Source organism: Gastrolobium bilobum, unplaced genomic scaffold (genome assembly GCF_033153095.1).
Source record: "Gastrolobium bilobum isolate Gb01-03AN ecotype WA unplaced genomic scaffold, APGP_CSIRO_Gbil_v1 utg57853, whole genome shotgun sequence".
Lineage (NCBI taxonomy): Eukaryota > Viridiplantae > Streptophyta > Magnoliopsida > Fabales > Fabaceae > Gastrolobium > Gastrolobium bilobum.
The window spans coordinates 2,963-75,051 of record NW_026897351.1 but is presented as its reverse complement, the minus strand read 5'-3'; the positions used below and the strand labels follow the sequence as shown (position 1 = coordinate 75,051).

General features: G+C 32.3%; 5 protein-coding genes across 5 annotated transcripts; 2 read left to right on the top strand and 3 right to left on the bottom strand.

The window, feature by feature from the left end:
• The first annotated feature begins 9,541 nt into the window (after positions 1 to 9,541).
• Positions 9,542 to 10,165, top strand: LOC133306177 (auxin-responsive protein SAUR68-like). The gene has a single exon (XM_061506459.1). It carries the CDS (start codon positions 9,634 to 9,636, stop codon positions 10,063 to 10,065), a length of 432 nt encoding a protein of 143 aa, XP_061362443.1. The 5' UTR covers positions 9,542 to 9,633; the 3' UTR covers positions 10,066 to 10,165.
• A 22,132-nt stretch (positions 10,166 to 32,297) lies between these two features.
• On the top strand, positions 32,298 to 35,684 carry LOC133306175 (lysine histidine transporter-like 8). Its single transcript, XM_061506457.1, has 5 exons — positions 32,298 to 32,617; positions 33,348 to 33,481; positions 33,660 to 34,105; positions 34,974 to 35,105; positions 35,199 to 35,684. The coding sequence occupies exons 1-5, from the start codon at positions 32,298 to 32,300 to the stop codon at positions 35,682 to 35,684; spliced, it is 1,518 nt and encodes a 505-aa protein (XP_061362441.1).
• Positions 35,685 to 40,781: 5,097 nt separating this feature from the next.
• Positions 40,782 to 44,838, bottom strand: LOC133306176 (uncharacterized). The gene is made up of 3 exons (XM_061506458.1): positions 44,355 to 44,838; positions 43,714 to 43,899; positions 40,782 to 41,077 (listed from the first exon to the last, which is right to left on the bottom strand). The coding sequence occupies exons 1-3, from the start codon at positions 44,826 to 44,828 to the stop codon at positions 40,790 to 40,792; spliced, it is 948 nt and encodes a 315-aa protein (XP_061362442.1). The 5' UTR covers positions 44,829 to 44,838; the 3' UTR covers positions 40,782 to 40,789.
• Positions 44,839 to 50,229: 5,391 nt separating this feature from the next.
• LOC133306153 (uncharacterized) lies at positions 50,230 to 61,262 on the bottom strand. The gene is made up of 11 exons (XM_061506426.1): positions 60,962 to 61,262; positions 57,946 to 58,130; positions 57,600 to 57,858; positions 57,418 to 57,514; positions 56,657 to 56,947; positions 56,443 to 56,566; positions 56,184 to 56,366; positions 56,012 to 56,077; positions 52,275 to 52,411; positions 52,132 to 52,214; positions 50,230 to 51,803 (listed from the first exon to the last, which is right to left on the bottom strand). The coding sequence occupies exons 1-11, from the start codon at positions 61,260 to 61,262 to the stop codon at positions 50,230 to 50,232; spliced, it is 3,300 nt and encodes a 1,099-aa protein (XP_061362410.1).
• A 1,356-nt stretch (positions 61,263 to 62,618) lies between these two features.
• On the bottom strand, positions 62,619 to 65,215 carry LOC133306174 (zinc finger protein CONSTANS-LIKE 15-like). The gene is made up of 4 exons (XM_061506456.1): positions 64,275 to 65,215; positions 64,038 to 64,199; positions 63,017 to 63,276; positions 62,619 to 62,836 (listed from the first exon to the last, which is right to left on the bottom strand). The coding sequence occupies exons 1-4, from the start codon at positions 64,980 to 64,982 to the stop codon at positions 62,728 to 62,730; spliced, it is 1,239 nt and encodes a 412-aa protein (XP_061362440.1). The 5' UTR covers positions 64,983 to 65,215; the 3' UTR covers positions 62,619 to 62,727.
• Positions 65,216 to 72,089: the final 6,874 nt, after the last annotated feature.

The following is a 72,089-nucleotide window of genomic DNA, read 5'->3' as shown; positions in this document are numbered from 1 at the left end:
TTTTACAAGTGACCTGGCACAATATTTATAGATGTAAATAGAGAGATTTTTCTCCCCAAAAAAATAAATAAAAATTCTATCGTTTCATGTGTAGTGTTGCAAGCCAACTCTACTTGTAAAATGCTATTAAAGTTAGGGACGATTATACTTACTATAATTTTAATTCTATTATTTTTATTATTTGTTTGATTATCGTTGGATTAATTTGAAATTAACAGTTAAAAAAAAAAATATTTGTCAATAATTTTAAATTGATCCAACAATAACCAAATAGGTAGTAAAAGTAGTAGTAGTACAACTAAAATTATAGTAAGTATAACCTTCTCCTTAAAATTAATTAAAATCATCATTTTTCCTTTTCCATTTTATGAGTGTTGTTATTAAAATTTTAATCATTGATTTATTAATAAATAATTGAAATTTTTATATGATACAATTATGTTGAAAGAAAAAAAGCAATTTTTTTATAGCATCAATTATAATCTTTAAACTTCAATTTCGTGTCTTATTCCGCACATAAAAGACAGAGCATAGCAATAATTTGTCAAACATTATTAAGATAATTAAATATTTGGAAAAAAAATAATTACTTGCGATTTTTTTCTCGAAAGTTTAGGTGTTTATTTAAAGGGTTCATTTTTTCTGCAATTAATGTAAATAAATTATTCATATTGAACTTAAAATAACGTCGTTTTAAGACAAAAATCAAGATATTTTTATAATTATAATTTATTTCAGAATTATAATAATTTTTCTCATTATAATTTTTTAATCTTTCAATTTAAAATGATATCATTTTAAAACTAAATATAAATAATTTATTTATATTTACCATAAAAACATTAAAACCTTATTTGAAATTAGTTATGTTTGACAAATCCTACACAAATGTAATCTATTTTTTTTATTTTAAATGATTGTATTATTTATTGCAGCACTAAAATCAAGGTTGATTGATGATTAATGTCCAAAAAAAAAGGTTGATTTATGATTTTCTTTTTTAATTATTGTTAGCATTTTGTCACTTACCAATTTGTCTCTTTTCTAAAAATATATATCAATATGTCTTTAGTTGATTAAAGTTTGACCGACATTTATATAAGTAAATGATTTATCAAAAATTAGGGTTTAATCAAAGTTTAGTAGGAACAAATTGGTATATGGTTAAAGAAGATGAGTAAAGTGATAAAAATATTTAAAATAGAGACAAATTTAATTTTTTTAATTTAAAATTTAAAAAATTTAATATATGCATATATTTAGGTTAAATATTTGTCATTTTAAGTATACAATTTTTGGTATTTTTTTTACATTTTTTTTAAAAAATTAAGAAAAAAAAAGTGAATGAGAGAAAATGCAAAAACACACCTAAATAATGTAGTTTCGTTAAAAATGACGCAACTTTTGTCATTTAAAATGACAAGCACTTTTCTGCATATATATATATATATATATATATATATATATATATATATATATATATATGAGACAGGATCCTTTGACACCGGTGTCAAAAAAAAAATTTGACACCTCATCTGAGAGCCGTTAGATAAAAAAAAATCAACGTTTCTGATTTGTAAGCATGTGACACCATTGATTTTTTTTAATCTAACGGCTCTCAGATGAGGTGTCAAACTTTTCCTCTGACACCGGTGTCAAAGGATCCTGCCTCTATATATATATATATATATATATATATAAACTTTCTCATGTTGTAAGAGAATTATTTTCTCCTACCAATGGAGAGAAGTTCGTGTGCTCTGGGAAAATTTTGGTCGAACTGAGGTGAGAAAAGGTCGAGAAAAGAGGAGAGAGAAAAAAAAAAAAATTAGTCCAGGTATTAATTTTTTAGTGAAAAGACCATAATGATCCTTGATCATATTAAAAAATCTCCTACCAATGTCCTTTCGATTTTCATGCAATATTTTTTTATTTTTTAATAGATAAAGACTTCACACAAAAAAAAATATATATATATATATATATAGAATGTAAGAAAATTTTCTCCTAAGAAAATTAAAACCCATATATAAAAGTATATAATTAATATATTAAGGGTGCATTATAACTAAAAAGGCGCGCTGTTTTGGTGTTTGCCGCTATACAAAAGGTACGAGGTTCAACACTCAACGCTTGCATTTCCGATTTTATTAAACACTAACTGAGTTCGGTTCTCGGTTCAAATAGTCCTCCAAGCAAGGAAGCTAACCTAATTTGACATGACCATATCACGAGTGATTATGAATAATTATAATCTTCTCGTATTACATGATGATGTTAAATAGTATATAAAAAGATTCATTCCGAACCTAATTACCCAGAGGAAAGCAAGGTGGCTGCTAGCTAGATACCACCACTACGCCAATACACGACAAATATCATCAATTCAGGGCCGTTGCATCCAGCTGTCATGAACATTTAACATTGTGAATGGCTGCCCAACTTTCCAATATTCTTGCGATCTTTGACAAAAACAGCTTTAAAATCTGATCGTGTGAACTATAAGCGAGTAAATGCCAACGCCCTTTCATATCTTCCGTACCCTTTAGTATATTGCCCTATGTAGTGGGCCAGTGGAGACCGGAGAACTAATGTTATTTGGGAATAAAAGAAATCATAAATTGTCACTGCTGTCTGTTTTATCAGAAAATAAATAAGGGTTTTCATTTTATCCTTTAACATAACACAACAAACTTTCTTACCTTCACAACATTTTGTGGGGCACACACTTTTTAAAACAAAAAAATAAATAAAAAATTAAGGCACGCAAAATGAATCTCTATAACGTTACACAATCACTTTTCCTACAACATAACTCTTATAAAACTCAATAAATAAATAAATGAATGAATATCAAGATATCATTGCTGTCTGTTGCATGTACTACATCTAATTTCACAATCACAAGTCAATGCGCAATATTTGGTTGCCAGTTCATAATCGTATTTGCGCATGAGTGGAATTTCACTTCCACCATTTGCCTATTGGAATGGGACAAATATTATTTCGCTAGGCTCGTGACCATCTTGCTTGTGAAGTAGTCTGTGATTACGTAGCATCGATACAGACACAAAATATGATACACAAGACACTTTGATATGTTAATTTTAAAAAATGTTAGATTTTAATACGTTAAGACACGTTTTGATAATGAATAATAGTTTTAATTTATGTTGCATATATAATATTTGTGAACACCCTATTTTGTCCCAAATAAAATAAAATAAAACAGTAATAAATATATATATAATAAAAAAAAAATCTATCTTTCAACCACAACTCAATCCATTAATCCATATCATGGGTTGATCCATGATACAAAGGCCAAAATTGGCCCATATTCTTCTAAGAGACAAATGAAACCAACCCAATACATATCAATGGACAAAATGGCCTCTGCATCGTGTGTACCTCCAATCTTTCATTTTCAAGACTAGCTGTCAAGTGGATGTTGCTTGCGCAGACACGCAACCTGGCACACGGCTCAAAGGAAGGTTTTTGTCATGACACCATCTCACGCAAGGGAGCATGGAATTTTGCAGAGATTGGGGAGAAGGGAGAAGCCAAAGCAGAGGATGAAAATGGAAAAAGTCAGAGATTGATTTGTTGGGTAGAAGAAGCAATATACAAAAATGGAATTCTGAGAGACCACCAAGATTGGCACGGGAGGAAGAGCTAAAATTTGGCAGAGATTGAAAAGATCATGAAGGACAACTTTAAAGAGACCACCGGGGGGTTTGTGGAGGAACCCAGGTTCTCTCTCAACCCATCGAATAATAGGAGGATGGCCAGAAAAGAGGAGGGACGCTTATTCTATAAATAAAGGGGACTTCGATGATTGAGGGGGTTGGTTTTTTTTTCTTTTTCGTCTAAAGGAAGGAGTTTTTTTGGTGAGCGGACTTCAGGTTATGAAAAAAGAAAAAGAGAAGACTAACTAAAAAAAAATAGTACCCTCTCAGAACAGAAAAAGGCTTTGCCGTAAATTCTACTGTTGCCATCTATCGCACCACTATAGCTCTTTTTACACTCAGTCACCAACCACTGCAAGTCTAGCTGTTACTGTCATAAAAGAAAATCGTTGCAAATGTCCATATAGAGGGTTTCTAAGGTTGTTCACTGCCACCTAGACTCTGTCTACTCCACCGTCCATCGTTGTGCTTCATCGCTCAAAGCTCACATATCACCTTGTTGTCACCATCGTGCGACCTTCATACGACTTAAGGCTTGTGAGTTGCACTATGTTAAAATACCATTACTGTATCTCTTGTTGACTGATACAATTTTCTGAATCATATAGCTGTTAATATTATCCTTTGAACTTTATAGCTGTTAGTCTATTACCCTTTGAAACATATAGTCGTGGTACTATCCTTTGAACCATATCATTGTTAGTCTACTATTTTCTGAACCATTTAGCTGTTAGTATTATCTTTTGGATCACATAGCTGTTAGTCTATCATCTTTTGATCCCAACCGTTCATCTTTTGATCCCAACCGTATATTAGTATGGGTGTATGTGCTTTTGGTCTATTCTACCTTATGAAGGTCATATACTGATGCGTTGTTGTCCTTCGTGTTTATTCTAGCATTTATAATATACGGTAGAGTTAATTAATATGAAAATATCAGGTGCTAAAGGAATGATTAAAATAATGTCCATCCAAAAGGGATAATAACGCTGTCATGTGATATTACTTTCACTATGCACACCTGTCGATTAGTTATGTAGTATTTTTTTTAGAAATATACGCCGCACTATTCACTTTTTGGTTTTTATGAAAGATTAGATGAGTATTTTATAGGTTAGCAAAACTTCAGCCTGTCTAGGTCTATGCCCCTACACTTCCTTGGAATAATGTTGCCATTTCTCAATTCACTTTTCCTTTTTATATCATAATAACGATGGCAGCATAGTATTTGGTCTTCGTTATTTATTTTGTCTATAACATGGTGAATATGTTGCGTAACCTTTAATTGAATTTTAGTATCATTGATGAACATTTGGCTGGGTAATTATCGTTTTTTTTTCTTTTATTCTAAAAAATTTGTTGTTTAATGTTTATCTTTATAAAGTTTTATGCGATTAGGCAATCTGATTTATAATTTTATTATTATTTAATTATCAATCATGTAATCGATCACGAAAACAAATCACGAGATGTATTCGTAGTGAAAAGAAGGATTAGCTGAGTTGTAACAGCTTGTTAATCCCGTTAATTATAGAATCATTTCGATTGTGACAGTCCGATGATTTTAAAATATTTTAGTAATAATAAACAAATAAATCAAAACACAATAAAGGTTAGCTGAGTCGTGACAACTTGTTAATCTTGTAAAATTTGTGTCAGGTTATCTTGGCTACGATAATTTGATAATCCAAATTTTCCCTAAAAAATAAATTGGTTAAAATCGCAATGAATTTTTACAATTATTTATTAATTAAAGAATAATATCAAAGATTCTTGATTTTGAATAAAAGAATTAGCTTAGTCGAGACAACTTGTTAGTCCTACATCTTGCTTGGATCATTTTGGTTGGGACAACCTGATAATCCGGGAACACCGTATATAATCAAATGAATTTTTCAAAATTAAAATCAGTAAATGTACAAATTTTTTATAAAGAACGACGTAGCTTTGAATTCCTCACTGTACCGGAGGATACGTCGGAGCGAAACTCTTTTGCGTCAAGCTAAAATAAAATTTTAATATTTAGTCTTTCTACTCCCTAAACAATCATATTTATTTTTAAGGGATAAAGCAAACAATTTTAAAAGCTATTAATAATTCGCACAATTAATTCAAGGTAACCGTTTTTAAACGGATGTGTCAAGGGTGCAGTGGAATTAAGTTTCCACCCTTCCTTGCGCATAATTAGACTCCTGAACCTTTGATTTATAATTTTTAAGACCAGTTTGCAAATAAAGGTTTTCCAATTTTTCCAAAGTAAATAAAGTTGGTGGCGACTCCATTGTTTTAATTTTTTTAATTTCGGGTCGTTACAGATGGCGACTCCACTGGTTTTAATTTTTTTAATTTCGGGTCGTTACAATATTTAATATTCAATAATTTAACAAAACAAAGCTAAATTTATAATACCCATTAATTTTATAAATAAACATAAGATGTCATAAATATTTATATTAAATTCAATAAAATGATAAAAGTAATCTAACGAATCTAATAGTTAGAACTAAAAACGCAACGCAATGTAATCTTTGAATCTTTTTTGAGTTTATACAATGCACGTTGAAGTGTCGGGAAGTTCAAAAAGTGTCGGATATAACACGTCAAAATTTTTAAAGTGTCGATGCTTCGTAAGTCTGCAACACCAATGTATCAACATTTTCTGCCGCTTTATCAAAACAAGTTTAGTAAGTGCATTTGATCTGAATTTCCCTTTTCAAACACAATAACCCCAAACATATGAACTCAAAGTGCCCACGGACTTCTTTTGTGTAGTTTAGATTAAAAAATTATATGAACACAAAAGAAACACAAACATATGACTTAACTACGAGCTTGCCTATTTTCCTCAATCGGGACAGAGTATTCCATTGTCGAAATAACTAGAAGGTATTCCTCATAACACTCAAAAGAAAATGCCAATTCGAAATTAATTTCGTCTCCACGTAAGAACACCACCATAAGGATTTCTCTTGAAAAGAAAACAGTTCCATACCTAGAGCAAGCATCCAATTCAATGGAATATTGAACTATCAAATTCGATTTAGCATAGGTCACTAATGCTAAGAATTCCATTAATATATATTAAAAAAATAGGGCAATAATGATTTTTATAACACATGTAATGGTGCATTCATCAAATCAAGCAAAATTAGAACACAGTGAAACTTTCAACATTTCAGCATTTAACGCAGGTCATGAAGTGGGTCTGCTGCTAAAGATTTTGCGAGAACATAACTAAGCAGCAAGAGAGGTCACAGAATAGGATCATTTCCAATTGATGAAAATTGACAATCACACACAAATTGCAAAATAAAAAAGAAAAAAGAGAAGAGAGAATTTTGACACAACAATTTATTCACTCAAACTAGACTACATCCAGCTTATCTATATGTTCGCCACTCAGTACAAGTTATTTAATTTAAAAAAGAAGATAAATAATAGCTATTTATGGACACAAGGCCAAACTACTGGGCCCGTAACAAGGGTTCAATTATCTTTCTACTAACCCGGACAACAAAAACAGTTATCAATATCTATAAGTTATACTCAACACCAATAGAACTGAGAGCTAAAGAAAAATTCAACGAAGAAATTTTACGGCTTTAGCAGGTAGAAAGTGTCAATTTTGCAATAGTCCTCGACCGTGGAACCGCGAAGCCTTCTATTTCCAAGGTTGCAACTTGCAATTGGGCTTTCTTTCTCGTTTTCGTTGGGCTCTTAAATACGTTGGTATGATCCCTTATGGGAGAGAATAAGCAACTAAGCAAGCCTTTTGAACAGTCACGGGTCTGCTACTATTAACAACTACATTTATATAACAAAAATTAATGTTCCAAACAAAAATTACAACATCTCATGTTCAATGCGTTTAGCTGTAAAACAAAATAATTATAATACCAAAGTTGCAAAGCATTTATTTTTTCAGAAAAAAAATTGAGTTGTACAATGAGACTGTTTTGGATCAACTTTTTGAAACAAACCATATTAAATCCCTCCTTCACGATTTCAGTAATAGTATGTACACACAGATTCATTACAACATCGAACTAATTGATACCATTTTGGTAACTATATATTAAAATGCCACGTTTTTTAAACCCATTTCTCAATATATTACACTATGTACACACATAACCCGCACAATTAATTTAATATGCTATATTATATTACATTACCTTACCCTACCTACAACTAATATGCTATACCACACTACGTTTAATTAATATGCAACATTAAAAAATAATAATTGGAGAAGGATTAAAAACTTACTTGGTATAAAGCTTGAGAGAGAATCCTAAAGATAAATTATAGAGAGAGCAAAGTAATGAAGGTATATTAGGGGTGAGAGAGACCCACCCACCAGTTCCTGAACCGATTTGGCCAAGCAGGACTTTGTCTTGCAATGTTTGACCGCAAATCTTAGACGCTACAGTACACGACATGGTAAAATGTATACCAATAAGCCCAATAACAAGACTCTATCCGTAGCATTTGAAATTTTTTTTCGAAAACATGACATTTGAAATTTGTTTTTTCTCCATTTTGGTGGTTATCCCCAAACTCATTTGTCACTAAAACCAAACTAACCTTTAATGGCTTAAAAAACTTGTAATCATTGCTTTACATACATGATAAAAGAATATGAGCCACTCATTTCTCTTGATACTTTGGTATAAAAAATAAAAAGTCGTACTCCTTGTTGATCTTTGTATATTTAATTATTATAATTTATTGAATTATGCTCATTAATTTATCATTAATTCCTAATAAATTATAACTGTGAGACGTATATGTAGTATAAGATTTCTTATTTTTATATAGTAAAATGTCCCTCATCTATATAATTCTTATGTTAAGGACTGTTAATATCCATATAATATATTTAAAAAATTAAGTATTCTTAAAATTTGGCCTAAAATTTAAAATTAAATAATCAAAGTACCAGCTTACCAAAAAAATAAATAACAAATAATCAAAGTACCAAATAGAACTCTTGAAATGAATAGGCTTATCTCTTAATTTTCATGATAATTCCTCGCGGATGTATTTAAGAAGAATAAAATTAGTTAACATGATATGAATTTAATAAAATTCATATTGAAAAGTGTGAACAGTCGATAATGTATAAATAGAGTGATGCAAATAAAAAGTGAAAGTGAAAAAATATATTAGTTATGTGAGGAATTTGTTATTAGAAATAACATTTCCCGTTTGGATATTTGGTGTACAATGATCATTTAAAATTGTACTTTTTTTGGGCGGACGAAGTTAGGAAACTGTACTTTAATTAGAAAAACATTTAGACACATATACGGTGGTCCAAGTACGTACTAAACCGACCATATAATTTATAAAAGGTTGTTATAATTTTGGACCGCTTGTATAACAGTAGCAATTTCTGTTGTTTGGTTTACATTCATGCATATTACAAAATTGTTTCAAGAATGTGGGTTTATCTTATATGATCTTACAATTATTTAGGGAAACGTTACCTCAGGGCCAGATGGGTTTATCTTATATGATCTTTCATCCTATTTGAAAGGCTTATCTAGCTGGGCCCAAAATGTTAGGGTATGGTTCTTGTCCTACACATCAATAGCTTTTATGGCACGTAAGTACCAAGGAACAAATGGCCTACAATGAGACTTATCTGTTTTCATCTCCTAGACCAAACATATATTGCCCACAAGTTCAATCCCTGTTCTGTGGTTTGTGAATGATTCCACATGGCCATGCACCATATCACCATAGCAAACTGAATACACTACCATGTGGCATTGTCTAATTTTGTGAATCTATATATATATATATAAATCAGAACCAATGTTCACATTCAACACAACCTCAATAAGGATTTGCACCTACTACTCTATAACCCCGTATCCTTATAATTAGTCCTTCTTTTACTTTCTTTTAAGTCCTCAGAGATTTCAAGTTTTCAACCATGATCAGTGCAAAAAGGATTATTAAAATGGCAAGAAAGTGGCAGCAAATGGCAGCTGGAAACCGCAAGAGAATTTCATACCCAAGACACGAAGTGAGTATGCATTCTTCAGCAGCAAACAAGGGCCACTTCGTTGTTTACAGCATCGATCATAAGCGATTTGTGGTTCCCCTCAAGTATCTTAGCACCAACATCTTCAGGGAGCTTCTCAAATGGTCAGAGGAAGAGTTTGGTTTACCAGCCAATAGACCAATTATGTTACCTTGTGAAAGTGTGTTCTTGGACTATGTAATCTCGTTAGTTCGAGAAAGCATCCCCGAAGATGTGGAGAAGGCTTTGACCACTTTCGTGGCTGCATGTCACAACGAGGCATCATCTTCTAATTATGGTCTTAGGCAAAGCAACGTACAAACAATTATTTATGGATTTTGAAGAGATTTTTTGATACTTGTGTATGCAAAATTACAAATATAGATTACAGAGCCTCTACAACATATTCTGATGCTTCAAAACAAGAATTGTAATTAAATATGAGAAGGAAACAATATCTTTCATCACTTTTTGTTATCATTCAACATGAAATCCTTATGGGAAAAAAAAATCGTAACTTTATCAATATACTCTTTCTTTTACATATTTATCGCCACCCCATAACATAACGAAGAATAGCTAATAATAAGGACTCTTAAAAAAATCAAAAACTAATTAGAGGTTTACGTACTAATGGAGATCTATATAATGGGGCTCTATTTCTATTATTTCTTTCTGCCATATCTTATTTGATCGACTTTTTGTTTATTACAACAGCATGGGATAAGCTTTTATTGATTCAAAATTTAATAATAAATACGAAATGATTGTAACTCAGTTGGTGTTAGGAAACTGAGCAAGTGAGGAGTAAGAGCACATGTTCGATTTTTTCGAAACCGTATTTAGAAGGGGTTTAAATTCTTAATCCCGGGACTTGCCCCGAATCAGACTAATCGAAAATCGATGAATCGATTGAAATATCTCCAAAAAATAATAATTTAATACTCAATTATTCTAAAGACTCATGCTATTAAGTTAGAAGAGCACTCGTGAATGGTTCATGTCTCATACTCATTCTTAAAAGAGAAGAGTTGAAGTTTAGATTGTGTGTAAACTATTTTATTTTATGCTAGAATTTATTTATTTTTATTTCAAAAAATGAGGACGACATTAATAGAAGTACTAATTACTTAGGTCACAAAAAATATACCCTCCATTTGTTAAAGTAGTACTTTTTTGTTTGCCCTCTTCACTTGATCATAGAATATTCCTTCCGTTTTTAAAAGTAGTACTTTCTTTGCTCTCTTCAACAATTAAGGGGAACCCTTATATATTTAATTGCAATATGTGTGTAAGAATAAAAAATCATCACTTTTATCAAAAATAGAAATTAAATTCTAGCTTTATACTCGGATTATCGCTTTATAAAGAACCTTATCACCAAAAAATAAAAAAGGGAATCATATCCTTTCTAGTTCTATTTTAAATTTTCAATTCTCTTCTTGTGTTCGTTTTCCAAAGCGAACTATTCAAAATGGAAATATTATCAGTGTCTACAGGTGCTATATTCTTTTGACCATTCATGCGGCGTTTATTGTTATAACAATAATACAAAATGTCACGAAAACAAATTCGCTAGACTTGTACGAATCATTCTGAATACATAATTACTATTTTTTCAATGACCACCCGTTTTACTTTTGTCACTCTTTATTCTTGTCTTTCTTTCCATGCAAAAAAAAAAATGTCCTAGTTGCTGGTAAGAGTATTGAAAATAAAATCAGATTAATTAAAATAAAAAAATTAAAAATAAAAGATCAAGTATAATTAAAAAAATAAAATTAATTTTTGGGCACAAATACAAAAATCAATTCAATTTAAATCGAACTAAAGTTTATACATATTTTTTAAAATAATATTATATTTGAATTTTTTTTTATATTCTTCAAGTTTATTTAAAAAAAGGGACAAGTGGATGCTAATCCGACTCTTATCTGTACAATTATTTGAGCATGGTAAGCCTCTTGAACTATTTACATAATTGAGAGATCATGAAGTTTTGATGGAGTGAAAGTGCTTTGCATTGTAGGCTTTATCCACGAAGTTGTTGTGCCAGACACTTCACAAAAAGTTTTGGCCCCAACATGCCCCGTTTCCCTTGCTTAATAATTGACCCATCACCGTAATGATTATAGCTTGTCCATAAATCGGTGAATGCCTACAAATTTCATAATTAAAGTCATGCGTACATGTTGGATTGTTTTGTGTCGAATGTTTTTTTTTTTTTTTTTTTCTTATGGTTCCTGGCCTCCTTCCTGTCCTATATATCTTCGACCCAATGAACCATGTAACAAGTGGGCAGTCACTATTTACTAATGTACAGAGCACCCTTCATTATATGCCAAGTTGATATAAGACAAACTCGTTGAAGTCATTACCTCAACAACATCCACCCATATAAATTCCACTCCAGGGGGAAGATCTTCTTACACTTTTTTTTTTATAATTTTTATTATTAATTTTATTTGTATTTTACGGCTCACATAATTAATAAATTAAATATAAAATAGAATTAACAGTTTCAATTGAGTGCCTACTTATTATTTCTGTCATTAGTTATTTATATATATATACAAAAAAATCCGTTTACAAATTTTTTTTACAAATTATACTAAGTATGACCGGTCATATTTAGTGAAATTTATAAGAGTTTGTAAATAAAAAATTTGTATATATAACTTTCCACACACACACACACACACATATATATATATATATACGAGGTAGGAAATTTAAAATTTGACACCTAATCTGAAAGCCGTTATATAAAAAAAAATCAACGACTCTGATTTGTAAGCATGTAACACCATTGATCTTTTTGATCTAACGGCTATCAGATGAGGTGTCAAATTTAAAATTTGACACTGATGTCAAAGAATCCTACTTTTATATATATATATATATATATATATATATAGAGAGAGAGAGAGAGAGAGAGAGAGAGAGAAACATGATCATTTTATATCCTAATAAATTACACTCTCTCCATGTAATTCAGAGTTAGACATTTATATATGGGTAAGGGTAAGGATTCCGGTGTAAGTTATACTTCAACTTTGATTATTGATCTCATTTATATTTTACAATTTTGATTTATTAAATATTTGAGCTGTTTGATGCAAGTTGTTAGAGAATAATATAAACCATTAAAAAGGCTCTCAACCAACACCTTAAGGTTTTGGGTTGAAATGGTTCTTTACATGGTATCAGGGCTTAAGTGACCATAAGGTCACGAGTTCGATCATCATCGCCTCCCACTTTCTAGTGGATTTAAAATAAAAGCACAAAAAGGTAAATCAAAAAATGGGTCTCTGCAATATCCGCGCTTCAAGTCCAAAGGGCTCTTGCGTGAGGAAAGGCCTTCACTCAAGACCTTAAGGTTCTGGGTTGAAATGATTATTTACACAAGTAAATCAATGATACAAATTTAGTGTAATACTTTTTATTTTTACACCGGTATAAATTTTTTTTGTATCTTTATATATATATATATATATATATATATATATATATATATATAAACATAATATTACAGGAAAATACCTTTTTATTGTGCCTGGTGGATACTTTTTTTTCCAGTAATATTATATTCATAATCTCATATATATATATATATATATGAGGTAGGATCCTTTGACACCGGTGTCAAATTTAAAATTTGACACCTCGTCTGAGAGCCGTTAGATCAAAAAATATCAATGGTATCACATGCTTACAAATCAGAGTCGTTGATATTTTTTGATCTAACGGCTCTCAGACGAGGTGTCAAACAACAAATTTGACACCTGTGTCAAAGGATCCTATCTCTCTCTCTCTCTCTCTCTCTATATATATATATATATATATATATATATATATATATATAGGAGAGAGATCATTTGATTCGAGAGTAAGACTTATAAGTCTTACTCTCCATCCTAACCGTTGATTTCCGTCCATCCAACGGTTATAATTTAGGAAGTTATATTAATTAATTAATTATTAATTATACTATTAATGACAACCGTTGATTTTCGTCCATCAACGGCTGGGATTTGGAGTAAGACTTAAAAGTCTTACTCTGGAGTCAAAAGAACCCTCCCCATATATATATATATATATATATATATATATATATATATATATATAGGGTTTCGATTTTCTTATACAGTAAGAGAAAATTTTCTTATGTTATGGACACATCTTACGTGGGGTTTACATCTATTAAAAAATAAAAAAAATAAAAGAAAATGTACAAAAATCAAAGGTTCACTAGTAGGAGAAAACAACTCTCCTACAATATGAGAATTGCATTGTGGGATCAATTGTATTGTGGATCCAGCTATTAAGCATCGAATTGCATTGTGTCCAAGCAAAAGACACATCAGCCTCACTTTCTGGAGGTTCTTTCACATCAACACTGATAAATCCAAGTTTGTTCTTGGCTTTGAGGGCGTTTTTCATGGCCTTAGCCCACACATCATAATTTGTTTCTCCCTTCAGCACCACGTTGGTCAACAGAATACCTGATCCATCTGCATTGCTCAGATAGTAGGCTGATCGCCTGTCAGAAATTGCCAGCTTCTTTGCGGTACTGGTCCCTTAAGGGTTTGCGTCGAACATGACTTTGCTCCTAACTTAGAGTTGTAAGCGGAAGGCTTGCTTGCTCTTATACCAAGATAAAAGTTGGTATCTACGTTCTTACTAATTGAAATGTTGTCCATAAATAGGCTCAGAATTACAAATAAATTTGAACTAACAACAATATGTAACCAACTCATAAAATTGCAACTCCTAACAAAACGCAATCAACTCCTATTAAATACAAAATGCAATCAACTCTTATTAAATTCAAAACGCAATCAACTCCTATTACATTAAATTCAAAATTCAAAATTCAAATTGCACAAATCCTATCTGCTCTAAATTGTATTAAATCCTAAATCAAAACGTGATACTCTAGATTAAATTCAAAATTCTAAATTTAAAATATATAACAGCAACATAACCTTCAATCGATTCGAAGCAGGTCTCGGGATTAAGACTTTAAACATCTCCTAAATACGATACTGCGGAGGATTGAACACATATTCTCACCCCACCTGCCTAGTTCCTTATCATCAACTGACCTACTATTTCATTAAACATAATATGAAAGACGATTTCCAAATGACTCAAATTCAGTTTTTTCAAATATTACAAATACATATTGGACCTTCTTATATATCATGAAAAGAAAAGAGATTGATTTTTCAAACTTCCAAGATATGCGAGGGAATATTATTACCCTAATTAGAGAAGCGAGAACTTATATATGTTTTACTAAGAAATTCCATCATGCTCTTTTGAGTTTTTGACTTCCATATGAAGCGAGAAGAACGTAACAACTGACTCATGATGATGAGTGGTGCTAGTTGTTCTCAATAGCACCCACATAATTTAAAAGAAATTAATGATACTCACAAATATACAAAATATATAATTTTTATTATTTAATGATAGTTTATCTCAATATATTTTTGGCAAATTGTATTCCAATTTTACCATCTATTTTTACTGAGAGGCAATGTAAGTCTTGACATTCTACCCTAAGGGGGCGTTTGGTTGCGGAGAAATTTTTATGAATCATAGGCAAATGTGATTAGTGGGGAAATGGGTGGAAAGTGAGTTTGGTAGGAAAATGTAAAAATAGTTGTTTGGTTGGAAAATATTTTACTGGAGAAATTAGGTAACTTTTGTAAAGTCTACGTTTGGCTGATGGTAAAATATAGATGAGAAAATTATTGCACAGTTACGAAAATAACCTTCTGAACAAAATTAAAGAGAGAGAGGAAGACTAAGCTTTCACATCATGGCTTGTTAAGGGTCCTGATAAGCAAGGCTGACAATGTCCTTCACGAAAGTCGCTGGTCTTTTGTAAAGGAAGCACAGTAACCAATTTGGGTAGGTTTTCAATAATACCACATCACCAAGGGACATCCTTACCGGCTAAATGGAAGCTGATGCCTATGCTTTTGGGTTATGTAGGCAACTCATTTAGGTGGGAAAGTGTCACAGAAACTCCAACCAAACATGGTACATGTAGATGCCTTGCTTTCATTTGTCTATCTTTCTGGGCAGAATCGGTGAAACAAACATCCCCTAAACATTTTTCTTAAAAAGACTGTTTGCGCTGGAATCCAATTGATAAGCCAGCAAATTCCCAATTAATAATATTTTGTGTCCTATTATCTTTTTTTTTTTTAATTTATGTACCGACTGATCGATTATTTGAGTGTACTTTAATGTCTTAGATTTATCAAAAATGAAGTTTATCAAGAGTAACCCACCATGTCATTTTTGTTAAATCTAATTAACAGTTACTTTAACAGTATTAAGTATTAAAAATATAAACTTACTACCAACGTTGGTTTGTCAAGTCACAAGGCCTATGAATTTTAAACTCGGACCTAAACCGTCCCCCAAAGATAGACTGAAGAATATTTGGTACGCGAGTACATCACAATTTTAAAAATGAATAAATAAGGGAATGAGTCCTCCACCCAAGCACAATGAGAGCAGATTCCAAAAGAAAACGAATTGAACTTACCCCGGACATGAAAGAAAAATTAAATCTTTCGATTGTGCTTGCCTTAATAATTTGATTACCACTTTAATAATCTTATACGATTCACTTTAATACTTTAATATTAACAAAATAAAAACTTTAGAATAGGAAGGTTTTGCCATTAGTTTAGGTTCGGTCACTTTCACACAAGGACGAACCTAATGGAGGAACAAATTGCAACAAGTAGAGCATCGGTGGTATTATAATTATGTAATCAGGAGAATATATAATTATAATATTAATTTTTTTCTCTTTTCAAATATTTGTCGGTTGATGTGGAGAGAAAAAAAATAATTTTTTTTTAGATTATCAAAAGAAAAAAATATTATAATCATGTACTCCACAAATACATAATTATAATACCCTTGTTGCACTGAATACTCATTGCAACGGATGCAGATTTGTTCCTAATAGAAAGATAATAATAGGCTGTTCTTTCTCTCTAAACTTTATTTTTTTTTATTATAGGTATAAAATAATATTTTTAATAATAATAAATTATTAGTGCAATTAATTAGTTCTTCTCTCAAAAATATTTATAAAATTAATTCTACCTATTAATCTTAATAATATTTATAACTACAATATTTTATTTTCATCTCTTATCATAAAAAAAATCCCCTTAATAACGCTTGTACCTATAGTTAGTTGGTTATTAGTGCACTTTCTCCTTTTGTCCTCTTCATAACCACTTCAAGTTTAACTTTAATATTATATTCCTTTCGTATTGGCAATTCCATAAATTTTCCCGTTAGTAGTGGGTTCGACGTGTCTAGAAAAGGTTATACAAGTAATTATGATTCCACGCATCATGGGCATAGTATTCAAATCAAATATACTATACGATCACTGGCGGAGCTACGTGCCAAAATTTTAGGTGGTAATAAATTATTAAAATATTTATTATAATTACACAAACTAATCAAGAAAAAAATTTACTATAAATTCTAACATAGTTATTTAAATTATGTATTAAATAATATCACGTAACATTGAAAATTCAAATGAACAATTATCAATGATTATATATCAAAGCAAACATATAAAAAGACACTAACTTTTTCGATAAGCATTTCAAACATAAGAATTTCACTTTCCTCTATGTAGCGAATTTCTACAATTTTGACAAATGACATTTTTGGTTCTGAGCAGTCTGACGTGACATATTTCGCTACACTGTGTAGCGAATTATTTACACACATATTTCGCTACACAGTGTAGCGAAATATGTCACGTGTCATTTTGATAAAATTTACTATTAGCGTAATAGTCTGATAATTTTTTTGCCAACAATGGCACTTTGGTCACTGTTGCCACTGTATACGATACACCTTCTGCGACAATGGATTCACGGGTTCACATTGTACAGTTGAAAATGTTAAGAGGAAAAGAAAGCAAGTCCAATTGGTCGATCTTTTGGAATTTTTGGAACTTTTCAATATAATATGCAACATGGGAATACTATTTTCAGCAGCGTTCCATCAGAAGAAATGCTTGAGATGGGGCTACGCAGTCCCATCACATCTATAATTAATTTCGAGTTAAATTTTACAAAACAAACTTGTGAGAATTAAAAAAAAAATAAAACAGAACCAAACAAGCACGGAAGCTTTTGAAAAGGGATTGGTATATATCAACTATCAAGTATCTAGAGATAAGTAGCAAGTTCATAAGTTCTGGTTGATGAAAGTGCCTTAATTTAAAAAAAAATATTAATCTAATTTATTTTAAAAATTATTCATTATTTTATTTCACTTTAATTAAAGTTGACAGCAAAGAATTGTCTAAAATTATAATTTTACACCTGGCATATTATTTATAATAATAAAAATCATAAATAATAATTATTAATGATAAAAATGACTGCAAAGAATTATTTTACACTTTAATTAAATTAAGCTGACTGCAAAGAATTATTTATAATAATAAACATCATAAATAATAATTATTATATAATTTAAGATACTAAATAACATATGTATTATTATTTTAAAAATTAATGATAAATTTATTTAGTTAAATAATAATGAATATCATAAATGATTTTTTGACGTAATTTTTGAATCTATATAAATTTTAAAATATAAATTTTATTAACTACAATAATATTTAGTATTTATTTTTTTTATTTTCATTGAAAAGTTTAAATATTTTCTTTTATACATAAGTTTAAATATTTTATATTATTTGATAATAATTACAATTTTTTTTTTGAAGATATTTCAATCAGTTTGTTACTTTGTGACTAGTTCAATTCGAGGCTGGTCCTAGGACTAAGAGTTTAAACCCTTCCAAAGACGATACTGGGGAGGATCAAACATATGCTTTCATCCTCACTTTCCTAGTTCCCTGGCGCCAATTGAACTACCATCATTTGGACCGAATTTTTCTATATATCATGATATTTTACAAATAACGTACTCTAATTATGAAATATGCTATCACTCACCAAATTAAAATGATATGAAATATTTATTTATTTTTGAAATGATGATATCAAATATTTTGATTCTTACAAATATAATATTTTCTATAATTGCTCCTTGTTAGAATTATGCTTTTAGAAAATGGAGTCATCTACTAGGAGAAACTGTTTTATTTATTTATTTATTTATTATGTAATCGTTTGTCAATCGAATCGGCTCCGTATTATAATTTGCATCCACCACCAAATTTTGTTTTATTTTATTTTTATGATTTTAGAACTCAAATCTATTAGACAAATAGAAAGCATGGACAATTCTGGCCACGTTGTTAGAATTAGCAATTGTGAGAGTTTTCCTATGAAAATCTTACGACGTTGTGTCTTCCAGTGGCATTGTAGTTGAAGCCTAATAAACCGGTCCATCACAAAGATCAATAATACTTTCTTTTTTAGGGAAAAATGTTTATCCTTTTAAATGACACAACTTATATTCTTTAACTCTCACAAAGAGGTGGAACCCACACCTTTATTTTTTTGTCAACTCTCTATCCTCCTTTATCTATTTATTTCTGTCTTTTAAAATGACGAAACTTTACCTCCTTTAAAATGATACACACTGAAGATTAATGTTGATGGTGCAGTTTCAAGGATAAATGAAATGGCTGCTTGTGGTGGGATAATCAGATCAGAAGATGATGGGTCTTGGTTAGGAGGATTCGAGTATTATATTGGGGCCGGTTTTCCACTTATGGCAGAATTTTGGGGATCTCTTAAAGGGTTGGAAATGGTATGGCAAATGGGTTTTAGGAAAGTGGAACTAGAAGGAGATGCTTTTGAAGTTTTCTCTATACTGGCAGATTGCAATGCAGCTTGTCAGCCGCGTATAGTGGCTAGGATACAAGCACTTATTGCTCAAGAATGGGAGGTAACACTTAATCATATCCCCCGAGAGGCTAATGCCTGTGCAGATTGGCTAGCCAAAGCTGCTCTTCACAAAGACGCTGATTTCTGTCATTATAGAATCATGTCGTCTCAGCTGGCACATCTTTTTGATCAAGATCTTCAGGGAATCATCTCTAGTAGGGATATAGACCCTGGGTAGTTGTTTACCTGTTTTTCCGTTAGTTTTTGTTTTGTTTGGGGCTTTGCCCCCAAAAAAAAAATGATACACACTTTTTGTACCAAAAAAAAATGATACACACTTTTCCCTTCTTTTTATTGCTTAAATTGTTTTATACAATTAAAAGCAAATAAAAATCTTTGTTTTTCTTATTGGAATATCTTTTGCAATATTTTTCACGAGATTTATTTATGCTTTTTAAGCGTAAGCTTAATTATATATATATATATATATATATAGAGTTTTATAAGAGTTATGTTGTTGGAAAAGTGATTGTGTAATGTTATAGAGATTCGTTTTGCGTGCCTTAATTTTTTTATTTTTTATTTTGCTTTAAAAAGTGTGGGCCCCACAAAATGTTGTGTGTAGAAAAAATTTTGCTGTCATGTGATATGATAGATGCAAATCCCATATATATATATGTATGTGTATATGGATAAGGATCCGTTTACAAATTTTTTTTTTGCAAATTACACTAAGTATGACCAGTCATACACTCTTGATTGAAGTATCGCTGGTCAGACATAGTGTGATTTGTAAGAGCTTGTAAACAAAAAAATTATAAATATAACATTCCAATAAATAAATATATATATATATATATACATATATAGGAAAAAATGTTTATCCTTTTAAATGACACAACTTATATCCTTTTACTCTCACAAAGAGGTGGGACCCACACCTTTATTTTTTTTGTCAACTCTCTCTCCTCCTTTATCTATCTCTTTCTCTCTCTTAAAATGACATAACTTTACATCCTTTAAAATGACACACACTTTTTCCGAGATATATATATATATATATATATATATATATATATATGAGACAGGATCCTTTGACACTGGTGTCAAAGAAAAAGTTTGACACCTCATTTGAGAGCCGTTAGATTAAAAAAAATCAATGGTGTCACATGCTTACAAATCAGAATCGTTGATTTTTTTTTAATCTAACGGCTCTCAGATGAGGTGTCAAACCTTTTTTTTGACACCGGTGTCAAAGGATCCTGTCTCATATATATATATATATATGGACAAGATATTCTTACATTGATGTAAGAGTTAGAAGTCTTTCACTCAATCTTGACCATTGATTCACTTGTATCCAATTATTCATATTAGTAAAACATTAGAGCCCTTAGATATTAGTGAAATCAACGGACAAGATTGAGAGTGTAACTTACACTGGTGTATATATATATATATATATATATATATATATATATATATATATTGAGGATAACCCTTTTTATAAATGCTTTGTTGTATATTTAACTTCCTAATCTTGTAAAGGTTTCCATATGTTAAGTTGAAAGTTAAGAGTAATGTTTTAAGAGGGAGATTATATTTACAACTTTTTTTTCACTTATAAGCTCTTACAACTCAATTTTTACCGTTGATTTTCGCTAATCTAACGGTTATGATTTATTGAAATTTAATAATTATAACCCAATAAATTATAACCGTTAGATTGACGGAAATCAACGATTAAAATTGTGTTATAAGAGATTGTAAGCAAAAAAAATTATAAGTATAATCTTTCTCTAAATAAATATGTCTATAAAAGCAAATAAGAACGTATTTACAAATTTTAATTTTGGTAAGATTTTTAACTACTAAAATTCAAAATAATTACATATTTATTTATTTAAGAAATAAATCTACTTTTAATTTTTTTTTCTTCCAAAAATCATTACTTAAGTCAATCTTTATCAATTTTCTCCCAACTGATTAAACTATTACGTACAACATTCTGAAGTGATTTTCGAGAATATCAATAAATATATTTTTATTTTTCACCAAAATAAAAAAAAGTAAGGATTTATACCGAGAAGAAAAGTTTAAATAACAAAACTCATCCTTAAATACGAACATTTGCGAATTAAATTAAACACTTCACCTTTTTATTTATGAAACAATTTCATAATAAAATAATAAATTAAATTTAAAATTATAATAATAATAATAGAAATTAAATATATTTTGAATTTGTAGAACCCTGAGTAAAAAATTTGTAGAACCCTCTATTTACTCACAAATGTCAAGTACATATTCATTCTCGACTCTAATCATTGGAGTATACAATTCAGCTTTCATACACCTCATAACCAAGACCAAGGACTTGATGTGTAGAGCTTGACTATCAATATACCTTGTCTCTCAAAGGAAATAGCAAATTGGAATAGCTCACGTTAGTTTACAGCAAATTTTGTGAGCACAAAAACATAAACTCGATCAACCAAGCTTTCATTTTTAAATTTATAGCTTAAATATGATTTAATTTATTAAATTACAATAACACTAAATAGGATAATATTTTTTAAATTTAACTGGTTGGATGTATCTTAATAATTCCTCTATGTAAGACTTTCAAAGCATTAGCTATGTAGGAGTTTTATGATAAGTGGAAAAAACATTGCATCATTCTACCCTCAACCTTTTTGTGTATTGAATATTCCTTTCGAAATGGAACTATTCCCTTCACAAATGATGCAATGCATTATCCATTATACTTAAAAATTACACGAGTAAAAATTCAGATAATATCTTAATAAAATACGACAATCTCGCATGCAAATGACAGTATTTTGGAATGCTACGTATAGAGATAGATATTTTTAAATTAATGTGACTTAATTCAAAGGGTGTAATATAATTCACTTGTAGGTAATAGGAAACTTTATGACTCACAATTGATTTTTTTTTTTGGGTAGAAACTCACACTTAAATTTTAAAGTATACCTATTTTACATTTTATCTTCCACTAAAAAAAAAAAACATTTTTTTTCACTTTTTTGGTTGGCAAAGTGTTGGGTATGTGCATGAATCGTGTTGCTTTCACGCTCTCTACCAATTGTCTAATCAAATCGCTTTATTTTGACTCTTGAGGCAAATGAGTGCATTTGTTCTAGCCAGTAGTTTTCGATGGAAATCATAAATATATTGACTATCGAGCTAGCTAGCACTGTAGTAGTGCTCTTAAGAGAAGAGGATGGGTCAGTGCGAGGACATATGATGCACTTGTCTATTAGGTGTCAATTAGGATCCGGATTCGAGAAATAAAAACAAGAGGATCGAACCATCTGAATCTTTTTCATATTTCATAAATGCTGGTTCATGGTTTATTTCGTTATCATTATATTGGTTGATGGTAGGAGTGTTCATCAATTGATCCAAATCGATTCAAACTGCGGTGATTGAATCGAAAAATCAAAAATAAAAAAAAACCCACAAAATTGAATTGGATTGGATCAGTTTTTGGATGATTTGTGCTTGATCTATGTTATGCTTTTTTTTTTTGTAAGATACATAATATATTTTTATTACGTGAGTTATTGTTGTACAACATATATTCCACAGGATAAAAATGTGAGTTACTTTGTATCTACTTTGTACCATGCTTCTAGATTGCACAATAATCATCATACAAACTTTACAAAGTCGATACATACAAAAGATATGTTATTTGCACAATAATCATCATACAAACCATAGGTTTTTCAAAAAATCGAAAATCGATCTAATCCAAACCGAATAAAATTGGATTTGAAAAAAATCCAAATCAAATTGATGATTATATGATTAAACTGAAGGGATTAGATCAGATGATTTTTGCTTTCAAAATTGATCCAATCCAGATCGCGAACATCCCTAGTTGATGGTGTATTTCATTATCATTCTATGATTTAGAGGATTCATTTTAAATTTAAAATAATTTTATATGACTTGAAAGATATTGTATTAAGAGCTAAAATAACTAAGGGAATTTAACCCAAAAAAAAGGCAAAAGGAATGAATCATAATTATTATGGACAACCTGTATGTTTCCAATGACCGTTTATATATTTTTCCAGTTGTAATTTTAGATACTATTGCCTGCCAAAGAATCAACATCTACCACAGAAATATGAAGAAAAAAAATCTTAAAAGGGGCATCCGCTATGGAAAAATCTTAGGTACTGTGATATTTTTATATTAAATTTTATTATTTCATTTCTAATGATTTATATTTAATTTAAAAATAATTTAACACATACGTATGCACACACATATGAATACATATATCATATATATGGGATTTATATTTTTGCCTTCTAGGGCAGAAATATTCTCTATCATAGAAAGAAGATTTGAGAGAGAGAAAAAAAATGAGAAAATGAGAGAGAGAGAGAGAAATGTTTTCTATGTGATAGAGAGAATATTTCTACCTTAAAATAGAAATATAAATTCCAGAAATATATATATATATATATATATATATATTATATATATATATATTCTCGCATTTATAATTTATTTTTAAATTAAACATAAATCATTAAATATAAGAGATTAATGTTTATCATATTATAGAAGATAATTTATCTCCTTCACATACATAAAAATATGTGAAGCACATAATTTCTTTTTCTTTCTTTTCTTTTCACATGAGTTTACATGAATCTCATATACGTTTATGTATATAGGAAATAAAATTACTGAAAAATATTTCTGCAGTTACTGCAGATAAGTTATCTGCATTTATTCTCAAAACGACGTCGTTTTGGGATTGAAAGATTAAAAAATTATAATTATAAAGATTATAACAACCCTGAAATAAATTAAAATTACAAAAAAATCATGATTTTTGCCCCAAAATAATATTGAACTTACTGCATATAACTTATCTGCAGTAACTGCAAAAAAAATAAATCTATAAAATTATCTCCTATAACATAAATATAATCGACTAAATATAGTATTCTCATTGCTCATAATCCACCTTTCCTGATACCACTCAAACGGAGGACTGTGAACTCGGCACTCATTGCTCCAATTGTGGTGAGTGGGAGTGGGTGACAATACATAGAGGCCAAAAGGGGATTCGCCAAAAAAACAAAAGGAAAAGAAAGGGGATCCGCCGTCAAAGATGGGCATAATTGTTTAAGGATTAGGCTCATATTTTATAAGGGCATGAGTTCGAATTCAGCTAGTTGATGTAAAGATTTTAATGGTGGATAATTTATAATCTCTCTAAAAAATTCTCAATGAGATTGCTAGATTTGCATTCACCCTGATTGAATATCGATTTCTAACCCTACCTAAGGGTAAAAATCATTACAATATTTTCATGTGGCTGTGACTCTCAAATAAAAACATTATAAGTATTCTTGTAATAATGGTTTTTTATTTTATATTACTGAAATGTGCCTTGTGTATTGTATAAATATTTTTATATTTAAGTAAAAATTTAAAATAAGGAAGAAACTATATCTACGAAAAAATATTTAAAATATGAAAGATAATATAAATAATTAATTTAGATAAAATTTGAAATATTTAAAAAATTAAAACTTTAAAAATATGCATAAATAATTTAAAAGAACTATTTTTAGAAAATAAATTATAAGTAAAATGTGTCACTCCTTAAAAATAATACATTGAAAAATAGAAAATTTAATATGGAAATGATATTGTAACAACCAATTAGTGTTACTACCAATCAATTTCACCGTTAGATTGATTATGTTGATCCAACGATTATATTTATTTCCATCTTTGTATGGTTATGATTTTTCATATTTAATACTTTATATTTATTTTCACCTTTGTATGGTTATGATTTTGCATATTTAATGTTTTTACATTAAATATGGAAAATCATAACCATACAAAGATGGAAATAAATATAACCGTTGCATAATTGATCTAACGGTGAAATTGATTCGTAGTAACATTGATAGTAACACTAATTGATTGTTACAATATCCTATCCCATTTAATATATTCAAAAATAAATAAATGATAATAAAGTGTTATACATTTTGCTCGTTTGGTGGTCACAATATTATGATAAACTATTATACCATGAACTTATCCATTGTTTGATGAATTACCAGGATATGACAAACTATTATACTTGTAACATAATAAGTTATGCCAAGGGGACTTTAATGAGGGTTAGATACGATAAATATTAGATCCCTCTTATTCAAAGAACTTTGTTGAAACATAAGAGGCGGTTCCTGCTGGCAGCTAGCTCCACCACCACCGTTGCGTTGCCACCATCGCCATTGATCAGTAATCATGATCACAATTGTCATTGCCAGTCATCATCACTACCAACATCCACCATCGCCGGTCTTTCACCACAACCTCTATTGACTGCCACTACCACTGCAAACGGCCAGTTGCACTTATAGATCAAGTTAAGAAAATTGATTAGTGTATGCAACGCAATTTGTCATTTTTTTTGTTAAACAGGTTAATCCAATTAAATCATATTGCAACCTCTGAAGAAGTAATGCTGATGTGTGTACATATAATTATTGGACTGATTATTAAGATATTTATTAAGAAATTAAAATAAAAGTATAAATTAAACATATAATGTAATATCTTAAAATCTTATAAGTTATTTAATCCATTAAATAATTGTACTAAAATTTAATATTAAATACTTTTTAATGAATGTCACTACCATATTTCCTTTCCTGTAATGTAGCCTTTAACAATCATTTGTTTTTGTTAGGGGTGTGCAAAAAACTGGATCACTCTCCCTGCCCTTGGTCCGACCTTGATCCGACCCATAAATACCCATATTTTTTGAGGTGCTTTAAATACTGACCCACTTTTATTTGGGTCAGTTTTAGACCTGACTCGTTTTAATATTGACCCACTGACCCATTCCCATTATGTGAAAAAAAAATCACAATTACATTATAAGAAAAGTTTTACTGTAAAACAATTTCGCAAAAATTTTTGACGAAAAATATTTTCATCAAAATTTGTGACTAAAAACATATCGGTAAAAAAATTTGACAGAATATTTTTTGTGTCAAATTTTTTACGGAATCTAAATTTCGTCAAAATATTTCACAAAAAAATATATTCATAAAAACTTTCGACGAAACACATTTTCAATATTCTGTCAAATTTTTTTACGGAATCTAAATTTCGTCAAAATATTTCACAAAAAAATATATTCATAAAAACTTTCGACGAAACACATTTTCATCGAAATTCTTTGACAGAAAAAAATTTCATCAAAATTCTTTACAGATTTCAAATTTCGGCGAAAGTTTTCGACGAAAACATTTTCGTTAAACTTTTTGACAAAAAAAATTTCGTCGAAATTTTTAGCGAAACACATTTCTATCAAAAAATTTCGACTAAATATTTTCGTCAAGTTTTTTGATAAAGAATATATCCATCAAAATTTTCAACGGAACACATTTCTGTAAAAAAAATTCGTAAAATTTTTTGACAAAAATATTTCGATAAGAAATTTTGACCGAAAAATATTTTGTCTAAATTCTTTAGAGATTCTAAATTTCGTCGAAAGTTTCAAATGAAACATTTTCCTCAAAACAATTTTAATTGAAAATTTCGACGAAACACATTTCCATCAAAAATTTTCGACGGCAAAAAATTTCATTAAAATTCTTTACAGATTTCAAATTTCGGCGAAAGTTTTCGACGGAAATATTTTCGTCATCAAAAATTTTTGACGGCAAAAAATTTCATCAAAATTCTTTACAGATTTCAAATTTTGGCGAAAGTTTTCGACGGAAACATTTTCGTCATCAAAAAATTTTGACGGCAAAAAATATCGACGACAAAAAATTTCATCAAAATTCTTTACAGATTTCAGATTTCGGCGAAAGTTTTCGACGGAAATATTTTCGTCATCAAAAAATTTTGACGGCAAAAAATTTCATCAAAATTCTTTACAGATTTCAAATTTTTGCGAAAGTTTTCGACGGAAACATTTTCGTCATCAAAAAATTTTGACGGCAAAATAATTCATCAAAATTCTTTACAGATTTCAAATTTCGGCGAAAGTTTTCGACGAAAAAATTTCCGTTAAATTTTTTGACAAGTTTTTTGATAAAAAATTTTCAACGAAACACATTTCTATAAAAAAATTCCGTAAATTTTTTTGACAAAAAAAACATTTTGACGAAAAAAATATTCTGTCAAAATTCTTTAGAGAATCTAAATTTCGTCGAAAGTTTCAAATGAAACATTTCCCTCGAAATAATTTCCGTCAAAATTTTTGTCAGAACACATTCCCATCGAAATTTTGAACGAAAAACATTCCGTCAAAGTTTTTGACAAAATTCTTTTTTCGTTTAAAACATTTGATGGAAGAAATCATTTTCGTCAAAATTGTTGACGGAAACTAAATTTCAATAGAATTTTTTTTTTTGTAAAAATTTCGACGAAAAAATAATTTTGTGACGAAATTTTCGTCTTTTGCATCATAAAAATTTCGACAAAATTTTATGAAAAATCAAGTCAAAAACGGGTCAGGTCAGATTTGACCCGGTTCAGAAACCAAGTCAGGTCAGATCCAAACTGGTTCTGAACTAGTTCAACAAAATTCAATCCAAGTCAGACCTGACTTGGATCAAATTAAAGCGGGTCGGGTCAAAATACCTAACCTATAAAAATCAAGTTGGGTCGAGTCGGACAAAAACCTGATCCGACCTAACCTATGCACATCCGTAGTTTTTGTCTTTAAAATACATTTTGTCTTTCTATGTAATGTCACCCACATGCACAAAAGAAACACAGGTAGGCTTTTTCTGCGAAAGAGAGAAGATAATTAACATGCTTTGGAGTATTGAAATTGCATCGTGTCTGTAAGTTTTGTTTTGTTTTGGATTTTAATATTCTTAATAGTACATGGGTTTCTTAATTATTGAATTTAAATTTATTTATCACTTAACCCACCTTTTATTTTTAAAGTTTTATCAACCATTTACTTTATAAAAAATTTCTGTGGTGGCCCCATTCTAATTAACAACCATTTGTATTATTTAGAAATAACGCGACGCTATATGCAATGTTATTTAAAATTTATTTGGTAAACATTTAAAATTTATCATTTAACTACTAAAAGAATTAACAATTTTTTATTTACCAAAAATTAACAGTGTTTGATTCAACAAGGGTAGAAATGTAGAATTAAACAATAAGATCCAACATTATTATTATCATCTCGATGTTCAAGTTTGGTACATTGCCGCAAAGGGATCATCTCTGGAAGGTTGACTTTGACCCTATGAACTTTGTGTTTTCGCCAAACAACGGTACCCGCAGGAAGCGCGCTTATATGCTGAGGACAAAGGTCTTTTTTTTTTTTTTGGGTATCCTAAGGTCTTTTTCTGATGATAAACCTTCAACTTCTGCCAAAACTGCAGCCAACATTAACGATATATGTTTTATGAAATAGGTACGAATCCATTCCTAATGTTTATACTTTAGGTTCCTTGATGAGGATTTCATTTTCTTCTTCTTCTTCTTTTTTTTAATTGAATTGCTGTTAAAAACATGAAGTTTTCAAATGTTTTGGGAGAAAAGTTTGGAAAGTGTATACTACAAAGAATAAGAGAAGCCATCAGGTCAGTAAGGGAAGTTAAGAAAAATATAGCAAGTACTCATGTAGTACTTGAAAACTCAGTATATTTTTTATTTTATTTAAAAAAATATAATTTACTTTTTTAATTCTATCCATTATTTTATATTTATTGTTAGGGGTGTTCGCGGTCTGGATTGGATCGGTTTTGGAAGCAAAAATTATCTGATCCAATCCCTTCAGTTTATCATGTAATCATCCATTCGATTTGGATTTTTTTTTTTCAAATCCGATCTAATCCAATCCAACTTTTTTCGATTTGGATTGGATCAGTTCTCGATTTTTTGAAAATCCTAAAATTTGTTTCATAATTATTGTGCAAATAATATTTTTTTTCATATATTGACTTTGTAATTTTTTTTTGAAATACAAAAGCATCATTGAACGATATTATAGTTTATTTTTTTGGGCAATAAGATATGAAACTCTACACAGATGAAATTTTGTTGATGAGATGTAACTAGTTTTTTTCTTGAGTTTAGTTGATGAGTTAATAGATCTTGAGTTTATAATTTTTGGGCTATGATTGAGAAAAAGCCCAAGTAGATAGATAGATAGGAATTAATATATTGGATCAATTTCATCAACCAATTCAAAAATTGATCTAATCGAATTAAAATTTGCAGTTTGTTCTCGGTTATCGATTTTCGATTTTTGATTATCGATTTTTCAATTCAGTCACCACAATTTAAATCGATTTGAATTGATTGATGAACACTCTAATTATCGTGATCACCTAAATTTATTTTATTTTACTTTTTAGTAAACGAATCTCTATTCCTTTATCACGAAAGGTAAGCTTGGAAGTTAATTAGGTTGACAATTCGCCAGTTAGGATGGCGATTAAGCGGTTAGGTCACATAAATAGCATTGTATCGGAGGGACATCTACTGAGAACATTTGCAATTTGCAACCTAGAACATTGCTACTTGACTCATGGTTCTGCAATAATAGAAAACTCTTGTCTCTCTCTTTGTCTCTTAGTCATCTTGTCTCTCTCTCGCAATATACCAAACTTGAACAATATAAAAAAATAAATAAACAAAAATAATGATAAATTACATATAAGCATCGTCGTAGGGTAAGATATCCTTCGCCTCTACTTCTCAACACTAAAATTATGTGTTTTGAGGTGAATATTAACTTTTTCCTTGACCACAACAATTAATGTAATAAGCGGTAACTTTGAAGGAATTTAATTATTCTTTTTTAAAGTATAATTAAACAAAAATCTTTAGAGAAAGGAATATAAGAGAATGTAAGCAGATGCCTAGATGGTCAAGGCCAAGGTCATGATGACTCATGTCAAGATACTTCGTTTCCCTTTCAATTTTGTTGAACCTCGCCGCCCGTGTTGGAAATTGGAATTCAATTGTCTGAACTTCGAACTTGCTGGGCAACTTCTTCCGAGAAACTAATAAACTATCCACGTGAGTCATCTCATCCAAACTCGTTTACTTTTCTCTCAATTAATTATTTTTTCTATATTTTTTTAGTACGGTAAAAATAAATAACATAAAATAAAATAAGAATTAATATTTTTCATATTATAAGAGATAATTTTATCTCCTACACACATAAAAATGTGAGGGCGCTATTTTTTTATCTTCTTTTCACATGACCTCACATAAACCCGATATAGTTTTTAGGAATGTGCACAGGTCGAACCGAACCGAATTTTTTGAAAAACCGAATCGAATTGGTTTAAATGGTTCGGTTCAAAACTAGTTCGGTTCGAAAGTGGTTTGGTTCGGTTGGAAACGGTTCGGGTCATCCTTATTTTGAAAAAAAAAAATTTAAAATTTAAAAAATAAGGTTATAAAAATCAATTTGGTTCGGTTCTTAAACTGGTTATAAAAATCGGTTCGGTTCATGAACTGGTTCTTTAATAACCGGTTCGGTTCATAAACTGGTTTTTAAAAATCGATTATTTTAAGGGTAGTTCGATTCGGTTGATTTTTTGATTATTTTGCACACCCCTAATATTTTTATGTATAAGTAGGAGATATATTTTATATGAGAAATATTATTCCCAAAAAAATAATTTGATTCTAACCATCTAAAGTGATAATAATAATTATTATAAAGGAGGGCCTAATTTTTTTTATTACCATTGTGTATAAATATGTGTTTATGGAAAAGATTTTGTTCGTAGAGGCGAAACTCACTTTAATGATTTCTATGCCTTGAAAAAGATTAGTCTTCTTCTGTCGATCGGGGAATACTTCGAGAAAACTAAAAAAGAAAATATATTAGTTTAATATTTTTATGTTATATGAGATAAAAAAATTTTATACATACATATAAAAATATATAGAGCTTATATATTCTTTTTTTTTCTCTTCCTCATATATATATATATATATATATACGGAGTTTAAATTTCTGTAGCTACTGTACGTGTAGCAATCAAATACTTGTCATATATATACGTGAAAGTATTAAATTCGGAGAATGATAACCATACAAAAGATAAAAGCATTAAATGTAAAGAATCATAACTATACACATATCGTTGTTGTACGTAAAACGGCCGTAGAAATGATTTTACCTATATATATATATATTAATATTTAATTTTATTTCTTAGACACGTCAAAATTAGTACAGTCCATATGAGCTCCACAGAGCACGATATATATATTCTGGCTTTGGCATTTCAGTCAATTCAAAAATAGTCGAGAAACTGCTTCGTTACAGGAATGAGATCAGCAACATGGCGTCATTCTTAAAGTGTAATCCACATTATACCAAAAAGAAAAAAGTGTAATCCACGCGTTTGGACGTGAAACATACTTTGTTATAAAAGCAAGAGTCCGCGGATTCATTTAATTCATCTTCCAAGTTCAATTCATCTTCTAAGTTTAAATTTTAAAGCAGTTTCAGAAGTCTTTTGATAAAGTGAGTTGGTTGGTGTTATTATTAGAATTAACATTAATATAGTATATATAACTCATTTGCAGCTGAAATTGTCTTCATTTCCAAAGTTTGCTGCTTTCCTCCATCCATTTATCCATTAATAATTAAAGAAGGCAAGGCACATGGGAGAAGTGGCCGAAGTTCAATATTTCAGATCAGAAATAGCTCTGCTACAGTACTCGGATGCCACCTTCAAACCCCCACTTTCTCCTCTGTTAATACACATTGATTCTCCCACTCCCAAAGGCCAACCTTGTGCCTTTGAATCTGATCCCTCACCCATTGCACAGAACCACCAGCAGAATCAACATCCAAAAGATGCGTGGCTTCCTATCACTGAATCCAGAAATGGGAATGCTTACTATGCAGCCTTCCATATTCTTAATTCCAACATTGGGTTTCAAGCTCTCATGCTTCCTGTTGCCTTTGCCACTCTTGGTTGGTACGTACCTACCTACTTTCCTTAATATATTTTTCTCTAGGTAATATATTTTTAGCGTTAAAAAGTGTTAAGATATATAAAATTATTAATGTAACTTCACTCAACAGTTAAACTTTTGAGTTGAATTAATTCTTTACAAGAAAGAAGTCACGGCACCATTAAAATTAAAAATATATTATGCATTTAATTACATTAATTTAGTACGTCTACTTTATTTTTATTGTGATACGAGTCTTTTTTTATATATAATTTTAATTTCTAAATTTAATAGGACAGTATGTAATACAATAATATTAAAATTCACTCATGATCTGCGTGTGCGTGGAAAACAAAACAGAGCAACTTTAATTATGTTATCTTGTTGAAAATTCAAACCGAACTGCGTCCAATTACTGGTTTTAACAAAAAAATTGGACTCTAATGTTCAACATTTATTCAGTAAACTAGAGGTCTAGTCTATAATATTAACATATAAGGAAAGCAACCCACATGCACACAAAGTCAAGTCCTTCTAGAAAAGCTTCAACTAATCTTACGTATGAGATAAAAAATGAGGATGACTGACAAAGACATACAAACAAAACCAAGTCGAATCAGCCAACCGCAGTCTATGCGAAATCTGTCATGCATACTCATTGGTTTATGTTGACATAAATAATTATGTTTTTTCCTTTTGTACATTATGTTGACATAATATTTATGCCGAATAATAATATTTAATGACTTGCAGGGCATGGGGTATTGTATGTTTATCAGTAGCATTTGTCTGGCAGCTCTACACCATATTTCTCCTTGTTCGACTTCATGAATCTGTCCCTGGAATTCGTTACAGCAGATACCTCTTCCTTGCCATGACTGCCTTCGGTAAGCACAAACTCCTTCTTTATTATATTATACCCAAGGCAAGTTTTTCATTGGAAAAGATAAGAAATATTAATTGTTAATTCAAAGACAATAGAATTTTCATTCCTAATACATTATTAAGTCAAAATAAAAATAGTGAGGCTTAACAGTTACAGTATATTGTTGTGCATGTTAATAGGTAAAGGGATAGTAGGAAAGGTAGCAGCGCTGTTCCCTGTTATGTACCTTTCAGGAGGTACCTGCGTCATGCTTATCATCACCGGTGGTGGGACCATGAAGCTACTTTTTAAGACAATTTGCGACAACGATAATGGGCACACGTGTAATGCACTCTCACTGAGTGCTGTTGAGTGGTTCTTGGTGTTTACGGTTGTGGCCATTCTCATTGCTCAATTGCCCAACCTTAACTCATTGGCTGCTGTCTCTCTCGTCGGTGCCATCACCTCCATCTGTTATTGCACCCTCTTTTGGGCTCTCTCTGTTAAGAAGGGTAGGCCCAATGGTGTATCCTACACTACATCCCTACACGAAGACTCCACTGTGGCTAAGTTCACTGACATTCTGAATGCCATTGGAATCATTGTGCTAGCATTCAGAGGTCACAATGTTTTGCTCGAGATACAGGCAAGTGTTTGATATTGAATAATAGTAATAATACATCCACTTACCCATGCATCACTTTATATTTGCATACTATCTATGTTACATGGTTTCTTCGTTCCTGCAAAGAATCTAGTATGATTACGGTTTTAAGTATAGTATCTCATACGATATATAAGATGTCACTAAGAAAAGATATTGTATATATAATTTGTACTCATTTGTAATGTCACAATTCAAAACCAGCAAAATATTGCCATTCATCATTTCTCCCTCCTATGAAATTCCCCTGCTTGCACAGCTTGAAAAATGTGGTGTAATTGAACATTTTCATGTATCTGCCAAAAAAAATAAAATTATATATGTCCAAAAATATGGCAGCTGCTGTATGATTCAAGGTATCCACACATGGATACGCAATACGATACTGGTATGCCATTGGTTTTGGAGTATCGGTGTACGTATCATATCTGCATGATGTACACCTTTGCAATTGCAACTTAAGCATTATTCTACGATGTATCAAACTATATGTTAGAGATATATAAAATCATTAATGTAGTCTAAGTTAATAGCTTAAACTTTTGAGTTGAATTGGTTCTTTAAATGATATCAGAACCTCGGTGTCCTAGGTTTGATCCTCACCACACCATTTTCTTTATGAAATTTTTTAACACCGGTAGACTATACATCATTCATTTTTCAAGCCTAATGAACTCTCTTGTGAGGGGGTGTGTTAGAGATATATAAAATCATTAATATAGTATCACCCAACAACTTAAGTTTTTGAGTTGAATTGGTTCTCAATGCTATAAATATTTTTAATTAGGTGTAATTAGGTACATGGCATAACCTCAGCTGAAGGACTGTCTTTTGGATATTGGTTTTGCAGGGGACACTGCCTTCAAATTTCAAAGAAACATCCGAAAAACCAATGCGCAAAGGAGTGAACGTTTCATATGTACTCATTGCCATGTGCATGTTTCCCCTTGCAATTGCCGGATTTTGGGCTTATGGAAACCAGGCAAGCACTCCTAGCAGAAAAATTTTTCAAACAATATTCTAAAAATTTATTAGTATCCTTTAACTGATTAATTAATTTGTATGAATGTTTCAGATACCTTCAAAAGGGTTGTTAACTGCGTTCCCACAATTCCACAGGAGACAAGTAACAAAATTCTCAATGGGTGCAATGTATCTTATGGTAATACTACATTGTTTGAGTAGCTTCCAAATCTATGCCATGCCCGTTTTTGATAACATGGAGATAAGATACACGAGTATAAAGAATCAGAAATGTCCACTATGGGTAAGAACATGCTTTCGCCTATTCTTTGGTGGGTTCACATTCTTTGTAGCGGTCACGTTCCCATTCCTGCCAAGCCTAGCAGCCCTTCTTGGAGGCATGACCCTGGTGCCGGTCACATACGCATACCCCTGTTTCATGTGGTTAGCCATCAAGAAACCTCGTACAAGGGGTGTGGTTTGGTGTTTCAACGTTGTACTCGGTTGCTTAGGAATGCTTCTCAGCGCTCTTTTGGTAGTTGCGGCTATACGGACTCTAGCTCTTAAAGGCCTAGATGCTAACTTCTTCAAACCATGATAATATCATCCACAAGTATCTAGTAAAAACTACTTACTAATTAGCAATGATTTATTTCATTTTTCTGCATATAGAATTGATTTTATTTATTACAAAAAATTCAAGTTTAGTGAATGCAAAAAGTGGCCAAACCCACATGTAAAACTAAAAATCAAAATTTTGCGACGAATAACTTTGACATGATCAAAATCTAAACCAAATAAGTACTGTATCAGCCGAAAGCCCAAACTCCTCATTTAAAATTTATAATTTTTCTTTGGGTAAACAACTTCTCCTTTCAAAGGAGAAGTTTTTTTTGGTGCAGCTGACACGTTTTTCTAGCATTGAAATATGTGATATTTTTTTTTTATTTTTTTTTCCAAAACAACTAATGGATCCACCAAAAAATGAACTTAGCTGCAAAAAAAAACTTCTCCTTCGAAATGAGAAGTTGTTTACCCTTTTTCTTTATATGGTAAACGACGACAGTTCTTGTTCAATAAATTAATTATTTTGAAATGATTGGTAAATATAGGTACACAAAATGAATAAATCTTATCGATTGAAGTTAATTTTGTTCAAACAATCTACTTAAAGAAAATATCATTGCGTTTTTTTTTTTTTTTTTTTTGCAAAAAAACATTTCTAAAACATTTTTTGTTTTTGGTGTATGAGAAATATAAGTCTTATACAATAGGAGAAGTCTCCACTTTCCAGCTAACTCAAAATGGTGTGGGACTCATTTCATTTTTTTTTTGCCTTTTTCCGGTACAGTGGGCATTTTATTATATATTACACGCCCATGGTGCCTATGTGTCTTTCACATAAGAATAATTTTCTTCAGTTGCATAAGAAAATATGCTCCCTTAATATATTAACCTTAATTACCTCTTTGACACAAGTCAATCCTTAATATTCTCATAACTTTCAATTCTTTGAGTTAAATACGAGACTAATCCTGAGTCAAGACTTAGTCACATTAAAGTTCTTCGTCTCTTTCCTTTATGAAAATTGAATTCAGATTCTCTCATCTTCTGCTCAGTCTCTCACTAACTTAGCTACTTTAATGGGATAAAACCCCTTTTTTTTTTGGGAGTACAAAAAACACTATTTTCAAACATATTCCACTGCTCAAATCTATCTGCCTTAAGGAGTTTTTGGCACGTACCCTCTCTAGCGGGACAAAGATGGCTCCTTTATCACCTAACGGTATCTCCTGCATTGAACAGACTACAAGAAGAGAAAATACAAAACTCGGAATGCACTTTTTGTTGATAACATTCTGTTTAGGGGTGTAAATGGGCTGGGCTGGGTTTTGGCCATCCTGGCCCAAGCCTATGTAAAAAAAAATTCAGCCTATCTGACCTACTGGCCTATTAAAGGCTTTATTTATAGGCCAAGTCCGACTCATTTTCAAAAATAAGAAAGCTTGACATGGCCTACAGGCCTTGTAGGCCTCCCTGTATATATACCAATCAAAAAAAATAATTATATAGAGCAAAGAAAGTTCCATTCATGCATGCACTAGTACTTCTTATAAGAAAAAAATGACAAACAAGAAAGAGTCAACATAATACATCAGCTCTAGAATGTATATCATAGAGGAATAGAGTCAAAGAAATGAAAAGATAAGAAAAATACAATTACTAGATGCTGAAATAAAGTCTACAAGAAAATGTCATTCATCTAAAAATCTTTAAACCACCATCAAGACAAGGGAAAGAAGAGTATTATTGAAAGATCTTCATCAGTAACATCATAATCCAGCAAGGTACTCATTGTTCCATGGTATTAAGCTGCAACAGCATGTAAAATTTGGAGACATCAGACAAGTTTTCCTTTCATAAAATAAAATAGCACAAAAAGTAAGAGATATTGGTATTTGGTACTTTGTGTCTTTGCCACATAAAATAAATATTATTTTATTATTTTATTTTAATAAATTAAATAGGCCAGCCTACAAGGCTGTAGACCGGGCTTGACAAAATTGGCCTATGGCCTATTTATTAAAAAAGCTTTTTTATAAGCCTAAGCCTACTCTACTTTTCTGAAAGGCCGGGCCTGAGCTGGGCTCAATGTAGGCCGGGCCGTAGGCTGGGCTGGGCCAGCCTGGCCCATTTACACCCCTAATTCTGTTACTGTCATGTGCAATAATAAATACCACATTTAATTAATTAGTTGTTCATATAAATCGAACTGGATTAAATCAAACCAACATAATTTCAAAGCAACCCATACCTTTTACCAATTTATTTAATAAGACTACCCATTTAACATGTCCAACCAGCATTCCAGTAAACATGTTACAGGCAAGCTTAACCTAATTAATATTGGCAAAGTTAGTGATCTAACTAAGAATTTGATTTCAGTAAGTAGTAAACGAGTGAGGCACAAAGTTTAATACTACAGGAGTATCGAGTGAGTTTTCCTTGCCTTGAAGAAATATTGCCTTAAAAAACTAATTGAGAGCATTTTTCCCTTTTAAGTTAAATAAATATAGCCTTATTTACAAAATAAAATAAAATAAATATATTCTTTTTTTATTATTAAAATAAGTTAATACTTTTTTAATATAATTATCTTCTAATTTAATTGTGCATTTATTTGATTTATTCTTAAATAAAAACCTTTGCAATAAATTCGCAAGCTCACCAAAAAAAAAAACTTCAAAACTCTCGCTCTCTTCTTTTCCTAAGCATTTTTATTTTTTTATTTTTCCCACGAGCTATATTTATTATTTCTTTCACAAAATTTTATAAAAAGAAAATAAACTTATAAAAAAAGGCATTTTATATTATAATCCAGAAAAACAACAAAAAATAAAAAAATAAAACATCCAAAAACAACTTGTTTCTCCTAAAGTACTTTTTTCATTATTAATTTATAAAGTGGGCTGCATTGTAACTGAAAGTTGGATAACATGGCAATTATGATATTTATGGCCGCGTTGACACATGAAATAATAATTTAAGTCTGCAGTAGGTCCATTATTTAATTGCAGACTGTACAACCACTGTTGGTCTTCGATGGCCCAAATTCCTGTTCAAATGTCATTAATTGCAATAGGTCCATCATTTAATTGCAGAATGTGCAATGGACATTATTTTCAAACATCCGCCGCTGCTCTAATTCTCTGTTTCTATTATTAATTACGATAAATTCATCATGTTTTAATTGTTAATCTAATTTATAAATATTTTTGCAAAAATTTATAAAAATAATGTAAAATTTTTGTAATTATGAATTAATTACCTGTAGCAGGACAATGATAGCAACTTCTGCATCTAACAGATTATCGTATTACACGGCAAAGAAATTACAGAACACGAAATGCAATGTGTAGCAATAACATTTGACTACTATCATATGTAGTCACCAATCTAATAAATGCAATTCATTCTAAAGTCATTTACAGCGATAAGTACACCCTTTAATGAGAGAGAAAAAAATTTCTTTTATGATTGTATATTTTCAAAAACCAATCATTCATCACCCATGGTCACTGATATACTGATATACCTCCGGCATATATATGATTTTAAGTCAAAAAGAAAAAAATCTTGATCAATCTTGGATAAAAAGAGCTATAATTGTTATTAAATTAATAAATCTCAATCAGATATCTTGTCACTGATTTTATTATATTTTTGTAGAAAAATCTTCAACTTATCTCAGAATTGTATCAGAAAGATTGGACCAAGATATATGATGAAGATTTGATCAAGATATATGATGAAGATTTGATCAAGATACAAGAAGAAGATTTGATCAAGATTTCTAAGCAAGACATAAACTCTAGAAATAGAGACTTAGACCTCAGAGCAGAAAATCTTTGGCTGGAGATAATTCTTAGAGGCTCACGCTGGAGATCAGGATTCTGACGGAGTTGAAGATCGGAGATCATTGATTCTTTTTCTTCTTCTTTATTGCTTTTATGAATTCTTTTTATTATTTTAATTTGTTTAAGCCAGCTATGTCTGGCTAGTTTGTTTATGCAGTTGGAGTTGGGATCACGGACCTAATGTGAATCCTTTATAATTTCTATATTGTTTTTATAATTTAATTAATTTGTTTGTTTTATTCTACCTGGTTTAATTTTTCATTCCTGTTTAGAATTGATCACTCTAAATTAGAGGGCTTTGAGGGTTAGAATTCACAATAGACATATTGGGGTTTTAATCTGGACAATGGTAGAATAACAATTTGTGTATGATCTAGACATAGGCTTACATAGATTGCAGACTCATAATTCATTTGCTTAATGCTTAATTCAAAAGGGATTACTAAGACATTAGAATTCTGATTGGGTTAAAGAGTTGAAATCACTAAGACATTAGTGTTCAACTATTTTATAGGAAAATAATGAATTGTCTGAACAAACGAATTAATTCAATATAGGAAAATAAGGGAGGATCAGAGGTGATGGCTACCGTCTTTTTACAATTTTCAATCAATTTCACATTTTCTTGATATTCTTGACATTCTTGATTTTCTTGCATGCATTTTTTAAATATTATTGTTTTTAAAATTCCAACACTCAATTACTTTCACAACCAAAATCAATTTTATTTTCCAACTTAAGGTGAATAGTTAAACTAGTACTTTGTGCATTAATACTCGTGAAAACGATACTTTTTTTATCACTTTATTACTTCGAACGAACGGTATACTTGCCGATTTCGCAACAGTAACATTATTCACGATGGAACGATAAGTTTTAAACAGAATTATACCGCATATTAAGCTGTAATATACATATAGATGGATGAGATTAGCAATTCCAATTCTACCACAGTTCTGGACTCTGGTCAACATTATTCACAGAGGTTAAGCCTCTAGAGCCGGGTAGGATCAGAAAGAAGGAAAGGGGTTTCTAAATGAACACAATTTACAACATTAAAATTGACACTCAGATATTTGCGGAGACCCGGCATCCATATCACATGTGAGGTTCTAGTACCAAGCAGAATCAAGGGTAACAAAAAATAACAAGAGCTAAAAATGTACGGAAACATATACCTAGAAGACCATAAGTTCGTTCAAAAAAATAACAAGAGACAAAAATGTACCAGCCATCTTTAAATGTGGAAACCCATAGCATATCTGAACAAAGGGGATGGAATAATTTAATTGTAGACACATGAATTCGTCAAATTAAGAGGTTTCCCAAGTTTGTTGCCATGCAAAGTGAGGGGACATCTGATTCTTCGATAGAATTTAGTCTTAACCAATCTTCCCAAGATGAAAGCCCTTGATCTCACTACGAATGTGAGGTTCAGTGGCAATGCAACACTTTCCATGTGCTCTTTACTATTACCAAAAACTGACACCCCACCATAGAGTGGAATCTGGTGTCCTAACACCACTACCGCTACCTTCCGCCGACTCTTCCTTGATTGATAGAATTGCTGCATCTATTTGCCAATTTACACGAGTCAATACAAAAAATATAATCCAATATTTCCATGAGAAATTAGTCAAACTAGTTGATGATGCAAATGCAGTGTGTCTAACAAAACAACTAGTAATGAATCAGAGATATTAACAACTATACAATTGAATCTAGAATAAGACTCGCGCGTCCACTCCATCTCTTGTTTCACTTTTAAAGGCAATGAAAGCATGAGAGGACTATTTGGTTGAACACCGACCAAAATGCCACTCTTCACCAAGTTTTTTATCTAAATGCCACGCGAACAGTGTTATTTTCTAATCTGCCACGGGGGCAAGTTTACTACCCGGTGTAGCGAATTCGGTTTGCTGACATGTCACATTTCTAGTGGATAACAAGTACCAAGTTAAAAAAAAAAAAGTATGGAGTTCTCTACCCCGTGTAGCGAACTTAGTGTCCACTAGAAACGTGACACATCAGCAAACCGAGTTCGCTACATCGGATAGCGAACTTGCCCCCGTGGCAGATTGAGAAATAACACTGTTCGCGTGACATTTAGGTAAAAAACTTGGTGAACCATTTTGATACTGTTCCCTATTTGGTGAAGTATAGGCAGTGTTAAAAAAACTGATGTATTTTAGAAGACAAAGTACTTTAAAAATACCGATAATAAGATTTGAACCTAGACCACTTGAATTATAACTTATTCACTTATCACTAAACCAACTCTAATTATTAGTTAAAATACTTCTAATTTTATATTTCATTATATATATCTAATTCATATGGTTGAACCAGTTACTTACTGGTTAAACCGGTGACCCAATAATCCAGTATCCGACCACGTCGATAACAGGTCCCAATTTGATAACACTGCTTATAGGTCAAGGTTAATCCCGTAAGGACAATAAAAATAATTTATAGCTTGTGATGTATGATATATATTTGTTCTTCACCTAACACTTCCCCCCAATACATCCTTTGCATCAAAGAACAAAGATACATATTCGCAAACTAATAGCTAATGAATTTGATAGATCCTATACATAGAGGATCAATCATGAAAATTAAAGTTATAAACAAATTTTTTTTGTGTGTGGAATAATCTGGATCCAGAATTAATTTAGTTATAAAGATGTGATTACTTAAATGTGCGTAAGGCCGTTAAAATGTATCAAAAATTGTACAAGGTTATTGAAGTAAACGACAAACCAAACTTAAGTATGCTGCTGCCTGTAGCTCGAGGCATTGTTATTTTTGCGAATGATTTATTATATCATATAAGTTTGTAATTACCAAGTAGCAGTTAGAGAATGGCATGTTGTGGGTATCGAGAAAATCCGTGAGAGGTGGTACAGTGAGTATCCAATTACCGTGATGAATTGAGCATTGCCTTTGCAAAAAAGTCTCGGGGAATTGATCAAAATAATTAGCTTTTATAAAAACAAAACAAAAAAAGTATAAAACTTGTGGGTTGTACTACTGTGAGTCTGTGACCTTGGGCTATATCGCTATTGGTATGGAGAAAATCAACAATTCTAATGCAATAAAATTTCTGTGAAGTCACGTGAGAGGTAAGGTGGGTGCCTGCCAATTACATTGAGGGCTATGCAATAAAGTCTCTGTGGGAATTCATCAAAAGAATCAATTTTTCTAAATAAAAAAAAAAATAGTATAAAACTTACAGTTTGGTCCCCACAACTAGGATGATGGTAGAGAGCAGGAGAAGCAGCTTTTAAACACAAGCTTATAAAGAGGGACCAATAAAATTGAACTCGTTCAGTATGTCTGTGCTACCCACAGACTCTTTCTGGCCTCGAAAGGATGCATACATTAGTCCCTTCCTCACATACCCAAGCATGCATGCAACCCTTGGACGCTGCGAAACCACTATCTTGGATTTCTTGCCCTCTATGCTCACTTTATATAGCTATAAAGCCGGGTTTTATTATTTTTTTTCCCTCGTTAATTATTTAATAATTATTTTGTCTCTTATTGCAAACTATCTATCAATTTTCTCCTCTTTAATCGATTGAATTGAATATTTAATTGATTAAACGGTCAAATGAAAATTTAATCAATTAAATCTTCAACTTAATCGATTAAATCTCCCTGTTTATCAGAAAAACAACCTTATGCATGAGAGATTTAATCGATTAAATAGGAATATTTAATCGACTAAATCTTCAAGTCAACAATTTTTGCCTATTTTGACCATTTAATTGATTAAATTTTTGACTTAATCAATTAAAGAGAGACAGATTAGTAAATAATTCTGAATCAGGAGCAAAATAATTATTAAATAATTAATAAGTAACAAAAGGGTGAAAAAAGCCTATAAAGACTTTTTCTTTGTTTTTAAAGTTTAAAAATGCACCAAATAAATCAAGGGTCAGATCAAAGCTAAGCTACACTATTTTTTATTTATTTTTAACTGAAACTGACTCAAAATTTAACGATTTAGATTTGAATCTTTTTATAATCACTCATTAATTATAAAATAAAAAAAATAAAATATATAAATTTTAAATAAATAATCGCAATCAAATAACATAAATACGTGTTAAAAAAAGTATATAACTTTTTCATACGCGAGAGAATCCAAATTTAATATAGTAGAAAGGAATTGAAATTTGAAATAGAAAAGAAAGTAGGTACCTGGCCAGAGGCTAGAGTGAGCTGGTAATAGCTAAGCTGAAGAGGGGTTGAAGTGACGTGAACGCCGAAGAAAGTAGCAGGATTTGTGTACAAGATCCTCACCGTTGAGTTCAACGACAGCATATCTGTTGGTACCCCTGATCCATCATTCCCCGATTGTACGTACAAGTTCTCGAACACTATATTCTGCCCCCAATTTATTTTAAAAAAAAATAAAATTACATAAGTTATTATTTTCCAAATAAAACAAAAGAATTTGAAGAAGACTAATAATCAGGGAAAGGCCCCACAATATTAAATTCTGAGAAATTGTTGATTGCAGCATCCAATCCAAACAAGGAAATTATTTCTCCATTTACTCTCAATCTCAAATGAAATAAAATATGGAAACAAAATTAAATGTGGCAGTCTCCAGAGAGAGAGAGAGAGAAGAGGGCAGTTTTGGAATTTCGCCACATGATCACTTCCCCTTCTCTCTGAAGAGCTGAAAGTTTTAACTGAAAACACAAAAGGAAAGAAAGAATCCAATGGCAATGTACGAGGCACTAACGCATAAGAAAATAAATTTATAAAAAATAAATTTAAAAAAAAAGTGAGCAATAAAACCGAGTCACACAGAGTCAACTCGGATGGATGGTTACCTTAACGATGACTCGAGGCTTGTAACTCTTGCTGGCACCCCAGAGAATCAAAGAGAAGACGGTGAAAAGCAGCACGAAAAGCAGGAAGAAGCCAAAGTAGAGGCGAACGTTGCGGGTTGAGTCATGAACGGCGTCGCCGTCGTCGTCGTCATCGTCATCGTCGTCAAGTTGGTGGTTGTGGAGTTTTTTCCAGGAGGAGGGTTGGCGAGGGTTCTTGAGCGAGACGGAGTAGCGAGAGGTGGAGGATTCACGGGAATGGTGAATGGGAGAGGAGTGGTAGTAATGGAACTGTTGATGGTGAGGAGAACCAACTGGGCTTGAAGCGTATGACATTTTCTCAACGTCGTGGTGGGAAGGGCTCTGCACGTAGTAGAGTGGCCGCCGGGGAGGGGAGCGCGGCGGCGACGACGACGACTGATCCATGCTATTACAAGTCACCTCCGAGTCCGATTTCGTGTGCATTTTTCCTCCCATTCCTCTCTTTCTCTCTCTCTCTCTCACAGAGACACACTGAAGAACCAAACACAAGGGGAACACTTTATAATATTTAACAGAATAAAATTAAAATCAATATCGCCGTTCCCCTATTTAGTATTATTTGATATTAAATATATTAGATTTTTTTAAATTGAATTCTGTGTGTGGAGGTGGATTTCACTTTCGGAAATAAATCTTTTCATATATGAATAAAATAAAAAAATATAACGGGGGGAATGGAAACTATCTTTTGTGACACTCGTGATTTTTATTTCCCCTCTGTCCTGTAACAAATATATTAAACATAACAGATTTTAGTTTATTAAAATTTAAGATGTTTTATTTCCCCTTTGGTACTACTGTCATTATTGGCTAGGACTCTCCTTAAAAATAAAATTATATATTATATATTTTACAAAATATTTAATTATATTTTTCTTTCTTTTTAGAAAATATTTCAACTGACATGTTTTGCTCCTATTGATTTTTTCCTTTATTGGATACTTAATTATTTACATGATTTTATTGTGTAAAGATTTAACGTGAAAGTATTTTTTTTATATGTTCGTTGATTGATTGATTATTTTTTTCGTATCTCAAATTATATATATTTTTTATACTCAAATAAATGATTAATTTATTTTGTAAAAATTGTTTTATTTTTTGTCAAACAAAAATAAATTAATATATTTAATTTATTAAGAGAATCAAATTCATATGTAATTTTAAAAAATTAAATAAAATAATAAAATAAATTTAAAATAAAGACAAAATGACCGATCAACCATTTTTGGTTTGGTTGGTCGATGAGGAATAAATGTTTCATTTGAAGTGAAATATTTTTATTTCAAAAGTTGTTTTCTGAGATAAATTATGTTAGTTTTATATAAGACTGGTATGCTAGATATATTTAATAACTCATTTGCAAACCATAGTGCAAGTATTACAATTTTTTACCGGTTAAAATTATATTATTTTACATAAATTAAAATTTTATTTTTTATTTTTAAAAAACCTGTTTCTTATATAATCAAATTAAACTCGCAATAACTATAATATTTTCAATTAAACATTTAAAATGGAATTATTTTTACTATTATAGTTTTTGTTTAAAAAACTTATTTATTTTACAAGGCAATTCGAAATAGGAAAATTATATGGCGAATGGCGAAGGGTATACCAACTGAGAAGGTCTAGCATATTTGTATGTCATAATTTTTGTTCTAGAGTATGTTTGACTTTTTTTGGCTCTCTACCAATGGCTTATTTGTAACGCTGCATTGTTCTAGTTGAAAACAAGTTGAATTTATTGTGTCGTGTTTACCCTTTGCCCAACGTATATTTAGAGGTGGTGTTTCAGGGGCACTGATGGAATAGGATGCAGTTTAACCCCATTTTATTAGGAAAATATGTTTTTCAAATAGTATGAAACAATTTATCTTATACAACAGACAAAAAAAATAGGTAGTATTCACTAAGAAAAAAAAAGAGTAAGTAAAAAGTGGGTGACATTTTATGTGTTATAAGAATAAAATTATTTCATGCAATAAAAAAAATATATTTTTATTTTTATTATATGGAAAAAATTACTCTTATGCAACATAAGTTTATCTCTAATAGATCCATTGAAAACCATGACACACTTTTTCCTTTTTTTCTTTTGTAAATTATGAGTCGCGCCACACGTATATTTATAACATGAAAAAAGATCTCTCATGTAACATGAGATTAGATTAATCCTTGTTATATTTGAATGGTTAAGAATGCATCAGTACACTTCGATTGGGGGGCGACCCTCACCAATTTTTTTTTTTGGTAACATCCCCTCACCAATTTTTAACATTGTAGTTTACAGTTTTGTGCCGGCAATATATACGTTTGAATATAGAGACGAACGCGGTTTATAAGAATGGGAAATGAACCCAATGGATCCTTTTCAGGTGCGATTGTGGTCGTCGAACCTCTTCCATTTCGATATTAGGTCCACAGCTATCGTAACAGAATTAGAGTCAATCTTCTCTCGATTATTTATTGTGAATCGGGACAACTATTTTTTAAGTCATTTCTTAGTGTAAATAGAAATGTAAAATTAGAAAAGACGGAAAGTAACAGGGATAAAAAGAGAAAGAAAACATTAATGATGTGAGATGGAGCACCAAAAGATTCAGTGGTTCTGGATCATATTAAATATTTCCCAATCAATTATTCTTTCTTTTATTTCATTTAGTTTTCTCTTTCTATTATCATTTCGATACTAGGTACATAGCTATCGTACTATGATTAATGTAAATCAATTATTCTTTCTTTTATTTCTTTTAATTTTCTTTTTCTATTGCCCTTTCTTAGGTCTTATAGAATATGAGTCCCTCATTCAGGTTCACAACACCTTTATTTTTTCAAGTTTATATTTTCGTTTTCTACGAAGCAACTTACGCAAATCTTCTTCTCTTGTTGTTTTTGTTTGATCTTGTAATTGCTTTTTTTCTAATGGTTCTCCCAAGGTGTCTCGCCATCTCTTTAGTGGTTTTCTCCTTCAGTGTGATATTGATAAACAATGGAGTTGAAGCGTTTCATAAAGTATACTCTCATCTTTAATCTCTTACAGCAATTTTCGTGAGTGAACAACACAGAACTGGATAACATTTTCAACATTCTAAGAACAGGATTAACGGTTGGTAACGTCTTAATTTTTTATACTATTTTTAACATTGTCATATTTACAGCATATTGAGAGTAGTATCTTCCTTATAAATATACATGATGACATAACTTGCTTCTCAAATTTGTATTTCATTATTTATAAATTGTTATATCAGAATTATCAATAATGCTAACTTTGCTTTCTAATCCTTTCATGGTGCCTAAATTGTTATATCTGATTAGGTACTTAACTGAACATCAAGTTGTCTTACCCACTATGTTGTGTGCACATGAATTTCGTATCCCACATATTTTTTTCACTAGCAGAATTTTTTATTTTTTTCCCCACCGCTACTTTATGGGGATGGAATATGTCATAATTTATCTCCCAGTTTTTTTCCCACCTAATAAGCCGCGTTGCTTTCAAATAATCTTAATCTATTGTGAAATTAAAATGACTCTAGCAACATATATAGTGGATTTTGCTTTAGAATTGGCCCTATAATGTCTACATTATTATTTAGGAACAATTTATATTTAACTCTTGGTTACCTTGCTTAAAACGGGTTTTCCTTGATTTGTTGGTGGATTGTTGTTCGAACTGTTTTAGTTTGCTTCAGAGAATTAGTTTCCTCATAATTATCAATAATGCTAACTTTGCTTTATAATCCTTTCATGGTGCCTAAATTGGTGAAATGGATGCATAAATCACATTCAGATCCAAATGGTGAGTGGAAATTTATTTTTTCTTATTTTTTTTAATTTCGTTTCACTCACCAAATATTTGTATTTTACAATTTATATATTAATTCGAAAATGCAAACAATACAGGACCCATGTATTACAATGGATATTACCACCTGTTCTATCGATATAACCCCAAAGGAGCTATGTAAGGTGATATTGTGTGGGCCCACTTTGTATCAAAGGATCTTATCAACTGGAAAGCACTTGAACCCGCTATTTATCCATCCAAACCCTTTGACAAATTCGGGTGCTGGTCCGGGTCAGCCACTATCCTCCCGGGTAAGGGACCCGTGATCCTCTACACAGGAATTATAGACAAGAATAACACTCAGGTCCAATATTATGCCTTACCAGAAAATGCATCAAACCCGCTTCTTAGAAAATGGATAAAACCCAATCAGTTCAATCCAGTTGTGGTTGCAGAACCCGACGTGAATGGCAGCGCGTTCCATAGAAGAAATTCAGTTACCAGGAAAAAAATGATGAATTTTTTTTTCCTTTATTGGATACTTGTTTATTTACATGATTTTATTGTGTAAAGATTTAACGTGATTTTTTTTTTATATTTTCGTTTATTGATTGATTATTTAATTCGTATCTCAAATTATATTTTTTTATGGGAAAACATTTTTTCACGTCGTATGAGAGTTGTTTTCTCCTACTAGTGACTCTTCGATTTCCGTGCAATATTTTCTTTTCTTTTTTTATTTTTTTAATAGATGTGGGTCCCACATAAGATGTGTCTACAACATGAGAAAATTGAAACCCTTTTTTTATATACTCAAATAATTTATTCATTTATTTTGTAAAAATAATTTAAAATTTGGTAAAACAAAAATAAATTAATATATATAATTTAATAAGAGAATCAAATTCATATATAATTTGAAAAAATTAAATTAAATAATAATATAAATTTAAAATAAAGACGAAATGACCGATCAACCGTTTTTGGTTTGGTTGGTCGATGAGGAATAAATGTTTCATTTGGAGTGAAATATTTTTATTTCTAAAGTGGAGTGGATGGATAAATTTTTTTTCATAAAAAAAGTATTTTACAATGCTTTTTTAAGTGGAGCACATTGGTTTTTCATGGTTGATTTTCTCTTTTTGATTTTTGCTCGGCACTTTACAAATTGTCTTGATTTTGTAGCATCATTTGTGACTTGTTGCATTTTGTTTCATTTTAAATTTGTCTTCCATTTCTAGCTTACTTGTTGAGTCATATTATACTTTATTATTATCAAAACTTAATATTTTACATTTCATGTACCCTTAGAGTTTTGATCATATTATTTTTACTAGATTCACATAACTGCGTTCAACACATTGGTCGGGTGAATTTGAGGTTTATTGACCTAACACTAAATAAATATCACAAATGACTAATTCTTATTAAAGCAAAGAGAAGTTATATACGATAGTTGATGGAGATGATAATTGTACTTAACAATCCCCGAAATAATAATAAAGAAATTTTGGGGTCTAATTTCGTGGTCCATGTAGAATTCAAGCGCATATTATTGATTTTATTATATTATTATGTTTTTATATTTTTATTGATTATTTTAAAAATTAATAATATTAATATTTTCAATATTAATTTATATTAAGAAATATTGATTCGGGTTTTTATCCATATTAATATTTTCTAAGTTAATTCAATATCAAATTAATAAGAATTCTTTTGTATTTGAATTAATGAGAATTTTCTTATATTTTAAATTGGTTTTATTGGATTATTTGTTTTCTTATACAATGTCAAACTAGTTGATTACCCGTGCGATGCACGGGAAAAAAAAATCGGTTTGTTTGTCCCGTAAACGAATTAATAAGAAAACCGGTTTGTTCGTATGACATAAACGTGTAACTTTTAAGGTAGGAACAAAAAAAAAAGAATTTAATAATTTAAACACAGTAAATTCCATGGTTGTCAGCAAAATCTCCATTAAAAAAATATAAAGGTAGTATTTGTAACGCAACCATTTTCATCAAGTATCAGCATCTTCAATCAATGTATGCTCTTTACTCTAGATAGTGCCACATATAATTGCCCATGAGTGAAGACAGACCTAGGAAGATAAATGCCAACATGAGACAGCGACTGTCCTTGACTTCTGTTGATAGTCATCGCAAACGAAACTACCAAGGGGAATTGTCTTCTTTTGAAGTTTACTGGAAATGTATGACCCGATGGGCTGATCGTCATTCTAGGGATTAACACAGTATCTCCTATATTGTTTCCTGTAAGAACAATTGCCTCAACAACATGATTCCCCAACTTTGTAATAAGTAATCTCGTACCATTGCATAAACCTCTTGATTGATCAATATTTCTCAATAGCATCATCGGTACTTTAACCTTCAAAGTTAATTTATGATCAAGAATCCCCGAACATGAGAATGTATTTAAGATATCAGGGGAGATTTCGTCATCCTCAAGAGATGAATTACCGTCTTGTTTCAAAACCTTATCTGAACTCAATAATGTCCTTTCTTCACCCGGAATCACAGCCATTAGGTGCTCGTTTAACATGGCAACATCGGACAATTTAGGAATCAGAAGAGCACGTTCTTTAAAGAAAGTAGGATCTAATATATTATCCATCAGATTCGGGTAAACAAAATCAACAATATCTGAAAGTGGGTATTCTGAACCTTTGATCAACAATTCATCCGGAATTGTTATAATAGATTCTCCATCAACATCATCCCCAAGATCACCATCTCCTATTTTGAGCAACCACTCAGAAAATTCTTTTATTTCCAACAAATTATTAGTGCTACTTCCAGAATTGAGACGCATGTTCTTGGTCAAAGATAACAGATGACAATGGGACCACAAATAGGAAGAATTGATGGTTGCATGAACTATATCTTGTCTACTGCCATTTGGAATGACAGGTAATATTTGCCGAAAGTCACCTCCTAGAACGACAACTTTTCCACCAAAGGGCATATCAACACAGCTAAGAACATCTCTAAGTGTTCTATCAAGAGCCTCAAAGCAAAATTTGTGTACCATCGGTGCTTCATCCCAAATGATTAACTTTGTTTTTGACAACAACTCTGCTAAAGTAGAATTTTGTTTTATATTACATGTTGAATCTTCGGTGATCTGTATAGGAATACGAAATCTAGAATGTGTCGTACGTCCTCCAGGAAGAAGAAGTGAAGCAATTCCGCTAGAAGCAATTCCGCTAGAAGCAACATTAAGCACTATTTCAGCTCGAGATCGAACAAATGCTGACAGGGTGTTCCAAATAAATGTTTTTCCAGTCCCACCAAAGCCGTACAGGAAAAAAAATCCTCCTTTACCTGTCGAAACAGCTGAAATTATTTTGTCATAAACAACCCTTTGCTCATCAGTGAGTGAATTCAGTAGTCTGTCATGCTCTTCTTTCAAAGAGAAATTGTCATACAACAATTCATCCATCACCAATCTATTCTGCATATCCAATAAAGATTCACCCATGATGCTCGGCATGGATGGGTAATCAGAGAAGCATTTACCGTTGCTTTGCAACACCTTATCGATTTCTGCCAGGGTTATGTTTTTTATAGAATCCTCTGTAAGCAAAGCATCTGAAAAAAATTGAAAAATACAAAAAAAAGGATTAACAAAGACAAAGTTGGTGAGGAAAGAAAAATAAAGCAAAATTATGAACAAAGCAGAGGGTGTGAAACATAACGAAAATTTTTAACCAAATATTAAGAATAGGACAGTGTATAATGTATAGATGTAATTTTATTATGAAGGAACAAAAAATGCTCACATTTTTTCGAAGGTCAAGTGAATTAAACATAAGCAAACTGTTTGCATAAATAAATGCACGATACAGAACGACAAGAATATTAATTATAGTGCACAATACACATAAATGAATGCACAAAATTTGTTCCGGACAATTACCTTCACGTCCAATTCTTTGCCTATGCCGATAAAGAACATCGTCAGATAGTAATTCCCAGCATTTTTGGAAAACATTTTCAGGCCTGTTCATTGAGTTACCAAATAATAATAAGGCAAACAGATTTCTTAGATAAGTTGCTGACCCCCAAGAACTTGCCTCCTTAATTGCATCAATGTACTCATTGTCATCATCCAAAAGCCCCAAAGAATAACAGGCATCCTTATATGTAGGAAAAAGCACCCCATTGACCGTTCTCAAATCTTCATAACTTGTACAACCCTTTTGAAAATTAAGTAAAGTTCAGAGATTAGAATCTTCTCCATTATTGGCAGAAAAATGATTTATTCTTCCAATTGAAAATCCTTGTTTTCTGGGATGCCATTCATGCGTACTTTTTTTATATACAAATTGAGTTGGATACTCTGCATAAGTAAGATTCCTACCTTCTGGATATTTTTTATTTGCATCCATCCAAGACTCGAACATTGATTGTCTAGACTCTGTCCTAGTCTTGACATCGGTTATTGAAGCATGATCACTAAAAACAACGCTTTTTTCATTGGGTAGGTGAAATGGCAATCGCTGAACAGGGGGAATCTGTAATGAATCTCAAATCCGAATATTCTCCAAGCAGCTGTTTAATTACTTATTCGGTAATTTAATTAAATATATGTTTTGCTTTTTGAGGGAGTAGAAGTCATTTCATCAATGCGTCAGCAATTTCTGGTCATGAAAGACAAATGTCATTATCTGTTTCAACGTTTAAAAACAAAATAACTATATAATAAAAAATGTAGGCGTTTCGAGCTTCAGATGCTTCCTGGTTCTTCGCGTAAAGATTAAAATTCAATTTTTAAAAGAAATTTTTTTCCCACCATCCATATTTAAATTTAAAATTTTAAACCATTTCAAATTTCAAATTTCAGATCAGACGACCAATTCTAACATAAAAAGCAATTAAAACACCTGATTATCCAATTAAAATTTCAAATATCAAAACCATATTTATTTATTAATTATTCTTTTATGTCTGCCACCACAAATGGTCATTTAAGTATTCGATTTAAATTTTAAAATTCAATTTTTAAAAGAAATTCTTTTCCCACCATCTATATTTAAATTCAAAATTTCAAACCATTTCAAGTTTTGAATTTCAGATCAGACGACCAATTCCAACATAAAAAGCAATTAAAACACCTGATTATCCAATTAAAATTTCGAATTTCAAAACCATATTTATTAATTAATTATTGTTTTATGTCTGTCACCACAAATGGTCATTTAATTATTCGATTTACAAATTAAAATTGGATTTTTAAAAGAAATTCTTTTCCCACCATCCATATTTAAATTCAAAATTTTAAACCATTTCAAATTTCGAATTTTAGATCAGATGACCAATTCCAACATAAAAAGCAATTAAAACAGCTGATTTCTTTTTGAATACCAATGTGATGGGTAGTGAGACATTCAATGCCTTGTCTGCCACCACAGATGGTCATTAAAATATTCAATTTAAAAAATTAAAATTCGATTTTTTTAATAAAAAAAATTCCCACCATCCATATTTAAATTCAAAATTTTTAACCATTTCAAATTTCGAATTTTAGATCAGATAACGCATTCCAACATAAAAAGCAATTAAATCAGCTGATTACTTTTTGGATACCAATGTGATAGGCACTGGGACATTCAATGTCTTGTCTGCCACCACAAATGGTCATTTAATTATTCGATTTAAAGATTAAAATTCTATTTTTAAAAGAATTTTTTTCCCACCATCCATATTTAAATTCAAAATTTTAAACCATTTCAAATTTTAAATTTCAGATCAGACGACCAATTCCAACATAAAAAGCAATTAAAACACTTGATTATCCAATTAAAATTTTGAATTTCAAAATCATATTTATTAATTAATTATTCTTTTATATCTGCCACCACAAACGGTCATTTAATTATTCAATTTAAAAATTAAAATTCGATTTTTAAAAGAAATTCTTTTCCCATCATCCATATTTAAATTCAAAATTTTAAACCATTTCAAATTTCGAATTTCAGATCGGACGACCAATTCCAACATAAAAAGCAATTAAAACACCTGATTATCTAATTTGTTTTGTCTGTCAGCTCTCTTGATTCTTGATTGTAATGATATTTGAATCAAATATATAACAAAGATAATGTCTTTGTTATATCATTATTGTGTATATATTATTTAAAAAATAACCATAACGAAATTGTGAATTGAATGACAATCAGGTCTTCAACAATTGTGAAATTTGTTTTTGTTTCTATTGATCTCCATGAATAGAGATCGTGAATGCATGTCCGTGAAAAGAGTTTTCTTTTTATTGAATTTAAAATTTCGAATTTCAGATTGTGCAAAATAAATACATAATTTCAAAATTTAATTGATAAACCATTTAAAATTTCGAATTTCAGATGAGATGACCAATTCCAACATAAAAAGCAATTAAAACAGCTGTTTTCTTTTTGGATACCAATGTGATGGGCAGTGGGACATTAAATGCCTTGACTGCCACCACAAATGGTCATTAAATTATTCGATTTAAAGATTAAAATTCGATTTTTAAAAGATATTCTTTTCCCACCATCCATATTTAAATTAAAAATTTTAAACCATTTCAAATTTCGAATTTCAGATCAGACAACCAATTCCAACATAAAAAGCAATTAAAACACCTGATTATCCAATTAAAATTTCGAATTTCAAAACCATATTTATTAATTAATTATTCTTTTATGTCTGCCACCACAAATGGTAATTTAATTATTCGATTTAAAAATTAAAATTTGAATTTTAAAAGAAATTATTTTCCAACCATCCATATTTAAATTCAAAATTTTAAACCATTTCAAATTTCAAATTTTAGATCAGATGACCAATTTCAACATAAAATGCAATTAAAACAGCTGATTTCTTTTTGGATGCCAATGTGATGGGCAGTGGGACATTCAATGCCTTGTCTGCCACTACAAATGGTCATTAAATTATTCGATTTAAAAAATGAAAATTCGATTTTTAAAAGAAATTTTTTTCCCACCATCCATATTTAAATTCAAAATTTTAAACCATTTCAAATTTCGAATTTTAGATCAGATGACGCATTCCAACATAAAAAGCAATTAAATCAGCTGATTATACAATTAAAATTTCGAATTTTGAAACTTATTAAACAGCTGATTATCCAATTACCGGATTAACCACATATTTATCATTCCAATAAAACAATTGAAAATATTGTGGAAAATAACTAATGACAAACAGATAAACTTGTATTCCAGAATATGCATAAACATTACTTTGTCTACAGGAACGCTCCTATTTGAAGTTAAACACGGAGGAAGTGATTACCAAAACACAGCAATAAAAAACTACAATTATATTGTTCAATCCCAAACAATCTCCAAAACAAAAAACAAAAAACTTTCAAGTGACGTTGTTCCAGCTTCCAAGTGACATTGTTCCAGCTACGCGTCTTTCAGAACAGCATCAAATCTAAACAGAAACAAAAAAATAACGACGTATTAACAGACACATCACACTCACGATTATAAATAAAAAAAAGCTACACAAAGAAAAAAAATAATGGGTAAGTACTCAACTCTTTCTCTAGCTTAATCTTCTTAGGAGGACGGACAACTGATGAATTAAAATCGTCTTGAAGGGGATCATTAGGATTCATTAACGGCGTCAGCATTGATAGCGAAATATCACCAACGTCTGCACTATCACACGTCTGACTTTCCACATCCTTGTCAGAAACAAATATTGTTTGAAATTAACTTATGTTTTGCAATAAAACTGCATGCAACATTTTTTTGATTAATTCATAAGCAATAATTTCGAGATACCGTAGCTCTTTCCGGTTCTGCTGATGCAACGACACTGTCGCAAGCCTTGTCAAATAATCCTTCATCCTGCATTTAAAACAAATATTTTGAAAAAAATCAAATCCATTGAAACGCAGAATGAGAACAGCAAAACCTAAATAGAAATAATAATGTTAATAAAAAAATAACTCACATTCGTATCCACAACAGTCTTAAGGAAGGATGTGATTACAGGTTCGCTTATACATACTTTAGAAATCTGATACCTAGGCTCACTGTATGAGTCCAAATTATTTTTTTTCACATTCACTTTAAACAACATGGATTTATCAATAAGAACATTAAGTTCCTTAGGATAGTGCTCGAAATCATCACCCTGCAAAAAAAATATTAATGAAATTTTAATAAGAACTTTAAATGAATAAAAAAATGAGTGGAATAAGAACACAAACCCTTTTGAAATGCTGCTCACGTAAATCCGCAGCACTCATGCCCAACAAAGCAACACAGTCTCTATCAAACAGAATGAAAGATGCAGAATCAGTGTGATCCACAACTCTCAACTGCACACAAAATCTGCAACACATGACCACCGATTGTGTTATTTATAAATAAAATGAACGATCTAATAATAACAACAAAACAAAAATAGATATAAAATCTTACTTTGGATAATAATCATCAAAATGTTTTTGGCAGTTTTTACAATACCATTTCTCGAAATCTTCATAAACAGAATATGGACATTTATTACAGGACTTGTACCACCATTTATATTTGCTCTCAATCGATTTTATGGTTCCATAAGTAATGCAAGTAGTAACCTCACTGCAATTCTTAACATCACTGATACACTTCCTTTCCGTCTCTTTCAGGAAATCATTCTCAAAAGAATATGAGGACTGACTTGATAACTGAGACAACGTGTAACCGCTATCAATGACATCAGACGAAAGCCTAAAAAACAACAACATTACAAATAATCAGCGATAAATAATAAAGAAAAGAGCAGAATAATGGAATAACAACAGCTCGCACCTTTTTTTGAAGTCGACAATCTCTGGTACACTGGGACCGATAATTATCCTCGTCGTATACTTTGTATTTGTTATTCCAATTTTTCCTTTAAAATTTATTATTAATTTCAAAACCATAAGGAGGGAAATAAACTAAAACATTCCATTATGAAATCATAATCAAATATTTATGTGAACTCACCCCTGAAACCCTTTATTCTAGCAAGCTAAACTATCATCACGTTTGGAGGAGATTGATTACTCCCCAAAATTTGTTGCACCTGGTCCACGTAGTCCTCCCAGAGAGTGCACTCGAGCTTGTGACCCCTACTTGCACAGTTTTTGCAACAAATCACAAAATAGAATTTTACATCAAATGAACATAACACATAACAAATAACCAATAGATACCTGAGGTTATCAAGCTCCACGACAACCATTTTTGTCTTCCTACCGGAGATAATATGCTCACGAACTTCCCCTATTCCAGAAACTAAACCGATGACATCTACACATTAAGGATGGTTAGACAGATGATATTGTCACACAAACAACAAAAGCATGACTTAGTGGACAGTTCAAAATCTACAAACCTACTAAATAAGGGGAATCAGAAGACTCTTTCTCTATAACGTCAAAATCTACAAAATCAAATCCATTGGTGGGAATAGCAGAATCAATAGTGGATTTTACATCAGTCCTCAAGTTGAAGGACAAACGATAATCATGCTTAGTTGGCCTAAAACTCCCACTATTCAAACCAACTCCAAAAAATTTTATGAAATAAACTTCTTCATGAATTTTGTTACGGATATTTAAAGAACCCTTGATAGCAGCGTGGACCCTTCCACCCTACAAAACACATGCATAGATTAGTACATTTTAAAAACATGGACCGCAAACCAACAGTAATATCAAAAACAAAACAAAAACAAATACCTTTTCATCTAACAGAATCATCTTTACGTTGTCGTCAAAAAAAATTTGCTGAAAATTAGGAACCTTCCATGTTCTAACAACTCTAGCCTTAATCCTCCACTCCTCCTTAGAAGGATTAAGATCCTTAATAAAATCATACTTGGTATACATAACCAAACGTATATCAGGTAATATTGGCTCAAAGCCTTTGAGGACAAAGAAAAGAACGAAATAGAGACGCTTCCAAATACCTATTTATACACGAATATGCACTATTCGAATTAAAAATGGTCATTTAATTATTCGATTTAAAAAATTAAAATTAGATTTTTAAAAGAAATTTTTTTTCCCACCATCCATATTTAAATTCAAAATTTTAAACCATTTCAAATTTTGAATTTTAGATCAGATGATGCATTCCAACATAAAAAGCAATTAAATCAGCTAATTTCTTTTTGGATACCAATGTGATGGGCAGTGGGTCATTCAATGTCTTGTCTGCCACCACAAATAGTCATTTAATTATTCGATTTAAAGATTAAAATTTGATTTTTAAAAGAATTTCTTTTCCCACCATCCATATTTAAATTCAAAATTTTAAACCATTTCAAATTTCGAATTTCAGATCAGACGACCAATTCCAACATAAAAGGCAATTAAAACACCTGATTATCTAATTTATTTTGTCTGTCAGCTCTCTTGATTCTTGATTGTTATGATATTTGAATCAATTATATAACAAAGATAATGTCTTTGTTATATCATTATTGTGTATATATTTTTTTTAAAATAAGCATAACGAAATTGTGAATTGAATGACGATTAGGTCTTCAACAATTGTGAAATTTGTTTTTGTTTCTATTGATCTCCATGAATAGAGATCGTGAATACATGTCCGTGAAAAGAGTTTTCTTTTTATTGAATTTAAAATTTTGAATTTCAGATTGTGCAAAATAAATACATAATTTAAAATTTTAATTGATAAACCATTTAAAAATTTCGAAAATTCAATTTTTAAAAGAATATTGGTATGATAGTTTATCTGATAGAGTTTTCTTTTTATTGAATTTAAAATTTCGAATTTCAGATTGTGCAAAATAAATACATAATTTCGAAATTTAATTGATAAACCATTTAAAATTTCGAAAATTCAATTTTTAAAAGAATATTGGTATGATAGTTTATCTGATATGATAGTTTTGGTTTTGGGATTTAATTTATTTTGTCTGCCAGCTCTCTTGATTCTTGATTGTTATGATATTTGACTCAAATATATAACAAAGATAATGTCTATATAACAAAGATAATGTCTTTGTTATATCATCATTGTATATATATTTTTTTTAAAATAACCATAACGAAATTGTGAATTGAATGACGATCAAGTCTTCAACAATTGTGAAATTTGTTTTTGTTTCTATTGATCTCCATGAATAGAGATCGTGAATGCATGTCCGTGAAAAGAGTTTTCTTTTTATTGAATTTAAAATTTCGAATTTCAGATTGTGCAAAATAAATACATAATTTCGAAATTTAATTGATAAACTATTTAAAATTTTGAATTTCAGATGAGATGACCAATTCCAACATAAAAAGCAATTAAAACAGCTAATTTTTTTTTGGATACCAATGTGATGGGCAGTGGGACATTCAATGCCTTGACTGCAACTATTATTCGATTTAAAAATTAAAATTCAATTTTTAAAAGAGTTTTTTTTTTCAATTTACCCAATAAAGAAAGTTTGTATGTAACCAAATTGTAGAATTAACCAAGGAGTGACACTTGGCAAAACTTTCCAGCATTGAACTCTCCTTTATATATATATATATATATATATATATATATATATATATATATATATATATATATATATAATAAATATTCCACTATAACAAAATAACTTCTTTATAAGTTTTTTTTTATGCATTGAAATAAAAGACAGAAAGCAAAGAAAAAGAAAACAAAAAAAAATTGGACAGAAAAGCTCATAGCGAGTCTGCGCACGTCTACCAAAATTCACTCCCCTACTGTCAACCTGTAGATGACACCATAATTCGAAGGTCAAAGAAGTGTGCCTTATCAGGTAACTCCAGGTGCACCAATAAATAGTTTGCCAACCAATTTGCACATTGATTGCCTTACCGAAGAACATGCATAAACTGAGCATTCCATTGACGACTAACAAATGCTCGTATTCGAGTCATTATGTGGGACTCACAAGCTTCATTGTCTTCCTTAGAAAACAATGCAATGATTGATTGACAGTCACTTTTAACCAATGTTTTAAAACCCGGCTCGAACCGGCCGGGTTGACCCGGCAACCCGGTGACCCGGTTGACCCGGGTTAGACTGGATATTCCCCTTCTTCTTTTTTGGTAAATTTTGTTTTTTTTATAAGAACTCTTGAATTAAATCATATTCATATTTTATGATGAATATGATTAAAAGTAAGGTGAAAATAATAAGGTATTTTAGATTAGTGCAGTTCGTTTATGTAATTTAGTTGCATCTTATAACGATCTCATGAAGTTAAGTGATGATAAACAGTGATGGTCTCATGATCTCATCTCAACGGCGGACACTTTTTTCTTAGTCTACATTTCTTGCATACTATTTGTTATCATGATAACGGTGACACTTTTTTCTTAATGTATATTTCATGCATACTCTTTGTTATCATGATTTAATTTATCCGTATCATGTCAAGCACAAAAGGTGCATTTAACTTATATTGCAATTTTAAAATCAATATTAGGATATGGTCTAGAGCTAGAAGCTTAGAAGTATATAATATTTGCTATTATTGAAAATCAATTTATTTTTTGAAGCTCATTGATAGTTTTCTTATGTGAATTTTTATTAATATAAGTAATATTTTTATATTTTTAATATGTGAACAGTAAATCCGGTTCAACTCGGTTGAACCAGTGACCCAGTACCTCGACCGATTCGATAACCGGTCCGAGTTTTAAAACACTGCTTTCAACCAAAACATTTCTCCAAATCTTAACCCAACTCCAACCCTTTTTAACACACCCCACAGTTCTTCTTGTAAAGCAGCACAATGTCCAATTCTTGCAGCAAACCGCCCTAGCCAAACTTCTATATGGTCACGAAGAAGCCCTTCACAAGCTGCTTCAGTCGTTTGACTCTTTGAGGCCTCATATGTATTTAATTTAAGATACAGTGTCAAAGGAGGCTGCCAGCTAACATCCCTGGAGGAATGGAGTCGTAGCCCTGGCTTTGTGTCCCTAAAGGAAAATTGTACCTCCTTCAAGCAGTCAAGGATTGGTCGAGCAAGGTGGCGATCCCCATTAGGAGAGCTATCGTCGATCATTTTATTTTTCCAGGGCCAAATATACTAGCAACAAATAATATATAATGAACTCCAAACAAATCATCCCACACCCATGACATCGCAACTTCAATTATCAATTACTCAATCATCCCAATTAGCATAAAAAATTGAGCTAGTCTATCATATGGTAAGAGATTGTACCATATATCTCACCGGGCAATCTCAAAAAATATGCAACAAAGACTCCTTCTCTTGCTGACAAATCAGGCAAAGAGGATTTGCCACAGACCATGATCTGATCGGGATACTGACCAAAATGTCACTGTTCACCAACTTTTTTACCTAAATGCCACGCGAACAGTGTTATTTCCCAATCTGCCACGGGGGCAAGTTCGCTTCTGACACAAGCGACCTTGGTTTGCTGACGTCACATTTTTAGTGGATAACAAGTATTAAATTTAAAAAAAAAATCAAAAAAAATGAAGTTCGCCTACCATGTAGGCGAACTTGGTTAAAATATTGTTGGAACCAAGGTCACCTGTGTCAGAAGCGAACTCTGACACCACCAGGAAACTGACACATCAGCAAACCGAGGTCGCTTGTGTCAGAAGCGAACTTGCCCCGTGGCAGATTAGAAAATAACACTGTTCACGTGGCATTTAGGTAAAAAAGTTGATGAACAGTGGCACAATGGTCACTGTTCCTGAGCTGATCCAATCTTTTGTAGACAAACTTTTTCGTAATAATCTATAGAAAAACATTTGAATTCGTTGAGCACTTTCCATTTAACTTCTTTATAAGTTAATGTGCAGTATTCCGTACAAATCATACTAATAACACAGAACTGTCAATTTTATTCAAATCTTCAACTTACTAATAATTATTATATTTTTATAAACAAAATCTTTTAGAGCGAGTTTATTTTTGAAGTGTCGAAGTTAGAATATATTCACTCTTAAATTAGGATACCAGAAAAAATATTCACTCTTAAATTTTAGTTTGTTATCATGGAGTACTTTAAATTAAATCAAGAATAAATACACCCTTATTTGTGCACTTTAAAAGACACAGTTGAAAAGAACCTTATCCATACTTACAATTCCTAATTGTGCATTTGTAACAGATTAATAGAAATTTTAAATAGTTTGGGTGGAGGGGGTTGACACTAGCATGGCCATTTCAAATGTGAGATTTTCGAAATATTCAGTTATTGGAGAAAGGGTCGTGATTTATTTCCTCATCATTCAGCATTTTTTCTTTCTAAGCTGAGATGAGGGAATGAAAGTGGGGGAATAGAATTAAAAAGACTCTACACAGAGCCCGTAAAAGTGACAGATAAAAATTCAAATTGATCATCTACCAAAAAAGATTCAAATAAATCAACCAATACCCAGGGAGCTCCTCTTCAAAACTAGAATATATCAATATTTCTCGGATAGTGTAACTTATGTATACACACACAAGGGCAAAGAACTGAGATGAGATTTCTGAAAAGGAACTCATATCATGCTGGAACATCAGTTGTATCACTTGCCTTTACAAATCGCCCTCTCACCCGCTTTCTCGTATCAGCCCTAGCCTTCCTTGATTCATACCGAATGTGCTTATCGTACCTATGCAATGTTTAATGCCACAACTTTTAAATAGAGATAAAATGTAATCTTTCCAAAATAGGAACAAAAAAAAAGAAAAAAGTTCAGGGCATATTCTAAAACTAAGAGACTGTAAGTATAGATTTTTATATATATTCATTTGCATTTGCTTCATATGTGTTAATATTAAACGAACTATACCTTCGAGTTTTCTTCTTCTCCTTGTAGCGTAACATGGCATCCCCTCTATTCTTTGCTAGCTCTTCCAAGTTAACCTTGGCTTTTATGAAGCTAACATTTTCACTCCCACTCACAAAATGCTCCACTGTTGCGACCTTGTTGGTGCCACTGTATGTTATGGATTCAGTCAATTTGGACTCTGACGATAATCCACCTCTTGCTTTCTTGTTGCTTTCCTCTTTCTCCTTCACATGGCTTGATGATGACTGATCCGATTGATTCTGCAATTTTTGTACAGACTAATAATTTATTAATTACCGGTTCCCTACAGATAAAACCCATCATGAAATAGAAATATATGACAAAAAATGAATGAATACAGACCAAATCATATGGGAACTTTCCTGCAATATTTTCACAACCGTTCATAAAATAATAAATTGTGGAAAATTGCTGAAGCTAAACATAGAAATAGTGCTTGTAATATTGTGGCTTTACGATGATACGGATGCCGTTGTAACGTTAAAGTTAAACTAGGGAAAATTAAAGTTGGAAGATTTTTCTATGCATCTTGAGCAATAAAATCCTTCTGTCCTACATTGTCCCTCCCCATGTGAACTCTGTACACTAAATCAAAGCAATGTAGTCCCACAGTTTTGTCAGTTTGTTTAGATTTCAAAGCTAATTAATTACTCCTAGCTCAACCTTCTTCTTCAACATCGATTAAAAAAAAAAAATCCTCACAAAATGGAAATCGGCGGGTTCATTATAATTAAGGTGTGCCAGAACCTCACAAATGATACGAAGACAAAGAACCCTATAGAGCATGTGCATATTCCATCAAGATCCTCACATTATAGAGAACCTAAATCGATTATACACAGCCATTATGCCTTTTGCATCAACCATTCAAAAAACATTTCATCACATTCACACAAACAGTTGCACATGCCTATAAATTAAAGATATTTTTTTGGTTATAAAATTAGAAGAATCCTCTAACACCAAGTGACTAAACAATTATGCACAAAGAATGGCTTACATTTCTTGATAGTATATCATCACCAATCGTTGAGCAATTCATATTTTGCACATCTTGCAATGTTTTTGGAATCAATAGGGAAGAAGCTTCTTCTCTGCCATCAAATGTCACCGTTCTTGGTTCACCACAATCTCTTGATTTCTGCAATTGAAAATCCCAAACCTGGAAGAAAAAAATGAACATCAATTATACAATAAATTTCACGTGTAAACTAACTATTCCATAATAAATTGAAACCTGAGGAGCCTGATATGCGGGATTACAACAATTCCAGAGAAGATCCCCTGCTTCGGTTCCGTAATCGTTGTTTTTCTTCGTGTCAACATCAGATTCAGATGGCAACATGAGCAAAGACCTAAACGGTGTTTGATGCAGCAACAACTCATCAACATCATTTTCCTTCCCATAATTATTATTATTATTATTATTATTGAATTTGAATTCATCACTCTCTACAGCACCCTGCACATTGAGGTTCCTTTTCCTTGCGATTTCCACAACCTGCTCGTACACCTCATCCCTATATTTCCCGCAATACAAACTCTGACCCTTTGATAACGAAACGGTGGGGACCACAGGGACATCGAGCTCATGGGCCGATTCGTTGGGCCTGAGATCGAAGCCCAGCGAGGACGCAATCTCGAGAACGGAAGGGCAGCCGGAGAGTGCCTCGACGGGGTGGCGGTCGTGGTGGTGGAGCGGCAGCGCGACCGAGGAGTGGACGTCCCAGTCGCAGCGGCTGCAGAGAACGAGGTTGTCGGTGGAGCAACGAACGGCGGCGGTGTCGGATTTACACGTGTCGCAAATCTGGTAACGGAGGTGCTTAAGGGAAAGCGCGTTTGCAGAGTGAACGTGCTGGTCACACACCAAACAGAGCTTCGCCGAGTCAGCTTTGCAGAACAGAACCGCGCTTTTCGAATCGCAGTAGTCACACGGCAACAGCATCTTAACAAATTAAAATGTTTTAAAAAAAGAAAAAGAAAAGGAGGTTCACAAAGTGAGAGTGAAGAGAACTGGAGAAATGTTGAAGGGGGGAAGTTGAGGTTGTTGGAATTATAGTGTGTGAGAGAGAGAGAGAGAGAGAAGTAGTTGATTGATGAAAGGGCACATGATAAGCATGGGGAAGGTGGAGACGAAATCTGAAGGTGGGGCAAACGGGTAAAAGATATTTCGTCACTTTTTTGGCCATCTTGCATGTGCGTGCTACTGTGCTGTCTCGGTTTTCGCGATTCCCACCACTTTGCTCCCTTACTCGTTCCCATTCTTCTTCTTTCTTGTATTAATAATTGAACGGATTAATGTTTGCCACATAATTTTATTTCTTAATCACATAATAAAAAGAAGAAAGAACAAAATAATATAAATCTCCTATATAGGAAATAAAATAATTATTATTATTATAACATGAGAAACATTCATTTTCGTAATTGATTAGCTCTATGCAACTTCTTGGACTTGGAACTCATTCTAACTGCGTTTTTGGTGTTTTAGCGGGCCAAACTTGAATGGGCAAACTATGTAGCACTGTCTCGACATGTGACATGACATTATAACACGTTTTAATATTAAATAATTGAAAGTGAAATTGACCTTCAAGGTCGAAGCATGTGAGAGGGAAAAACAAAAATTTTCAAGCGGAATCACACATGCAATCAAGACTCATGCTTTAAGACAGCATGATGTTACTTTTGTTTGTGATTCAAACACTAAGGAGATCAGTGTAAGGTTTGAAGGGTTCAAACCCTCTAACGTTGATCCACACCACCCACGTCAAAATGCAAGAACTCTTCTTGAAAAGCCACTAATTGATCACCATAAAAGCTTGTTAGGCGTCCAATGTGTGAAGGAGGAGGCTAGGTTAAGGTGTTTAGAAGAGTGAAATTTTCAGCTTAAAACTCCACAAAAACGGCGCATGGATTTGATGATATATGGCTAGGTTATTTTTCAAAACCTCTTAAGAAAAACCTAACAAAAGGATGACCAAAGGAGATGAGAGAACTATCAAAATTGGATCAGATTTTTTTCTAAAAATCTGACCATAAGTAGCGCACAATACAGAGGAAAAATGGAGTTGTTGCATCATCAAATCTTGCCAACAACCTCATATCATATCCTCATGATATCAAGTCAATATCTTAACAAAAATCTGACTTAACAAACATCATATGGCAAGCCATATGGTGCGCCCAATTCAGCCCCAAAAACAGTCCAGATACGTTGTGTAGTTGCATTCAAATTTGAACCAACTAGCTCACTGATTCGCTCAACAAACCAAATCTGATTTGCAGCTTATTTGGTTGATAAGATGACACTCACAACAACTGTAACACCACGTATGCATCCGGTTTGTTAACATTACATCGTATTAAGCTGCGCTTAATAAAAATTGCGGAATATCTTTTTCTTTTCCAATTATGACGTCATATACTTAGCCAAGTTGATTACTTAATCAATTTCATAAAAACATCGTCTGTATGTAAATTGCAATAAGACATCTACTGATATACCTCCATATATAAATAAAGTGTGTATCTAAAATCACGGATCTACAACTCGTAGTCCGGACCATAATCCTGATACATTATTACAACTCCAAATAAAACAAGACATAAACAAGACTATGTGTCATGGAAAATCCCCATGCTCACCAAATCAACAGCGTCTCAACAAGATGATATACAATCATAAACTGAAGCTAAAAGCATAAAGCAACATGCATAACCAGCACCCAACAAGTCAGCATAATATAACAGCAATATCTAACTCAGCTCCGGCCTCCTGTCGCCTGAGGTCTCGACCTTACCTGAACCTGAAATAAACGCCCCAAACGTGGGGTGAGATCTCTAACAGAAATCTCAATAAGAAAAGGGGTCCTCAAGGATCTTCCACCCCAAGCTCACTTACATGTGCAATTTAAGTTCAAAAGCAATTTAACAATATAATTTCCAAGATAGTGCAATGCAGCAGATAATCATGTCATGTGGGTTATAACTATTCTACTGATCAGAGAAATGCAGGAATATGTCTATTACCCACACAGTACCAGCCCGTGTTGTATCAGCCTATGCTGTACCCACCCCCAAAGGGCCACCCCATGGTTTCCCTTTAAGGCAAACACCACATAAATATCATACAACAATTGCACTTAACAGCTCTATAGCATTTCAATAAAATAGTACATGAAGACAACATCATGCATATAACCATACCCCAATGGGACATGGTGGAACCAACAATGGCTAAACCAAGGACACGAAAGCTTACCTCGCAAGCTAAAAACCCAAACCAAGGTCCACACCAGCTCGAGGTCCACAAACAGCACAATCACAATCTGTTTTAGACCAACAATTATATCAATATTCATATTCTAATATTTTACCATGATAAACAGACATCTTGAGGTTTCCAACGATATACTTTATGTCTTAATCGGAGTTGTATAACTCCGGTTATGATTTACGCAAGGTGACTGCTGCAAACAGAATTTCCAGCACCCAAAACGCGACTTAGAATAGACACTTCAATCAAACTAATGATCCAATGGCTACGAAAATTTACAGAGTTGTATCCCTATGTGTTAGCTTCACATAGGTCCTGACGGCACTCAATTTGGAGCTCAATAGCCCAAGATATCGAATTTTTACTAAAACAGGTTCGTTGTTGTCCAGACCAAAATATCGGGATATTTCCAACCAAATATCCGGATATTTCGCGTCAGAATGCAGATTTTGCATTTCGCGAGATATCAATCCCAAGGGTCCATTTTTATCGATTACAAACACTTAAACATGCATTTCTAGGTGTGTTTGACATTACCCAACGTTAAGTTATCATCTTTTAGCCTTTAGATGCATCAAGGTTCCATTTTTAAGCATAAAAACTCATGATCATGGGTTCAACCACTTACCCAAGCTTCAAACAGAAAAGAGGGATGCTCTTGGAGCTCTCAAAGGCTCCTCACAGTTCTGACCTCCAGGAAAAACGAAAATGGAGCAACAAGTTTGGTTCTTGCACTCAAAGATGGCTCCTTGACACCCAAAAATGCCAAGAAAAGGTGCACACTCTCCCCCAAACCAAAGACAGCAACAACAATCCACCCCACAGCCACTCCAAGCCAGAAAGAAGCACCCTTTACCCTCTCACTCACACCACCAAGTGTTTATTCAAGAGAAGAGGAAGAAAAATCAAAGGGAAAGCTTCAAGGTTCACCACCCAAGGGAAGAGCACAAAGGAACCAAGTTTCTGGTCAGCCACCTCAAGACTTCACGTAGGGTAAGTTTGTTATCTAGGGTTTAGTGCCCAAAAGCCATATATATAGTCCACTTAAATGAAATCACACAGTATTAACTTTAATTGCTACGCTTAGCATTTTAATCCCAAACTCAGAATTCTTAACCTACTCAATTTTACAAGATTTATCATATTTTTCTTATATTTTTCTCAGCACCTTTTCGGTACGCGCTTTTCATAGCCAGTATCAGATTCTGGCACCAGTTCTCATTATTTGGACTTGAAACTTGTTTTACAAGTCCTATATATTATTCTAGTAATTATCATGCACTTATTATAATTTTTTGGGATACTTTTTTGGTACGCATTTATACCGACTAGCATAACCGGTATCTGCACTTTTCTTCCGAAAAGCGACTTTCAACATTCTTAATCACTTACCATAATTATTAGAGCCTCATAATAATTATTAGGATCAATTATGGAATCATTTCCTATTTTCTCATAATTAATTAATTAAATTCCTTAATTAACGGTGCGGGTTCTTACATTCACCCCACCTTTTTAAGGATTTTGTCCTCAAAATCAGAAAACATACCTGTACCGAAGCGCGGGATACTGCTAGAGAAGCTCGTCCTCTCGCTCCCAGGATTACCCTTCAGGAATTCTTCCCGTTCAACATACTCTGACCATCGAAATGATCTTGCTCCTCAGCTGTTTCTCGCCACGATCGAGAAACTTTAGTGGTCCGACGGGAGTTTTGAAGTTCTCCCGAACCTCCACAACATCCGGTTGCACCACGTGCGAAGGATCCGCTACAAACTTGCGAAGTTGAGACCCGTGAAACGCGTCTTGGGTGCTGTCCAAGTTTGAAGGCAAGGCAAACCGGTAGGAAACAGATCCTACTCTACCACGTAACTGGTATGGCCCAAAGAACCGCGGGCTCAGTTTCCTCACTCCAAGTGCCCGAACAACACCGGTGACAGTGAAAGCTTCACAAACACGTGCTCACCCTTACCGAACTCCAGTGAACGATGCTCAACATCAACGTAGTCCTCCTGACGACTAAGCGCCTGCATCAACTTTCCTCTGACCATCTGACCCGACAGATGGTAATCGGACAAGGTCCAAACCAAACAACTCTTTTTATCTCCAATCTCAGACCAACAGGTAGGAATTCTACACCTCCTACCAAACAGCGTCTCGTAGGGTCCCATGCCCAGGCTAACAAGGAACACACAATCACAAAACTCTACCAATGACAGGTACCTATCTCATGTGGGGCACTGTTCTAAGGTGCACGCCCTCGACATGTCCTCCAAGATCTAGAGGGTCCGCTCAGTCTGTCCAGCAGTCTGAGGGTGATAGGCTATACTCAGTCTCAACTGAGTTCCAAAAGTTCTCAGCAGCGTCTCCCTGAACCGAGATGTGAACTTCGGGTCCCTAATAGAGAGGATACTCTCGGGCACCCCGTGAAGACTCACGATCTCGCGAACGACAGTATGACCAACTGCTTTAACGAGAAGCTCACCTTTACCGGAAGAAAGTGGGCAGACTTAGACAATCTGTCCACGATGACCCAAAAGAGTCATTACTAACCTGGGTCTTAGGCCGACCCATCACGAAGTTCATGGAAATACTTTTCCACTTCCACAACGGTACCTCAAGAGGTTGAAGCTTACCAACGGCTTCTGGTGTTCAATCTCTACCTTCAGGAAAATCAAACACTTGGACACATACACCGCTATGTCCTTCTTCAATCCACGACACACCATCTTGGTTCTTCTCCAAAAGCTCATTCTCGACTCTCAAAGTCTCAAATTCGAGAAGTGCATCCTCAAACAAAGAGGTCACTGTCAGAACTCGAAGTTTCACAATGACGTCACGACATCATCTGATTCTCTGGGATCATCAGTCATTCCCTCAATAGGGGTAACCTAACCCCACAAACTCTAATCTACACAACACTCGAGTGAGTTGGGTCCTATTCCATGACTCTAACTTCAACAAGACTAGCAATTTATAATCCATATCCTCAAAATAAATTCATATTCATTTCAAAGTACTAAATCATAATCATGTTCAATTCCACCAATACATGTTAGTTAACCAACTCATTTACATGGTAACGTACCTTAGTTCCCGTACACCTGCAAAATTTTAAATTTTAATAACATAATAGCTAAAAACTCTATGTAACGGTATACCTCACTCTCCATGGTATCTGCAAAATTGAGAGTTAGTCAAAGGTGAAATAACATTGACATATATTACCACAGTTCATTGTACTCATTTCATGCTTAACACTATCCATGGTGTTAACATGCCAACTACTCATGACGCATATCAATGATCAACATAAAAACCTAGAGTCATGGAGACCACTCAACTCACAAACTACTTGTACATGCACTGCCTCGCATATACAAGACACACGTGGCCCTTGCTACCAATTCCAAGTGTTACACACTCAGTTTCCCTGAAGAGAAGTTCACACTCTCAAACAGAGCACCATCATGCTTAAGTAATGGCGTAAGGCCTCTTGCCTCAATAACAACATGACCGGTGTTTCCCATGGAGACATGCTCGGTCGGAAGAAATCTTTCGCCGAAAGACCCTCAGAACACTGCTTCAACTCAGCCAACTCTGGTGGCGACATCCGGTAGAGAGCTAATAATAAGCCCCACACCAGGCAACAAATCTATGGAGAACTCTATCTCCCTCTGTGGCAGAAACTCAAGAAACACCTCGAGGAATTCCCTCACCACAGGAATGCCAGTGATATCCTCTTGTGTCCTACTCACCAAACCTCCCGATCAAGACATAACCAATGTCCCTGCTCACAAGGTTCTCCTAGCCCGCAGCAATAAAGGCGAGGAACTAGTTGTGGAAACACAAGGAGACATCACCACACACTGGGCACAAAATCAATCAAACAATCATTACACAACTATTGGACAATCCATCCACGCCAAGAATGATTTCCAAATTAGCCATCGGCAATCCAATCAGATTTACCGAGTAATCACGGCCATCCCACTGAAACACGACATCTCGATGTACAGTGGAGGTATCACACTTTTCTCCGGTGGCGGTAGTCAACCGCGACGGTGGAGAAAGCACAAACATGGGCAATTCAAGCCCCAAAGCAATCGGGGTTGCAACAAAAGAATGCGTAGCCCCGGAATCAAACAATACATCAACAGATGATGCACCAAAAACAGTACCTCAGACAAGGTTCGGAGCTTGATCCGACTACTGACGATCCAGGGTATAAACTCGCCCAGTGGCAGGTGGCACATCTGATGCCGCTGTAGGTGGAAGGGGAACTATCTGAAGTGGAACTGCCTGAACTGTTGCAGCTCTCACCGTCGACGACAGACACTCTCTAGCATAGTGGCCCTCCTTGCCACACTGGAAACAAATGGTCTGGCCGGTAGCACACGGCCCCAGATGAACCTCCCACATCCCGTGCATCAGGGAGTAGGAAGTCTCGCTGCACTCCCATGTGTTGATGTCCCCTTGAATTGACTAGGCGCCTGCCTAGCAGCCAACTGCTTCCCTTTTCCTTTTCCAGAAAACTTCCTGTCTTTCCAGGAAGTGGAACTATCAGTTCCTTTCGTCTCAGCAATCTTGGCCCTCTTGGCCTTACTCGAGTTGCAGAAGTCCTCGATGTCCCAACACTGCTGCACCAGTGTCCCAAAGTCTCTCGAAGCAGAACCAGCAAGGTAACCAGCAATATCCTCACTAAATCCCCTGCGGAACTTAGCAGCCCAGAAAGTCAGAGTAGGCCTCGCCATCTTGAAGTGTGCAAACTTCACC

What these genes read in the sequence shown, in the direction of transcription:
- LOC133306153 (XM_061506426.1), bottom strand. Translation starts at nt 61,262, where the DNA reads ATGATCGACGATAGCTCTCCTAATGGGGATCGCCACCTTGCTCGACCA. An exon ending in AAGGAGGCAAGTTCTTGGGG is followed by an intron (nt 52,215 to 52,274) that starts GTCAGCAACTTA and finishes CTCAATGAACAG; the next exon opens with GCCTGAAAATGTTTTCCAAA. An exon ending in GCAAAGAATTGGACGTGAAG is followed by an intron (nt 51,804 to 52,131) that starts GTAATTGTCCGG and finishes AATTTTTTTCAG; the next exon opens with ATGCTTTGCTTACAGAGGAT.
- LOC133306174 (XM_061506456.1), bottom strand. Translation starts at nt 64,982, where the DNA reads ATGCTGTTGCCGTGTGACTACTGCGATTCGAAAAGCGCGGTTCTGTTC. An exon ending in CCGCATATCAGGCTCCTCAG is followed by an intron (nt 64,200 to 64,274) that starts GTTTCAATTTAT and finishes TTTTTCTTCCAG; the next exon opens with GTTTGGGATTTTCAATTGCA. An exon ending in ATGATATACTATCAAGAAAT is followed by an intron (nt 63,277 to 64,037) that starts GTAAGCCATTCT and finishes CAAAAATTGCAG; the next exon opens with AATCAATCGGATCAGTCATC.
- LOC133306176 (XM_061506458.1), bottom strand. Translation starts at nt 44,828, where the DNA reads ATGGGAGGAAAAATGCACACGAAATCGGACTCGGAGGTGACTTGTAAT. An exon ending in AGCCTCGAGTCATCGTTAAG is followed by an intron (nt 43,900 to 44,354) that starts GTAACCATCCAT and finishes AATTGGGGGCAG; the next exon opens with AATATAGTGTTCGAGAACTT. An exon ending in TCACTCTAGCCTCTGGCCAG is followed by an intron (nt 41,078 to 43,713) that starts GTACCTACTTTC and finishes ATTGGCAAATAG; the next exon opens with ATGCAGCAATTCTATCAATC.
- LOC133306177 (XM_061506459.1), top strand. Translation starts at nt 9,634, where the DNA reads ATGATCAGTGCAAAAAGGATTATTAAAATGGCAAGAAAGTGGCAGCAA.
- LOC133306175 (XM_061506457.1), top strand. Translation starts at nt 32,298, where the DNA reads ATGGGAGAAGTGGCCGAAGTTCAATATTTCAGATCAGAAATAGCTCTG. An exon ending in CCTTGCCATGACTGCCTTCG is followed by an intron (nt 33,482 to 33,659) that starts GTAAGCACAAAC and finishes GCATGTTAATAG; the next exon opens with GTAAAGGGATAGTAGGAAAG. An exon ending in ATGTTTTGCTCGAGATACAG is followed by an intron (nt 34,106 to 34,973) that starts GCAAGTGTTTGA and finishes TTGGTTTTGCAG; the next exon opens with GGGACACTGCCTTCAAATTT.